Below are 70,324 nucleotides of genomic sequence, written 5' to 3' on the forward strand. Positions count from 1 at the left end.
GACTCCCTCGAGAACTTAGGAGACGCGCGGCGTCCTGAGCAGTGGCCTGGAGACACCTGACAGACCGCTCACCCCAAACCTTCCCCGCCGCCCCTAGGGCACCGCCCGGCTCCCGGACCCTACCCGTGTTCCCGGGGCGGGGCGGGGCGGGGCAGACGGGGCGGTGCCATTGCCCAGTGCGGAGTGAGGGGCGTGCCCGAGGCAGGACGGAGAGGCCAGGGCGGCGCCATTGGAAGTGCGGGGCAAGGGGCGGGGCGAGGGGCGGGGCGAGGGGCGGGGCGAGGGGCGGGGCGAGGGGCGGGGCGAGGGGCGGGGCGAGGGGCGGGCCTGGCCCCGAGCCGCTGAAACCCGGAGGCAGCAGGCGCTGCGGGCGCAGCTCCGGAGCAAGCGAGGGCACGACACATGCAGTGGCTTCTGGACTGCGCGATGACTGGACGGTGAGTGATGCACGAGCAGGAGAATGCGTGGGCGTCCATGGAGCACCCCCTCCTACCCGGGACTGCCACCAGGCAGGGACGCTGGAGCCTGGGCACTTGTACCCTTCGGCCGCAGCGCGTAGGGTCCCTCCCCCTGCCAGCCTGGCGCATTGCGGGCCTCGGGCCCATTGCTGAGAGTGGGCACTGCGCCCGGCCCCTCTGCTAAGCACTTTAAGGGCCACACCTGAGCACGGCAGGTGAGCACGGCCACTGGCTACACCGTTTTTGTTCACCTTGCCCTTAGCCAGTTTCCTAGAAGCACTGATCCTAGAGTTGAGGAGAGAGCCTAGAGGCCTCTGGCACAACTCTGATTTCACTGATGGAAATCCAGGACTAAGATAGCAGCAGGGGTCTGTCTCACAATCGCTGTCTGCAGAGGGCTTGCCTTGCGCTGGGCCAAGTGCTTTAACACAATATACCTCTTAACGCCTCACAGCAAGTGAGATTCCTACTTTCATTATCCCGTTTTCAGATGAGAAACTTGAAGCTTAAAGAGTTATAAAATTGTCCACCTTTACTAAATGAGTTGGTGGTGGTGCTAGGATTTGAAACCAGGGCTTGCTGTGCCTCCGTGTCTCTTGCTCTTCACCTCCAGCCTCCGGAGCTCAGTCTGCCTGCTGCCCAGCTCTTCTGGGCTCCTGACTCTGGTCCTGTCCTGCACTTCCCACTTCCAAAAGATGCCCCAGTGTTTTCATTAACCTAGCATGGTCGAGGGAGGGAGGCCTCCTCTCACACCAGGATCAGTGCCCAGGCCGGGGCCAGCAGTTTCTTAAAACACCATAAGAAGAGCTTCAGGAGCCCCATTTCACATAGGAATTAAATAAGGTTGCATAGCAAATAAGGGCTGGGATTCTGGAATTTGAACCCAAGCAGGTTAGACTCCAAAGTCATGCTGTGCACTCCCAGAGGAGACCCTCACTGGCTTTGCTGTAGTTTAACTGCCCACAGTACTAAGGTGCCAATCAGGATTTGTTGCCAGAAACCATTAAAAAAAAAAAGTTAGAAGCGAATTGGTGAAGTAACAGAGAAATGTAGACCCTCCTTCTGTTCTTCTGTGGAGTTCCTTAGCTACTGCTGCCAGGACAGGAGCTTAGAGGAGAAGACAGCGAAGGAGAGAGTCAGGGGAGAAAGAGGAAGGGAGAGAAGAGGAGAGATGAAACTCATTAAACTTAGGTTAAAAAAATGCTGGCTGGAAATTGTCATGGGCTGTTTCAGCACTTTGTCAGTGTATGTGAAGGCTGTTGTCATTAGTTCTAGCCATAATTCTCTCTGTGTGTAGTGCTGGTGCTTTGATGATAAAAAGGTTGATGCCACAAATTAAAGTGTTCATCTGAAACTCAGGAGATGGAGCTGTATTTCCACCATGACGCTCCAGTGAGTGGCCTGGAGGTCGAGAACAGAATCAAGGTCCAGGGTCCCCCTGGGTCAGGACCAAGTGGACCATGACAGATAATAAAGAACATGAATGAAATTTGAGTGTGTGTCAGAGTTCAGATTCTAAAAGTGCAAAGCCTCAAAGGAGAGACCCTAACTAGGGGGTCTGCCAGAAAGCCCTCTGCCCTGGGTCCCTGGGGCCTGGGGCCTGGTTTCAGGGGTCAACTCAGACTTTCTCCTCACTCATGGCCAGTCCTGCTGGGAGGCCTCACATTCCCATCTCTGGGAACCTGTCTTTCCAGATCCCCCGACTCCCAGTGTCAATAAGAATAGTAATGGGAGCTTCCTTTCTTTAGGGTAAGTCTCACACAAGGCCCATCTTACAGGTCTCCTCATTCATCTTCACAAAAGTCATTGAGGATGATAGTTATTTAATTGATGAGGAGCCCAAGGTTCAGAGAGGGAACATGACTTGCTTAAGGTCACACAGCCAGAGAATCACAGAGCAGGGCTTTGAACTCAGAGGCTTGCAAAGGCTAGATGGTTATTCTCTCACGGAGTACATTTGGAGAAATTGTTTTAAAGTAAATAAAAATCAAATAGGAAGTGGCTGTACTTCCTAAAGCTTCAGCAGTTTTCTTTTTATTAAAGAGAAACTTGTAGTTCCTGGGGTCCCCTTTTCTGACTGTCTGACCCTCTTCCCTAGGATGTACTGCTGAGGAAGATACCCGGTACCCCCTCCCTTTGCCCTGCCTGGCCTTGGGAAGCAGGGGTGGGGTGTCATTCAGCCCCACAGCTGAAGGCCCCAGCCCTTCAGTGCTGGGAAAAGCCCTGAAGACACTCTATGCCAGCTGCCACAACAGCTCTGGCTAAACTGAGACCCGAGAGAGGTCACAAACCAAATCGATGCCACAGCAAAACTCACATGCAAGCCTCTATGACATTCCTCTTTCTTGCCGTGACATTTCCACAGAGATTCTAAACCTGGGATCTGGGGATCTTGAGGACATGGACAAGAGCTGTCCCACCCCCTGCAGTGGTATGCCCAGTGTGTGTATGTGTGTATATGTGTATGCACGTGCATGCGGACTGCAACAACGTGCACACACATGCATTTTCTGGGGTGAGTGCACGAAGCTTTCAAGAGACTCCAAAGACTCTATGACCCAAAAGATTCTGAGACCCTTGTGTCTCACAGGACACTTGTGCCCCCAGCCGCAACATGTGGCACACAGCCCTGGGGCAGTGGATAGCACAGGTGGGGGCAGCCGTCAGTGTCCAGAGCAGCCCTGCAACAGCTGGCACCCAGAGGGGTCTGCGCCTCTGCACTGCACTCCCAGCCCCAGGCAATCGGGATGTTGGCCAGTGCCCACTGTGAGCACCTGTTTGGCCTGAAAACCATACCTGGGAAGATCTTTGTTTCTGTGGATCCCCTCTTCCATAGATGGGAGGTGAGCCTGGTTGGTGGGGAAGTTGGAGTGATTCAGAGGGTTCCAGGGCCAGGGAATGTATATTTAAGGTGTAAGGGGGAGCAGGAGGACTGGAAATGGTTTTCTTGTCCCAAATTGCTTTGCCTTGAAACAAGGGCAAAAGCCAGAAGTCCTGCCCACTGGGAAGGCTGGTCTGCAATCTACATGGGTGCTCAGGGTCAGGCTCTTAGAGAAAGGGGAGCTGTGTCAGGGAGGCCTGGATGCTGGACTGGACTCAGAGACCTGTCAGTGAGAGCCCAGGACCGCGGCGGGGAGTAAAGTTGAGCCAGGCCTGTGTGGTCAGCCCAGGGCAAGGCGGGAGTGGAGGTGGAGGGGAGATCTGTGCCTGCCTCTTCTGGACTTCCCTAGCCTCCATCACCTCCACCTGGACAGTGCAGAGTCTTCGGGGCAGGCAGGAGTGAGTCGAGCCAGAGGGGTGATGGTGGGAGTGTAGAGGGGAGGTCTGGTGATTGGAACTGGCCAGCAGGAGGGGACAGCAGTGTGTAAAGAGGTGGAAGTGGCAGCTGCTGAGTCGTTGCCTGCCATCTACAACTGGACAGCCGGTTCTCACCACAAAAATGCTTGGCTGAGGGTACCCCCTCAGAGGCACCTGGTGCCACAGACACTGCAGCTTCTTCCCCGGCCAGGCTCCTGCCATTTGCTGGCTAACAGGTGCTAAGAGGGCCCTTTTAAAGGTTCATTGTCCTCAGCGCCCTGCTGCCACTGTGGCTGGCATTCAAATGTGGTAGCCACGGGCCGCAGCGGGAACTGAGTTCCCCCAGGAATGCCGGCAGCATGGCCTGCACCTGCCTCGTGGCCTGCACCTGCGTCCTCCTCCAGTGGGAGCAGCTCAGGCCCCCAGCTGTGCCACACACCCTGTCCTCCTTTCTTTTGCTTCCCAGGTCACTGTCTTTATGAGCTATTTGATTGAAATCATGTTGAAATAAGAAAATAAAAATCACAATTTCAGGAAATGTTAAAACAGAGGTAACCAAGCTCTCAGACTTCACAGACATGCTTAGAACATTTTAATTTGGATGCCCATACGTTTTCCCTTTTGCCAAGTGAGTACAACACCATCTATGTGGGCCGTGTTTTTTGTAAGAAGGGACATTGTCAGATGGAAAAGTAGGCAGCACATAGTCTTAAAATAAAAGGCTTTCAAGTGGACTCAATTTCATGTCATGAAAGCCTTACTTCACTCAACATCCCCTGCTCCTTTTGCCACTGGCTTGTAGGAATTGGGCCCCGGAGGTGACTGGAAGAATCAGTCACTTTCTTCTGTAATGCCTGGCCCCACAAACATAAAAAAGGAAAGACAGCCCATGCCTAGCAGCTCTAAAGCCCTCAGAGGCCTTTGTCCCTCAGTAGCGACAGCAGGCCGTGGCGCTGGCTGTAAGCTCTCTCTGCACGGCTGGCAGAGCAGCTGCTGAAGTGGAAAGCGAGAACAACTCACTGCTTATTCACTGAGACAGGTAGCCGTGGCTGGCAAGCTGCCCAGGGCCCTCCTCTGGGGCACAGAGAGCACTGGCTACAGCTGAGCACTCCGGTGGGGACACAGTGTCCTCCAGCCTGGGAAACAGGCGTGGAGGCCTCACTGTGTCCTGGGGCCTAGGGGAGGGGGGAAGGCCAGGACAAAGAAGGCGGGACTTTCCCAGCAGAATGGCAGGGCTGGGGGGGAAGGGAAGGCCCACTGGCTGACTTGGCCTGTCCAACTGCATCTGTCACTCTGTGGTTTTGAGCCTGAGCCTGGGTGGCAGGCCAGCCCCAGCCCATCCTCTCCTGACTCCTGCTGCCACCCATGCAGCCTCACTTTAATCCATTTGTGTAGTGGGCTTCTGCCTAGGATCTAGTTTCAAGATAAGGTTGTGCTGTTTATAAAAGATTGAAAAATACCCCGGTAGAGATTCTCAAAGGCCCTGCCCCATGCACTTGGAGAGTCAATGCAAAAGGCTGTTCCAGGAAAATGCTCCAAATGGAGAGATGCCTCCCTTTCCTCTCCTGTTGAGTGTGCATGTTCCCCCTTGCAGCTTGCTCCTGCTACAGCTGTCTTTCAGACACCCCTTAGATACTTGTGCAGCTTACTGTAGAACTCACCCTGTGACATCAAAACGAATGAAATTCATCAAAATGAATGAAAGTCTGGTAAAGGGGATGGGTCGCAAGCACAATGCTGAGATCTGCAGTGGAATTCTGAGTGATCCCAGAGCTCAGGGAGACAAGGTGTTGTCTTCTTGCAGTGGAGGGGTGGGAGAGCCAGAGAGACCAAGTAACTTTTGTTGGAGCCATAGGCTCTTGGCCCCTTAGAGTTTCACAAAAAATTGAGGACATGAGGCTGATTGATGAATGGGAGAAAAGGCACACACACTTACTTAAGGTGCATGCATGGGAGCCTGGAGAATGATGCCCCAGCTTCCCAGTGAGTTACAGAGACTTATATACCATTTTGAGGTTACAGAAAGAATGGGGGCTTAGAGTCTGGTGAAACAGGCTAGGGAGGAAGAGAAGCTTGGCTAGTGAAAGTGACCTTGTTATGTAGATGAAGCCTCCGTCAGAGAGACTTTTGAAGGTGTGGACTCAATCTCTCCTGGATGTGGGGAAAGGCCTGGAAAAGGGAAGGGGCCTGGCTGCGTTAATGGAGACTCTCTACAGATGCAGAGTTTCCCACTGGAGACACTCTGCCAGCCACGTCTTTCAGGATGGGCGAGTGGCAGCCATTTCAAAATATGTCAAGTCTATGTTGGGGATAAAATATTCTCATCTCCTTCCCTTGCTTACGGCCATGAAGCTATTGAGTGCCTCTCTCAAAGGAGAGACTGTCTTTGTGCGGAGCCCAGGTGCCCACCCTGTAAGGCTCAGGACCCAGCCCAGCAAGCTGGAAGAGCCTCCCTTTGCTGCAGTGGGCCCTGCGCCTCCTCCCTCAGCCTTGCTCCCTGACTCCCCTGCCCTCCCACGGGATGCTGTGCCCCATTCTCTGCCCCTGCTGTTTACCCTACAAGCCCACCTCCCCTTTATCCCTTCACTTTGCCATCTGCGGTCTGGGACTCTCCTTTACTTTCCTCCTGGTTTCTCTCCTCTGAGCAGCCACCCCCAGCTGACGCCATCCAGTTGTGGCTTAAGACACTCAGCATGTCGCCGGCATCCTGTAAATAAGCAAGTGTGCAGGGAAAAGCACTCCTGAAGGCCAGCAAGGGAGGACCCTGCCTTTCAAGTAGTATTACACAGAGCCCTGGAGATGAGGCTCCTTGCCACCATCTCACTGTCAACCACGGCAAACCCCTTGAATCTGTTTTGCATAAATTTTCCACAGTTAAGAAAATTTCAAACCCACTGAAGGTCAATATTCTTGTTGTACAGCTGGGAAAATGAAGGCCCAGAGAAGAGAAGGCATGTAACTAAGCACCCCAGAGCTCTTCAGGAAGCATCTTCTATTAATAAGTAACCATTGCCTGACTTATGGGAAATTCCACTTCTAGGTGTTCCTACTCCATACGGCGAAATCGACTTCTTCCCCACACGCTGTGGGAGACCAGAAGTAAATGTAAATCATGCCGTGTTGTGAATCAGAAGTCATAAACTGGAGCCCTACAGATAGCAGTGGGCTCGGGGGGCCCCAAACACTGGTGGGACTTCGACCCCAGCTGGTGTCCAGACTCTTGACTCCTTGAATACCTTCTCATACGAGTGAAAGTACACACTCAAGAAGGGGGAGTGTGCAAGGGAGTTGGGAGATGCTGCCTTGATGGGTTTCTTTAACCAAGCGGTGGCATATCCAAGAAGATCCCTGGATAAAGGTGGAACTTTCTTGAAACTGTGGTGCCACCCACTTTTACACAAAATATGGGTGTTCCAGAACTGTCATGGTGCCCGTGGGTGTGTGATTTAGCATCCCGGAGAGTTGCCCCGTTAACGGGCGTCTAGTGAGGTCCTGGAGAAACCCAGGTCGAATCCAGTGCCAGGTCGGGTTCAGTCCGTGTAGCCTGCTTGGCCCACACTCTGACTTTTTTAGGGTCCTATGACCCCTAGCTTCTTATGACCCCAATTTTAAGTTTCCTTTTGCTAGTTGTGTGAAACGGCTGCCTAGAATTTTCTATTCTCCTGTGACCACCTGTGTCATTCCTGTCTTACCACTAGGTGTATCTGTCTTGCAAAGGTGTTTGGTTTATTTATAAATATAGTTAAATATAAAATATTACATTAAATATATTGGTTTTGTTTTGTTTTGTTTGTTTCTGTTTTTGTTTTTGAGATGGAGTCTTGCTCTGTTGCCCAGGCTGCAGTGCGGTGGTGTCACCTCTGCCTCCCGGGTTCAAGAATAGCTGGGATTACAGGTGCCCACCACCACACCTGGCTAATTTTTGTGTTTTTAGTAGAAATGGGGTTTCATCGCATTAATCAGTCTAGTCTCAAACTCCTGATCTCAGGTGATCCACCCGCCTCGGCCTCCCAAAGTGCTGGGATTACAGGTGTGAGCCACGGCGCCCGGCCCCTGTATGTTGTTTTAATGGATTATGTATTCCATGAGTCAGGCTGGTCTGGGTTATGCTACAGTAACAAATCCCTGATACACCAGTGGCTTGTCCTGGCAGACGCTTCTTTCTCTTTCTCAGTCTATATCCAGTGCGAGTTGGCAGACAGTTCGGGTCCACAGTCACTCAGGGACCCAGGCTGACCATCAAATAGCTGCACAATTGAAACACGTGGCTTTCTGAGCCACCACAGCAGAGACAGGAGAACTGGAGGGTTATGCGCTGGCCCTTAAAGGTGCTGGCCTGGAAGGCACCCACAGCACTTTGGTCACAGCTCAGTGGTCAGAATGAGGCCCACCGCCCCAGCTGTCTGCAGAGGGCATTCTAGGGACAGTACATGCTTCTGCCAGCCACCCACCTTTCAGTAGTGAAGCATAGCCCCGAAAAAATCAGATTTCTGGCCTCTTCTGAAACGCCAGAAGAGTTGCCCCATCAGAGAAGGAATGTGCCCACTATTCCCTATGGACCCCATGACGAGTGTCCCTCAGTGGAGTCACCTCCGTGGCCCTTGGAGACTTTTACATTATTTATTCCTGCTGTATGTGCACAGCTCTGGAAGAGTAGACTTGGGGGAGTCTAGAAGCTTCTTGTATTTTTTCAGCAATTTAACAACCATGTGTGGATTTCCTGTGCTGTGCCAGGCTTGCGCTTGGTGCTGGAAACTAGTGGTAAAATACCCCTCCCCGGGCTTCTGTTCTTTTGGGAGGGAAGTCTAAACAAGAGGTGAGTTCTGCAGGGCCCAGTGGGGAAGTGGGAGGAGGTGATGGGGCAAAGAGGAGCTGCCCCAACACGGAGTGGGGCTTCTCTGGCAAGGGTTTCCAGCAGGAGCTAACATAAGAGGACAGGAGTAGCTGGAAGCTGGGTTCTGAACAAAGAACAGCACTACAAAAGCCCTACAGGAAGAAAGAACAGAGAGCTCCTTGGGGGGCCGTGAACTGCTCAGTGGGTTCAGGGCTTAGAGCAGGAAGTTGGAGTGGAAGCTGGATACAGAGGAAGGCAAGAAAAAAAACACAGCCTGTTATTTCGGGGTAAATGCAGCCCTTCCCATAATGAGCTTGCTGAAAGCAAGACTTGGTTGTGCTGAAGACCCACAGAAGCAGTGTGGGCTGAGAAACCCAGTCCCACGGCTTGCCCTGGGCTGCAGTAGCCTTCTGCCTCGCAAGCATATGAGGAACTACCCAGAGAGGGGACAGATCACTTTTTCTATGGGCAATCGGAGGTGCCCAGGAACTGAAACTTATTTTGAAATCCTTGTTGCCTGGCCAAGAAAAATGTGAGAAGTCCATGGCTCCAGGCCTTGCTGCTGGGGGCCTGACCTCTCTCCAGGCCCAGAGGTGCCTCACTATGGCACAAGGTGGAGGGGAGGTATGAATAGGCTGATCCTGAGGTCCTCAGGACATCCACTCCCTCTAATCCTTCCCTTCTCCAGGCCAACTGTATTTCCCTGCCTCTGGCATCACAGGTTCACGCAGGGCTGATGCCAGCACAGAGGGCAGGCTCGTCACATTTGTGGGTGTCAAGCAAGGAGGGAGAGAGCAAACTGGACCAGTCAGAGTGAGTGCCCGAGGAGACAGGCATTCTGCAGGGACAGGCTCTAAGGACATTAATGAATACGACAGCAGGTGGAGCTGAGCTTGAGCCCCAGGTAGCATTTGCACCTGGCACCGGAAAGACATGATGGGTTTGTGTGAACAGATGTTGGGAGATTGTGAATGAGTGGAGCTCTATCAGGGGAAGAATGTGGTGTGGCCCCAGGCTGTGCCCCCTCCCAATGTGTCCTAACACCCCCAGCCCTGAACTGCAACTTGGATGATGGAAGATAGAGGAAAGGTCAGCACTGGAGTGAGTGTGTAAGAGTGTGTGTGCATGAGTGTGTATTTGCATGTGATTGTTTGCATGTGTTATGTTTGCATGTGTGCGTGTGAACGTGTTTATATGTGTTGAGTGCGAGTATAAGTGTGTGCATGTGAGAGACTGTGTGTGTGCATGTGATTGTGTACATGCAAGTGTGTGAATACATGTGTGTATGTTTGGGTGTGTGTGTGTGTGTGCGCGTGTATGAGTGCATGTGAGAGAGTGTGAAAGTATGTGTGTGTGTGTGTATGTGTGTGAAGCTTTACCTCCCTGCCCAGCATGTCGGAGGACTTAGCCTTGATAAGAGTCCTTGGCCACATTAACATGGGGAGGGAGAGGAAGAGAAAGCTGTGCAGATGCCAACAGGATGGAGAAAGCTCTAGTGGATTTACCATCCGTGAAAGAAACGTGGGGAGGGCAGGAGCAGCTCCTCAAACCAGTCAAGGCTGTGCGTGGAAAGAGGGAACAGTATGTGTGTGGAACAGTGTGTGTGAACAGCGTGTGTGTGGATCCACTAGTGACCCTGTGGGCTAGAGATTACCCTGCTGCACAGATGAGGAAAGGGAGGCTTGGGAGTTTAAGTCACTGCCCGTGACCAGTATAGAGAAGGAGCTAAGAGACCAGAATCAGGGGTCCAAATGCTTGTGCTGGGACAGTGGCTTTGCTCCTTACTTCCTGGTAATCTTGGGCAAAGTGCTTAAGCTCTTGTCCCTGTCTTCTCATCTGTAAAATGGGAATAGGGTGAAACTCACCTCACAATATTGTTGTAGGAACTGGATGAGATAACTCAGAGAAGATGCCAACCGTCTACAGCACATAGGGAATGCAGTGCCAACTGACCCACTGCCAGGAGAGCCCGGCTCAGTGGGAAGGGAGGAGAGAGGCCCAAGGTAGCTCCAAAGGATTCCAGGAGCAACTGAGGCAGAAGCCATCTGTCAGGGTGTCCCAGCCAAGGGAAGGGAGGATGTGGTCTAAATGCTTAGGAGACGGATCTGGATTCCTGGGGATTATGGAGAGTCTTCTAGGGTGAGCGGTTGGAAGGACCAGTGTCACTGGCTCAGCATGACCTTGCCCAAGCAAGGGCAGCTTGGCTGACATGTAATCATGTGGGTCTGGGCCAGACCCTTTCAGCCGCAGTCACCTTGCGCCCAGGCGGTGTGATGCCAAGGCCGACGGTGTCTGTGCCAGGGCTGCGGGTGCTGGGCGCTGGGTGCTGCACTGGCCGGTGCTCCTCCGGCTCACCTGTCTATGTATTCTTCCTTGTCTTCCCAGCAAGTAAATTCTAGGTCTGCAGACAAGAGGAAGAGAAGATGAAGGAAGACTGTCTACCAAGTTCTCATGTGCCTATCAGCGACAGCAAGTCCATTCAGAAGTAAGCCTTGGTGTGCAGGTGGGGTGGGGGGGTCTTCATATTTGCCATTTCCCATGTCCTGGGCAGTCTTTAGGTAGACGGGTTCTGAGCACTTGTTCAGAGATCTGACGAGGTGCCGTGGGGGACAGTGATGTGGTGCTTCTTTTTGAGCCTGTCCAATACGGGATCCCCAACCACACATGACCATGGCTGGGAGGCATGGGCCATAGAACAGAGGCTCCAGATGCAGGCACTTTATATGAAATAAGTGCCTGCATTATAACCTTATTATAACCTTACATTGATTGCATGTTGACAAATAGTAATTCAGCCATATTGAGTTCAATAAAATGTGTTATTAATGCTAATTTCACCTGTTTCATTTTCCCTTCTGTATTAATAGGCCATTCTTGTGTTGCTATAAAGAAATAGCTGAATCTGGGTAATTTATAAAGAAAAGAGATTTAGTTGGCTTCTGGTTCTGGAGGCTGTACAGGAAGTGTGCTGGCATCTGCTCAGCTTCTGGGGAGCCTCAGGGAGCCTCCGGTCATGGTGGAAGACGAAGGGGCAGCAGGCACTTCACACAAGCGAAAGCAGGAGCAAGAGAGAGGGAGTGGAGGGCAGTGCCACACACTTTTAAATGACCAGACCTCGTGTGAACTCAGAGCAAGAGCGCACTCATCACCACCGGGATGGCCCCAGCCACTCATGAGGGACCTGCTCCCATGACCAAACACCTCCACCTGGCCCCACCTCCAACAATTCCACGAGATTTGGGCGGGGACACACATCCAAACCATATCACCTCCTAACATGTAAAAGATTGAAATTACCAGTGTGGCTCACATCCCACGTCTGTTGGCCCCGCTGCCCCACAGAGCCCAGCTTGGGTTCAGGCAGCTGTCTGGCCTCCCCTCCCCCCAACATCAGCCAGGCTGTGGCTTTCCCTTCGGGAGGGAAGACAGCATTCAGGCAGAGTGGCTTCCTGCAGATTTCAGGGCCTTACTCACAGGACCGTCACCTTTGTCACTCTGCTGTGTCTCCAGAAAGTCAGGGTGGGGAAGAGGCAGGCACCCCTCAGGGTGGCCCACAGCAGCCACAGCAGGCCTTGTAGGACATGACATGGGGAAAAGCAAGAGGCTATACAATGCCACAAGCAAGCCCAGGGCATTTACTGTGAGGAAGCGACGCAAGTGGAGGGCAGGGAGGCTGCCAGGGCTTTACCTATGATAGTGAAAATGTCGGCACCCTGGGCATCCTGGACCAGACACGGGCCTGTCCCGAGTCTCACCTCCTCCTCAGCCCCACCCCCACGCCTCCCACCAGGGCCACGTGCAAAACCATCTGGGAGACCACAGGGCGCATCGCGATGACAGTCTAGTCTCCGCTGGTCATGCCTGGCCAGCGAGATGGGTGCTGTCACACTCCTGTTACAAATGAGGAAACAGAGGACAGTTCCCTGTCCAGAAGCCAGACGTTAACCACACCACACCCCAGGAGTACATGTCTTTCCCTTTCTCTAGGTCGGAGCTCTTAGGCCTGCTGAAAACCTACAACTGCTACCACGAGGGCAAGAGCTTCCAGCTGAGACACCGCGAGGTGAGCCTGTCGCTCTTGTTCATGGGGTCACCATGTATCCTGGGAGACCCTGCCTGACACCTGTTGTTTCAGGGTAGTGATGAAGACCATCCCCTTCACTCTCAGCAGTGGCCCAGTTTGGACAATGAATTATATGGTCACTCTTATCACTCACCTCTGACCCTGAGTCAGGGACCAGATTACCAGCAGCCAGGTCATCTCCCTTGCAGAGGGTCAGCACATCCCTTCCAGAGTTCCCAGGAGCAGAAATCACCTTGGGGGCCTTCCCCCTTCCCCTGAGACCTTTGACCAGGTGAATGGCTGCTGAGAGCAGTCCTTCCTCCGCCCAGCACACCACTCAGCGGGCAGAGGAATCAGTCCCTCTCTGTTCCCTGCTGGCCCTGCCACATATCTGCAGGGTCTCACTTGGTCTGCAGAGCATCACGGGAGCCCCAGGTCCCCCAGTGCTCTCATGTGTAAAGTGGGGTGTGGGGCTACATGGGGGCTTACAGGGTCAGATGCTCATAGCAGGCAGCACAGGTGTGGGAAGTGGGTCCCCACCAAAGGAGCCAGCCACCTATCAGATCAAACCCATCCCTGCTGTGCGGGACCGTGAGCCTGGTGTAGCCAGACCCTTTCTGATCTTTCCAAAGAGGCTAGATATCTTGAATTTCATGAGGACTTTCCTAAATCTTGAAACATCATGTGGGCTAAATACACGTCTGATGCCAAACACAGCCCTTGGGCACCGGCTGAACTCCGCAGGGCCTAGGCTTGGGGGTCCACGCGCTGGGCAGGGCAAGTGGAGCCCTCGTCTTGTTGTCATTCACATCCTCCGATGGTTCATACGGGAACCTTGGTGGGGCTTTGTGCCCCTATCTTGGTCTAGCTCAACATATTTGTACCACCTAATGGCAAGTCTTATCGTGGTAAGGCCGTTTTGGGGGGTTTCTGCAGTTGAGATGGGGTTGGCTCCTGGACTTTCTCCCATCCATCAGCGTCTGACCAGGACCAATGGATTCTAAGTGCCCCTTTGTTGTTGAACAGAGGAATGGGCAGGGAGCCCCAGGAAACCCAAGACCTCCTCACTAGTCCTGGCTCACTAGTCCTAGTCCTCCCTCTTCCATCCCTTCTACAGCTCTCAGGACAAACTAACCCCGCCATCCAGGCAGCTCCGGGCAGCCGGGAGTTGCCAGTCAGTGGCAGGTCAGAGGGCAGGCTGGAACCTGCTGCCAGACGGCCTTAGCCAGCCCCCTAGGTGACCCCTGCTCCAGGCCAGACGTCACACCCTTCGGGAGCTTCTGGCTCCTGGTCTAGGCTGTGCTGCGCTGCCTGTGACCACCAGGCATGGCACAAACCTCACGCTCCGCCTCCTTGACCTGCCCAGGCCAGAGGGCTGACAGCTTGCTCCCCTCCCTCTCCGGACGCCTTACCTCCTAACACTTGCTTCTGTGACACCTGTCTCACCCTGCCTGCCCCCATCCTGCACTCCCCAGGCCCTGCACCCTGGGGGTCCCTGTGCAGAGCTGGTGGATGACTTAACCAGCAGGTGCAGCCCTGGAGAGAGTTGGGGTGAGTCCTGATTCCTGAGCTCCTGTGCTGGGCAGCAGGAGGCAGTAGGCAATGGGGCGGCAGGGATTTCCATCTGTGCTAACACATACCACTTCACATCTCCTGGTGGGGCCTGGGGTGTGGTCTTGGCTGTTCCTCAGCTCTGGCTGTTCAGGGATTGATCTAAACCCCAGGTGGCTCTCCACAGGTGATCCAAGCACCAGCTGCCCTGGGAACAGGTTAGATATCCAAATTTCTACCACTCCCCTCCCCTCCGGGCCTGCTGAACCGAAAACTCTTGGTCTTCCTATCCCTGTTTTAAGGAGCCCTCCAGGGCATTCTGGTGGAAGGTCAAGTTTGAAAACCACTAGTCAGAGCTTAGTCTTGGCACTTGGGATTCACCAAGATAATCCACTCTGTAGGAACAGCTGTGGGGGGTGGGAAACCCCAAGAGCCTCTGCTGTGCGTTTGTGGTTTGTGTGTTTTGTGTGTGAGGACAGCGGCATAGAGAAGTAGGGACTCCAAGGCCGGGAAGAGGTGTTCTGGACAGCCCCTAATGATAGAAAGTTAACCCACCGGGGGAATTTTCCTGTCCCTAACTCTGACGAAAGCGTGAGGGTTTGACCTGATCTCCATGGAGCCAGAAAGTACCTTTCAGGAAACTTCTGCAGCCTTAACAGCCCAGGGGGTACCGGCCTGAAGAAGTGTGTGTTTTTGCTGGGTCACAATCACCACATAAGACAAGGCTGCAGGCTGTGACGCTGATAGGCACAACAGTGAGCCCCTCCAGGTCTCACTGGGGCCCTAGGATGCACCCACCACGACCTCATGGGCCTCTGGGCACTTGCTGCAGGGGCAGGGCCATCCCAGGCCAGTCTCTCCTCAGGCACCACAGGCCCCAAGGGCTGGGCAGGCAAGAGGAACGGACACTTCCCCAAGGAACCTCCAACGCACCAGGCACTTTGCCTCTCCTTTGTTTAATACAAGGTGATATAAAAATGACCATTTTCCAGGCAAATAAATTGAGGTTCACAGGGTGTAAGTCTCTAGTCCAAGGTCACATTGCAGTAAGTGAAATGTGCTGGCCATGGCCCCAAGATCACAGCCACTTACAAATCAGCAATACCATTTCCAGCATTAAGCTTTGGAGATCTCCACCCAGTGTCAGTGAACAGGTCCCAGGGATACAGGGAGCTGGTTGTTGCCTTAAGCCCCAAGCTAAGGGTCTCTCAGGCTGGCGAGGGGCTTACCACCCGGGTTGCGCTCCCAGAGCCGACTGGAAGATTCCGCCCCCGCCCCGTGTTATCACTGCCCCTCCCGCCCCACCCCCACCGCCGCAGCACCTGCAGCCTGAGCAGTAGGGTTTGGGGCACTTTTTCCTCCACTGTCATCCCAAGTCTCAGAAAGTTGGCAGGGCCACGCTCTGGGGCCAGCATCTCCCTGTGAGCCTTCTCCCCGCTTCCGAGGGGCGAGAGGAGGGACGCTCTCTCTGGAGGCTGAGGCGCCGACTTCCTCTATCGTGAACTTTGCCTTTGGGATAATTTTGCTTGTGTTACAACAAAAGGCCTGAGCAATAGGGAGCAGTCTGTGCCTTTTAAAGATGGCAAAGGGCTTTTCCCAAGCTGGCAGGTATCTCAAAAGAAAAACGGACCGCCGGGAAACGTCCTTGGAAATGTCCTTACATTGTGTAAATCCACGTCTCTCCGCTAGCAAGTGTTCCCCAGGAAGCCCTACCCTCCTCGTGGACTGCGTGCCGGCCCCGCCCGCCTGGGGGGCGCTGAGGCTTGGAGGCGCCCCCTGCTGACCGCGGGCGCGCACCACACCCAGCCCCGCTCCACTCAGCCTCGCTCCTCTGCCCCGGGATTCCTCAGCAATGCGGGAAACGAAAAGGGCTTCCTCTGGTACGGGGACTCTGTCTCTCGCAGGGGTGCGGAAAACCATCAGCCCACCTTGGGAGAGTTGCCCCGTCCCCTCTCCGAAGGCCCGGCAGACCACTGGCTCCCGGAGTGACTGGCCAGCACCACGAACTTGTTTTCTGGCAGTCGCAAAGCGCTTCCCAGCCTGCAGGCTCTGGGCAGGGCCTTGTGTCCCACTCACTCCCCTCTCCACCTTCCACCCCCACCCACCCCCTCTCCACCTCCCACCCTCACCCCACCCCCACTCCCCGCTCCACCTCCCACCCTCACTCCACCCCCACACTCCTCTCCACCTCCCACCCCTATCCCATCCCCCATCCCACCCCACCCCATCACACCCCACCCCACTCCATCCCATCCTACTCCCCTCTCTACCTCCCATCCTCACTCCCCTCTCCACTTCCCACCCCCATCCCCACTCCATCCCATCTCACTCCCCTCTCCACCTCCCACCCCCATCCCACCCCACCCCATCCCACTCCCCTCTCCACTTCCCATCCTCACTCCCCTCTCCATGCCCCTCTCCACCCTCCTTCTCTCCACCTCCCACCTCCACCCCTACTCCCCTCTCCACTCCCTTCTCCACTTCCCACCCCCAACTTCCCTCTCTACTCCCCCTCCATCCCACTCTCCACCTGCCACCTCCACCCCCACTCCCCTCTTCACCCCCACCCCCACTCCCCTTTCTACCCCCAGCCCCACTCCCTTCTTCACCCCCACCCCCTCTTCACCTCTATCCCCACTCCCCTCTTCATCCCCACCCCCACTCCCCTCTTCACCCCGACTCCCCTCTTTACCTTCCATCCCCACTCCCCTCTCCACCCCGCTCCACCTCCCACCTCCACCCCCACTCCCCTTTCCACCTCCCACCCCCAATCCCCTCTCCACTCCCATCCCCACTTCCACTCTCCTCTTCACTCCCCTCTCTACACCCCCTCTCCAGTGGCTAGTAGGGAGGAGAATAGGACTGCTCTACAAGGGCCCCACCAGGAGGCTTAGCATGAAGGGAAGGGAAGGGAAAGGAATTACCCTGGGCCTCTCCGCAGGAGCTTGGGACACTGCCAGAAGCCCCCACCCCAAACGTGTTCGGGTGGGAGGGAGCGCCTTCCTGGGTCTCCTCACACTGTCAGACCTCTCCAGATGCAGTGGGGTGGCTTCTGAGCATAGGGGAGTCTGCTGACGTCATCCTCATTGCTGGACTCTCCCTCTGACCCAGTTTCATGATACTTTGCAGAAGGGGCTGTAGTGAGGCTGGGCCCAGCAAGCCTGGACACCCCTCCCCACCTCCCCACCCCCCCATCCCCCCACCCCACTTTGGCGGGTGATCTCTCCTGAGGGTGATGGTTGGCTGAAGGCTGCCCTACACATTTGCCCAAGGTCAGGGACCTGCAGGTTTGAGACCACCGCAGACACACAGTGGGCTGTGGCAGATACAAACATCTGTCTATGGTGCTCATAGTGGCAGCCCCAGGTTCATATGCGCAGGTTCCCAGCCCTGGCAGGGTGTGAAGGACACTTGTTGATGTCCCCATTTTATAGATAAGGATACTGGGTAATTAATTGCTCTGCTTGTCTGAAACCTTTTCCTTTTAATATGGTTAACATTCTGTCTCCCCAGAAAACACACATAACAGGAGACAGATAAACATTTAACAAGTCCAAAGCAATTAAAAATAGCCACAAAAAAGAGAAAGACATAGACTGACAGCTCACAGAGCAAGGTGGCAGAGACACGCCCGGGTGAGCTGAGCTTGGCTGTGGCCCCCAATTCAACCTTCCTCCTCTCCTCTCTCTGTCCCTTCACCTCTGACCACAGCCAGCCTGATTCCTGTTCCCTGACGCTTCACCTGCCTCAATAAGGAAGGAAATTTCCCTCCTCCCATCCCCTGCCTTCACCTGCTTGCTGCCAGATGCCTCCAAGAACTGGGATCCTCCAGACTCCAGATGCCCCGGCCTGGGCTTTAGGACATCAGTACTTACTCAGTGGAGGGCAGCTGGACAGTGCCCTGCTTCCCACCCACAGCTGGGATCCTGACCAAGCCATAAGGCCCCTGGGTGGAGGTGGTGTGAGATGGGGATGGTGGGCTGAGTGGTACAGATTCTGTCTTGGCCCTCACCATGGGGAACTCTCCCAGTGCCACCACAGGATGTAGGAGTTGTAGCCAGCAGTGCCCCAGTGGTGCCAGGTGACAGCCCCCCGAAACACAGCAGTGCATTTGCTAAGACTCCATGTGTTCTCTTGGGCCTCACAGAACATGGGCTTTGAGTGGGGGCAGAAAGGCGGACTTGGGAGTGCCCAAGGCCTTGCTCTGAAATACCTAGGGGGCTGGCACCCCACTACCCTCACACCCCTACCACCAGTTTCCCCACCAGCGATGACAATAGCTACTCAGCGAATGGGCTCCTGTCATGTGTTCACTCATCAGAAAGGCCTGGGAGGCAGGTGCCAGTAATTATCCCCGTATTACCCATGAGAAACTGAGGAACACAGATGTTAAGTAATTTGCTCAAGGTGATCAGCCAGCAAGGATCAGAGCAAATGGGACTGATAACATCTCCTCTGGTGAGACAGGCTGTTAACATTTTCAGAGGGGGTCGGTCTCAGAGGGGGTCGGTCTCACTGTGAACTGCCCACACAGGGACCCCTGCAGAAAAGCATTTCCCTTCCAGACACCTCCCAGGGACAGTGACCACCATGGAGGAGACAGGAGGAGACGCAGACCCGGTGGCGTGCTCTTTACAGAAGTCTTTATTGGGGAGGGGTCAGAGTTCATGGATAACTGGGAGGTGCAGGTAGAGAGTTCTGAGGACACTGCCCGGGCGGGGGCTGCGGGGAGAGGCTGTGGCCTGACCAGGCTGCCCAGAAGTCCGGCTTCTCAGGTCAGAGCTCTGCTGCCCATCCTGTGGCAGTCTTGCCAGGCAGTGCCCAGGCATCCTGGCTTCACAGAGCCTCCCTCTGGGGGCCCCTTTGGCCTTGCCACTGTCCATATGTCTGTGCAGAACACAGAGGCCAGCAGAGGGGCCAGTCTGTGGCAGGTCCCTCCGGCTTGGCTGCTTTTCCTGAAACTCCCCAAAAAGCCAGTCCAGGGGGTCCACAGCATCGGCCGTGGGCAGTGTGGGCTGCTGGCCACTGAAACGTGCGGTGATGTCCTGCAGGGACACGGCAGGGTGGCCCTTCCGGCAGGCCTGGGCTGGCCTGTGGGGTGGCCTGGAGTGGCCTTGGGCTGTGGCCTTGTCCAGCACAGAGGTGGGCTGTGCCAGTCGAGATATGGACCTCACGTAGTCATCCAGGCTAGGGGAGGGCGGAGGCTCCTGCCCAGGCCCCCCAAGCAGCATCTCCTCTGTGGTCTCCCGAATTGTGGGCAGATGGGCCACGGAGAGCAGAAGCCGGGACCTCATCACTCTGGTGAGAGGAGGCAGCAACCTGCTGGGAAACAGAGGCCAGGTTGTGAGGGCCTGCCATGCATCCCACGGCCCCTCAGGGTCCCCACACTCCTCTGGGGCTGCCTGGAGGAATCCTGTGCCCTGAGAGCAGTTTGAAGTCCACGGAGCCCAGACCAGAGCGCAGACTCCTGGGCTTTTTCTTCCTGTTTAGGTTAAAAGCCCACAGGCTTAAGATTTTATCATGACCCGTTTCACAATGTGCCCAGATAAGACAACCCAACTTAACATTAACACTAGTAAGAGGAAAGCTGTGTTTAAACCCAGGATCGGCCACCCACTGACCTTTGGCAAGGCCACCTCTCCAGGCCTCCACTTACCCATCCATAAAACAGGGTTGTAAATACCCCTGGCAGGGATGTTGTGGAAAACTCATGAAGAAATAGCATCTGAATCCCTTTAAATGCAAAGCCCCCTACAGGCAGCCCTGGTCTCTAAGCCATAGGGAGGTTGTGCCAGTTCAGGCTGGGAATTGCCCTCAAAGATAAACAAAGCCCTTGTGTGTTGTCTCGAACCCAAGGGCAGCTGCTTCCTCTTACCTGGAGCCGAGGCGGTCTGGGGGTGGCAGGAGAAAAGATGAGCAGGGACAGTCCAGTCCACAGGAAGCCCCTGGGAAGCTTGGGGCCCGAAGGGTGGAGGGTCCGACAGGGGTTCCAGCGTCGGGTGGCCGGGAGGAGGACGATGCACTGAGTTCTGCCGAGCTCACCGTCGCAGGCTCGTCGCTGAGCTCTCTGAGGAACCTCAGCAGGCAGCTGCTTTTATACCTTCCCACAAGCTATCAATCACTGTCACGAGGGCCAAAAATAGCCTGCTCAGGAAGGCTCTCTTAGGAAAACAGCTCGGTGGGCGGGGCTTGGCCCAGCTGCCAGCCTGGAGGTGTCTTTCTGCCTGTGGGAGGCTGGGGAATGTTTACGCCGCAAGGCAGGAAAGGGGTGGGCCCACTGCTGGTCACCTCGGGGCACTGGGAGAGGGAGGGGTCCCTTCTGCCCCGAAGCTTATTCCCCACTCTATTACACCAGCCCGTCCTGACTCCACGCCTTTTGACGGTCCTTGCAGAGCCCTGGGCCTGCACCTGTGAGGCTGGGCCAGGTCCTTGGCAACTTTGATAAAAAATCAGCAGCACAGGGCCACATCCTTGAGGCAGCTGAGGCGAGGTCCCTAGGCCTGCTCCCAGGAGAGACACACCCCCCGCCCATGGGACCAAGGGTGGTCTGCGGAGTTTGACCCTGGTCTTCCTGCACCCCACATGGGGTGCTTTTGAGAATTGGTTTACTTGTTCACCAGATGTGCAGTGGTACTGTGTGCACTGCTACTGTGCACTGACTGCTCTAAGGACGGCAAATGTAGCAGCAGACCAAGGAGTGGCCCCCTGGAGCTCATATTCTAGTAAGGGGGCAGATGAAGCCAGAGACGAATGGGTGCTGTGATTCAGGCACCAAGCACTGCCTGAGGGAGAGGTAGAGTGTCACAGTGGGGTGCACTGGTGTGCTGCCACCGCAGGTACAGTGGTCAGGGGTGTCTCCCCTAAGAGCAGATATGGAGCAGAGACCTGAAAAAAACGGGAAAATACATATTCCGGGTGGCGAGGCAGCACGTGCAAAGCCCCTGTGGTGAGAGTACACTGGATAGGTGTGCTCAGGGCACAGCAAGGCGCCTGCAGACTGGCGCGTGTAGGATGGGTCAGTGGACCTTGGCGTGGATGCTGAGTTTTCCTCCAAGAGGGAGGGAAAGACACTGCAGTCTGGCTTCTGCTTCAAAGGATCGCTTCAGCTGCTGGGCCTGCGCTGGGGCAGGTTGCAGGGGGAAGCTGCCAAGGAGCACCTGGACAGCATTAGAAAGCCACTGCCTCTGTCCAGGAGTGACCATGCCAGGAAAGGAGGCTGCCAAGGACGAGGGAGGCAGCCACTAGGAAGATCCCGCACTCCCCAGACAGGCCATAGATCTTCTGCCCCAGTCCCAGCCACAGCCCCACCTGGAACACGCCTGCCTTGTGCTGCAGGTGGGGGAGTCACCGAGAGGTAGCCCAAGCCTGAGCTCTGAGTACTGGGCAGATCCCAGACTCCCCAGGCAAGCAAGAGGAACTGGCAGAGGAATCCTAGAATCCTGGATTCTAGGTGGAACCCTACGTGGGGAAAGGCATGGAGGCAGAGAGTGCCTGAGACAGTGACCAGGATTTCAGTTGCACATGCGCTTCTCACCTTGCCCAAGCTCTTACAACTTTAGTAGACCCTTTGTCTGTTTCTCTGACTCTTTGAATTTATTACCAATGAGCAGATTAGTCAAGAGACTGAAAGGAGGAGGGAGATGGAAGAATTTCCTGCTGGCTGACAGGGCTTTCCCTCCATTCAGAATCAGCCAAGCTGGAGGAGGGTAAACAGTGGTGGGCAGGTATGTTGGGGGCACACATGCCACCTGTGCAGGGATATCTGGCCTGAGTCATGGCAAACCAGCCTGTCCCCGGTACAGCCAAGCCCCTGACTTTGTCCAGGCAGGTCCCCAAGTCAGTGCCACCCGCTCAGCTTTCCTCTGTGTCCGCCTTCACCTGTCTTCCATTGTGCAGTGAACAAGCACCTCTTCCAGGAATCTTCCTTGCATCCCCTTCTGCATCCAAGCCTGAGCCCCTCATGGCTGGGGCTGTGTCTGCTCCATCTCCCTCTGCCTGGGGTCCAGGGTGGGGCAGCAGGGCAGTGGGTCTCCATGAGTGAGCCATCATCCCCACAGGCTCTCTCCACTGAGAGGCACCTGAGGCCAAGAGGCAAGAACAGAACCCCCATGGACCTTTGAACTCCATGCTGGCCTCACCTTCATAGGGAGCTCAGTGACACATCTGTGCTTGTAGAGCGCCAGTGAGTATCAAAAACAACTCTGGTTTCTGCTTGTTTGTTTTCCTTTTTAGCAGATAGTGCAAGGTCATATCTGGAAGCCGTGTATATTTTTGATAACCTTCAAGTACACTGTTTTTCTCTGTGGATGGCAGGATGTTTGAACCTAGAAACCCCATTGCTAACTTGCCATGAAATCCACACTGAGCAGGGTCTTCCTGAGTGCTGCCAGGGATATGAAGAAGTTTCCTTGGTGTCCCTGTTCTCACAGGGCTTTCGGTGCCAACAAGGAGAGCGAAATGGGATTTGTGAATCTAAAATATGGGTCAGAAATACTGGATGATTCCACTTATATAATGAATCTAAAATAGGCTTATCGAGGCAGAGAGTGAAAATGATGGTTGCAGGGACTGGGGAGGGGAGGAGGAAATGGGGAGGTGCTATGCGACTGATATAACGTTTCAGTTATGCAAGATGAGTAAGTCCTGGATATGGGCTGGACAGCATAGCACCTGCAGTGAACAATACAGTATTGTACACTTCATAGCTTGTTTAGAGGGTAGTTCTTATGTTAAATGTCCTTACCACAATGAAACACAAATAAATAATAAAATTAAATGTTAGTTGAGATGGAAATGGGAGAATGACATTCAAAGTTAATTGTGGAAAGACTAGAGTCAGAGCAGATGAGGAGTGCGCAGTTTCAAGACTGCAGCTCTGGAGAGAGGGCAGCTGAGGTTGCCAGCAAGTGTTCTGGCAATGACGCAGCTGGCCAGGCTCACGCACGGAGTGACTGGGATTGGCACAGAGCACTGGGGTGGTCTCGCAAAGACTGAGGCCTGGAATAGGTCAGAGGCACTGAATCAAGGGCCCGATGGGTGCCGACCAGCACTAGCAAGGTGCCAGCAGAGGACTCTGTTGATTAGGACCCCAGGTTGGCAGCAGGAGAGGAGCTATATCACCTGCAGACCTAGGAAAACTGAGACAGGTTGGAGACATGGGATGAAGGCTGTTGTAGAAATTCTGGTGTGGGATGTAGGGCTAGTGATGTCCTAGCAGTGGTGAGAAAAGCAAGACCTGCTGTCAGCCCTGGCGAGTGGATGCTGCTGCTGTCGGGGGGCACTGGGAGAAGGATGAGGCTGAGACACAGTTAGGACAGAGAGCACCCACTTTTGCTCTGGTGGGCATGGGACCCCACAGGGCCTGGTGGCCACAGGATCTGGTGGTGCAGGACCCCCTCCCAGGTGCAGTGTGGGCAGAGAGGTCACTTGCTTCACACAAGCAAACCGGCTCTGCGTCCCTGGAACCACTTCCTTGCCACGGTGTGGACGTGCCTGCTGGCCAGCAGCTGGGTTCCTGTGGGACACCTGACTCAGCCGCTGCATCTCGGGCCGTGCGCCTGGCCCAGCATGAGCTCAGCAAGCCTCGGCTTCCTCCCACAGGGCCTGGCCACGCGCCTCAGGGCACGTAGTGGCTGGTGGTCCTTCCCAAGGGGACCGGGCCAGCCACTCAGGAGGAGGGTTGTGCGGGGCCTGAATGACCAGAGCATTGCACCCCAAGGGGGCACAGGGAAGGTGGACAGCTGCTCTGCGGGAAGGGCTGATGTGTGGATCCCCACAGGAAGAAGGGACTCTGATCATCGAGGGGCTCCTCAACATCGCCTGGGGGCTGAGGCGGCCCATCCGGCTGCAGATGCAGGATGACCGGGAACAGATGCACCTCCCCTCCTCCTCGTGGATGCCCGGACGGCCCAGCTGCCCCCCGTGAGTGCCCAGCTGACCTGGTGGCTTCTGTGACACCTTCTCAGCCCTAGCTCCCTGTTTTGGATGCTGGTTGAGGATATCTCGAGCCTCTGGATGGGAACCCTGTTCCCGTATGGGACTCTGGCACAGGATGGTGACCCAGCCTCATCCCCATGTCCCGTGACTGCCTCAGTCCTTGCCCAGGGTGGCCTCTCCCTCCCTCCTGGAGAACGTTTCCTGGAGCCACTTTGCTGGCAAGAAGGGACGGCTGCAGCCAGGGGGGGCTCCCAACACCTGTGCAAGCCAAACATGTCTTAGCATCTCTTGTTCTGTCTTAAAAATTCACACAGATTTAGCCTCTCACTGCTCTGTTTTCATTTTAATGTTCAAATTTTTTAAATAAATATATCAGAATTTCACATTAGATTTATTTAATATCAGAAGAATGTTTCTTTCAGGAGGAAATGGTCTCCTGCCTGCCTTACTGTTTAATGCACATTTATCTCCTTCTCAGCCCATTCCCAAAAGACTCAGTTAGTGGCTGGGCCCTGCCTGCTTCTGCAGTAGTAACTCCTGTAGAGGGCACACACTCAGAGATTAGCCCCCTTCAGATTTCACCTAAAACCCATGCTCTGACAGCACTTACCACCCTGACAGCCCCGGCACGTCCCCAGGTATTCCTGGTCACTCAGCGAATTCTGAGCCACTCAGAATTAGAGCATAAAGTCAGATTCCTTAGGAAGGCTGCAAGTGTGACTCACATGTCCCCCTCCTCGAGGTACAAGCAGTCACAGGCAACAGCTGAGGCTCTGCCCGTGTGTTCTCCAGGATGCCGTCTGTCTTCTCCTCCCCAGGTCCTCTGGGCTGCAGGACTCTGTCTCATCACACACCCACTCCTTCTCCGGCCCAGCACTGGCTGCTCTGGCCTTGAGTTCATCTTGTCAGGAGGCCTGGAGTTTAGGCCCTTCTAGGTGGCCTCTGCCTGACACCCTACCAGGCCATTGGAAAGCCCAGTGAGCCTGTTCGGCACACAGCTGCTGGCCTCACTCTGCCTGGTGCCTAGGAAAGTGCAGGCCCTGGCCACGTTCATGCGTCTGCGTGTCTGTGCAATGCAGCCCAGCACAGGCCCACAGGTCTGCAGGGCCAGGCTCATGCTCCATCCAGCAGGTGGTGGGGGAGGCCCCTACTTTTCTTTTATAGTTTCAGACTGACTCTCTCAGTTTGAAATCCAGGCCTCACCTCAGCCTGCCTTGCTTCCCACCTGTGTCCTCCCCAGGGGCTGCTGGTCTTTTCTCCTTACCCTGAGCTCCCTTTCTCTGTCAGCAGCCATCTCAGCACCTCAGTTGTCTCTTTTCAGAAAGGAGACATCACCCCAGGACAGCAACGTCACAGCCCAGGAGCCAAGCACTCAGCCAGTGCACAAGGCAGAGAGTTCCAGAGACAGCTCAGGTAAGCGGAGCCCGTGAGCTGCCCGGACCCCTTCCTCATCCAGGGTAGGAGCTTGGCTCACAACCACAATCTCCAAAGGACAGCTTTGTGCCCCAGCAAAGAGTGACTTTATCTGCTGGACCCCTAGCCAGGTGCCCGCCTGTGAGGTGCTCTGACCTCATTCTCACTTCTCTTTATGGAAAAGGGAGCAGAGGCTTGGGAGGTGACAGCATGGGGGTGGCCTGAGTCCCTTGCCCTGTGCGCACTATGGGAAAGGGGAGCATCCTGAGGGCACTGCGCTCTCCTGGCCCCTCGCCTCCCTCCAGGAGCTCGACCTCACACCCTGGACTCTGTACCTGCTCAGCCGTCCTCTTCGTGCCCCTTCCCTCAGCACTCAGTGAAGGAGCTGTTTCAGAGCAGGGGCTCAGAGGACAGGGCTGGGGCCACCAAAGACCTCCGTGGGTGCCCAAGATAGAGACCAAGAGGCATATGGCCATGTGATGTTAACCCAGGTTACCCTGTCTGGGTCTCACCTTCCTGTCTGCAAGCTGGGAATATCCAACCTCCAGTCCAGGAATGGCCCTCACTACCCTATCTGCCCCAATGCACATGGGAGCCAGACCTCCCAACAGCAGGCAGTTGCACTGTCAGCGTCACCCACCCTGCCACCCTCTCGCCCATTTCTCATGCAGGGCCTCTGGAGGAGGATGAAGAGGCCCCCCAGCTGATGCGGACCAAGAGTGATGCCAGCTGCATGAAGAGGAGGCCCAAGTGCCGCGCCCCTGGAGAGGCCCAGTGCATCCGGCGACACCGCTTCTCCATCAACGGCCACTTCTACAACCACAAGGTGACGCCCCAACCTGGCCCCTCCCCTGAGCACATGGGGAACAAGCCCTGACCACAGGCACAGCAAGCCTCATGACAGTCATGGAAGTGCATCCTCACCATGACGGCGCGGAGGCTGCTGGCATCCCCGTGTCCTCAGGAGGTTTCATGCCAGGTTGCATCCACATAACAGCCCCGTTCATGACCTATGCATTTTCCAGCACACGCTCACTGTCAGTCCATCCTCACAAGTCACACGGATTTCTGGCAAGTAAGCTGGGAGTGCCCCGGGCAGACAGTATCTTTTGGTTGATCCCTGGGAACAATGTATCCAGCCGTCACTCTCACTGAGTAATTAAGCAGGGGTGTGCCTAGGGCACATGCGTCTGTGCCTTAGAGAACCTGGACGACCCCAGATTCCCAGCAAGCAGCCTTTTGTCCAAGGATGCATTGCACTGACCTCAGGAAAAGCTGTCCCTTCTCCAAATTACATCATTCTATAAACAAACTGAACTGTAACGGGAGAAGTTGATTGTTACTATAAATAAAATGGTTGGCTGTCTGGGCAAGGCCCTGGATGGAGTGTGCTGTGACAGGCCATAACCTGCCCACAGCACTGGGAAATGCAAGCCGAGATTTCCAGTTGAAGCAGCTGCCCTTCTTGATAGAGGATGACTCATTGGCAGGGAGGGGGCCCAGGAGGAGGCTCTCAGGGTCAGATCTGATGGAGCAGGTGTCCCAGGTTAGGCCATCCAGGGGTCATTCAAGCCACACTTGGGGTGCCCTGGACTTTGGGATAAAGTGGAATTCAGTTGGGCAAGCTGAAAGGACCCTGCTTTAATCTCAGGACCTCCGTTCCACCTCTGCTAGGCTTTCGCTAGGTGAATGAATGATAATAGGGTTGCCTTTGCTAAGTCCAGAAAAACCCAGGACTATTCCAAAGTAGAGTTTCCTGAGAGAGTTAAGGGGACCCAGGGTTGAAGTTAGGCAGAGATAAACAAGGGTGTAGATTAGCCAAAGGACCCACAACATGACTTGGGTATTCTTGAAATCTTGTTCCAAAAGAGGTTTAGTGTGTGATGTGTAAAGTACCCATTGTTAGCATTCTTAGTTTAAGAATTATTCAAAAATTTCCAAAATATGTGCATGGGTGTTTTCCAGTTCTATGTTCCTTACAAAAAAAAGGGGGGGGATCTTTTGCTCCATGATTCAAAGTACTGAATTGTGGGGCTTAGCTTTGTTTAGTACATTCGCTAGTTCTCGAAGGATCTCACTCATCGCTAAGAGATATGTGTAGCACATTCAAACTTATTGTAGTCATTGCCAATGTCATAGGAACATCACATCCCTAGCACTATGCGGCCTTTGAAATGAACAGTGAGGGTTCTCATCACAGCCTCTCATTTCTGTCTGAACCACACTACCTAGAAGAGCTGCTCAGCCAGACGACACGGGGCCTCAGCCTGTCACCCAGTGAGGGCAGCTTTTCCTCCTAGCGACAGATTTGCCTGTGGAATGTGAATCCATTCTTCCAGGAAAAAGTGCTGCTTTCAGGGACACAGAATAGTGTCTTAAGCACTTGGGACCGTAGTTTCCCCATCTCCTGGGTGAGTAAGGGGACTCCCAAAGAATACCTCTATACAAAAAGCCCTGTTTCTCACCACACTCGATATCCATACAGAACTAATGTCCTTAGAAATTAGGGCGTGGATTCCTTGAGTCAGAGGCAATAATTGAAAAATAAATAATTCCTAGCATTGAATTTCTGAGACAGTTCCAGGTTTTGTTTCTTAGAACAGTGCATTATTACTTCACTCAGTCATTATCCAAAACTGTTCTGATTCCCAGAAATGTTGGTTTTATTTCCAGACTGGGTGAAACTTTGTAGCTGTTCCCACTGCCTGGCCTGTTGGATTCAAATGCATTCTGTTAGAGAGAAACCATTTGTGATTAGAGATGAGAAAGTAACCACGGGACCCTTGTTCCTACTTGGAGTTGGTTGGTATCGTCTTGAGAAAAATCTTCATACAGAAGAAACATAAACAATGTCTTGTTAACAAGACTTTTGTCTCTTTGAAATAGCCTAACTCCTCTCTTCATGTTTCTTAGGAACAGAAAGCCTAATCCTAATCCTGGCTGTCTATGTAACACAGTCATTCTGCACCTCAACTAGAATCAAGCCGGGCGAAGCAGGTCACAGTTGAGTCTGACCCTGGCACAACATGCTTTGTTTTCTTGTGCTTCTCGTTACTGTGCCTTGAAGATTTTTTTTTTTGCTGCACCCGCATTTTCTACAAATTGGAGGTGCACAGCAATCCTGTGTTGAACAAGTCTATCGGTGCCATTTTTCCAACAGTGTGTGCTCATTTTGTGTCTGTGTCAGATTTTTTGGCAATAAAGTAGTTTTTTTTTTTTTTTTTTTTTTTTGAGACGGAGTTTCGCTCTTGTTACCCAGGCTGGAGTGCAATTGCGCGATCTCAGCTCACCGCAACCTCCGCCTCCTGGGTTCAGGCAATTCTCCTGCCTCAGCCTCCTGAGTAGCTGGGATTACAGGCATGCGCCACCATGCCCAGCTAATTTTTGTATTTTTAGTAGAGACGGGGTTTCACCATGTTGACCAGGATGGTCTCGATATCTTGACCTCGTGATCCACCCACCTCAGCCTCCCAAAGTGCTGGGATTATAGGCGTGAGCCACCGTGCCCGGCCCAATAAAGTAGTTTTAATTAAGGCATGCACATTCATTTCTTAGTTGTAATACTATCTTACTCTTAAGAAACTGCAGTATAGTGTAAACATATCTTTTATATGCACTGGGAAACCAGAACATTTGTGTGACTCACTTTATTAAGATATTCACTTCACTGTGATGGTCTGGAACCGAACCGACAGTGGCTCCCAGCTGTGCCTGTACTTATCAAAGCAGGGATTGGGGCGGCGGGGGAATACTGAATAGGTCCTTGAGCTCTTGGAGCCTCAGCTACCTCCTTGGGAAAACAGAGCTAGGACCTCAGAGAAGGAATATGCGAATCTAAACTTGAGTTTGAAAAGCAAAGAGAGGTTCACCTGCAGATTAGTCACATTTGCTGAGAGGTACCAGTACCAAGGTGGTAACATGTAGGTTTTCAGATGGAATTCTTTGAGTCAGGCCTCTGTCTTTTCTAAATGGGTGACTCTGAACAAGCTGGTTAGCCTCCTAAAGCCTCTGATTCCTTTCTAAGAAAAGGGGACTAGTTATAGGTGCCTCAAAGGGTTGTTATGAATATTAAATCAATGATTGTATGTAAACTCTTAGCAGGTTCAATACACAGCTAGTGTTTATTGAGGGCCAACCTATTATGTGTCAGGCAGAGTCCTGGTTGATTTCATATATGGTGTCTCACAGGCAAAGGCAAGATACCTGCAAAAATATTATGTGCTCCCCCCTCCACCAATTGTGAAGAAGCTCTGTGACTGGAGCACAGGGTCCTTGTGAGGGAACCATGGTATCATACGTGCATGACAATGAGAAGAACTACAAATGATATTGCACAGGCCCCAGGAAGGCGTCAGATACTTTTAGACCCGTGCCTTCAAACAGTGCTACTCACATTGAGGTGCACAAATTGCGTGGCCTGGTGTTCTACAAACACAGACTCTGATTCAGGTGGTGTGGAGCAGGTTAGGGCAGGGAGCCGAGCCTGCACACATGCAGCTGGGCTAGACCACACTTGCAGGTGCAGGAGTCTTAGAAGTCTGTGCCTGTGGGAGGCGGTGCAGAGAATAGATTAGAGGCACTGAGACCAGAAGAGAACAAGTTGGGAAGCTGATGTGATGCAACCAGTGCCTCTACTAGGCACCACTGGGAGAATGAAAAGGAGGGGACAGATTAGGGAACTTTCAGCCTTAGAATCAACAGACACCTGGTGACTTGATCAATAGAAGGAGTGAAGGAGAGACTGGTTGCTCCACCCTTGTGAATGACTTCCACGGCCCTGGTTCCTCCGGTCCAGAGAGGTGGCCCTTCTGGGTGTGTAGACATCTTCCTTAGGCCTCTGGAAGGCGTGCACTACTATAGCTTCCCAGAGTGTCCCCCAGATCTGGGAACAGCTTGTGTGTGCGTCCGCATGAATGGACACATAGAGGTGTTCTTAGATCTCAGCATCACCTGCTGCCTGGGCCTGTTCATCATCGTGATGTCAGCCCCTCGTCCCCTCTGGGCCTGCCCTGAACTGCTCTCCCTTCCCGGTACAGACTTCCGTGTTTACTCCGGCCTATGGGTCCGTGACCAATGTGAGGGTCAACAGCACCATGACAACCCTGCAGGTGCTCACCCTTCTGCTGAACAAGTTCAGGGTAAGCCTGGTCAGGAGTGGCCTTGCCCGGGGATGCCAGTGGTTTGCTGTTCTGTCGGGCGTGGGGTGCTGGGGAAAGCTGCCCGTGGCTCTTGGGTGGAAAGTCTAGCAAGCCTCCATCTGCTGAGCTTTTGTCTCTCCGATTTTAAGCAGAAGGGGCTTGGGGGAGGGCACGCTCCTTGCGGCTTGTGTGTGTGTCACTGGGGGTGTGGTTGCTGTCAGGGGACCCCCTCAGCTCTCTCCCATCTCAAAGCACCGTGATCTGACTTCCTGTGACTGCCTGTGCAGGTGGAAGACGGTCCCAGTGAGTTCTCACTCTATATCGTTCACGAATCTGGGGGTAAGTACCTGCTCCACTTCTGATCATAAAAGCAAAAGGTCTCTGCCTATTCAGCAAGACACCCCGCCCGCCTCGAGATGGTGCTCCTTACCTAGGGGGCTGGGAGCAGCTGCCCCTCCTCACCTTGGGGCATGCAGTGCCTCCCAGCATGAACATTTCTCCCCTACCCACACCCAGGCACACTTTCTGTCCCTTTCAGAATCCCACCAAACTGTAGGAAGGCTCCCTCTCCACCTCTTCCAGTGAAATGGATGGGTCCCTAGCTTATCGGTCTGAGTTAGGAGTGGTGGGGTGCATGTCACACGGCATCAGGCCCTGGCCCCCCACCATCTCAGCTTTCCTTTCTCCCACCCTCTCAGATCTTGTTTCTCTTCAAGCTGCACCTTTGCTCAATGACACTGTAGGGGAGGAAAAACATCTTTTCTTTCTACCAATTTAGATTCATTGGCTGGGGCCCTGTATTTAGATTAACAAAAGACAGATTAAGGAGAACAAACAGACATTTGTTAACTCTTGCATCATGCATGCCCGTGGGAACATCCCGGAATGAGTGGTTAGAATTTGGGCTTAAATAACAGCTTCACAAAAGAACAGTAAGTTTTTACAGAAGTGACAAGACAGAGGAGAAGGGCCTGAGTTTCTGGGGAGGCGCAGGGCAGGAAGGCCACCCTACCCTATGGGGAGCTGCGGGAAGGGACGCGCTGCTTCAGCGGGACCAGGACGTGCTGTGCAGGTTCCTCTGGTGCCCTTTCCAGGCTGAGGAGGGGCTCGGTTTGTGTCTGGTGATTAATCCTATCCTTCCCTAGAGAGTGGCGGCCGGGACACCTTGACAAATTCTGTCCTGCTTTTCGGCAAATAGGGGAGGGCGGAGAGCTTCTCTTGTGTCTGCTTCTTCTCAGTTGCCAGTGGTTCCACTTAATCCTTACGCCAAAGTGGCAGATTTGGAGGCCCTGTTGTGCCTCCCTTCAGTGTGAGCAGGCATCTCTCAGGGCAGCACTGTTAGCAAGGTCTGTGTTCTTAGGGTTCCCTGGGCCCCTCGACACGCGTTTTCTATCGGTTCTTAATCTGGAACAGAGAGAGGTGATCCTACTCTCCTGTCATTTTTGTAAACCACCTTCTTTTTCAGAGCGGACAAAATTAAAAGACAGCGAGTACCCGCTGATTTCCAGAATCCTGCATGGGCCATGTGAGAAGATCGCCAGGATGTTCCTGATGGAAGCCGACTTGGGCGTGGAAGTCCCACATGACGTGAGTGGGGGCTGAGGCTGGGGAGGACTGCTGTAGAGTGAGAGGCTCTTGGGTGATGGGGCCTCCCAGGGACTCCTGACCAGAGCCCTCCCAGATGATGTCTCCAGGAACTCCACACCCTCCCAAAGGGCTTCAGGCCCAGCACAGGGAGGCACCAGCCCTCCCTCTCCCATCAGTGACCACCAGCGCCAGCAGCTTAGGGGAAAGAAGAACTTGGGTCCTGTAAAACCATGGCCCTGTGCTTTTTGTCCCAGGGAAATACAGCCTTTTCCTTCATTGGAATGTGTTTTGTTGTCATTATATGAGAGACCGAGGCAAAGGCTTTTTAACTATGGCCTACCTCAAGCCTGTGAAAGACAGAGAAACGTTAAGTCTTACCAACAGCCTGAGTTCTGACCAGACAGGGAGTGCATTTCCAGACTTCTCTGCACAGAAGCCGCTTTCAGGGTTTGAACCTCAAGTAGGAGGCCTAGAGACCACGTGTCCCTCAGGCAGTTGTATTCCATTGTTAGAAACAATGGTACTCCCACCTCCCCACCCCCCAGCCCAGAGAGCACCCAATGTGACAATGCTGCTGTAATGAACGCTCTTCCTAATATTCAGCTTAACGTTTCCTCCCAGGGATAACAGTTGCCTTTGAGATAAGAATAGGCTCCCAATCCTGGCATCCGTACACAACACAGCAGTGTGGGGGTGGGGTGGGAAAAGCAGCAGCTCCTTCCGTGGATACAAGATGTTGGCTGAATGGGCCACTATGGAAGCCTTGAGGAAAAGAAAACACACTTCTGGCTTCGAATTTAAAGCACATTAAAATGTTCTTGGATTTTCTAGGTCGCTCAATACATTAAGTTTGAAATGCCGGTGCTGGACAGTTTTGTTGAAAAATTAAAAGAAGAGGAGGAAAGAGAAATAATCAAACTGACCATGAAGTAAGCAGCACTTAAACAGCCAGTCATGGGTCCTGAGCATCAGGGCAGGTCTGCAAGGCACAGCACCAGTGCCAGCTGGGAGGTCTCTCTCCTCCATGGGCACCGGTGCCCTGGCACAGAGAGGCCTGCTAACCCTGGCTCCCCAGCATCGCCCTCTGTCCCCCTGCTTAGTATTGCCACCATGCTGGGGTGATAGCTTGCCAAAACAATGGGACACAGCCACGATCACCCATCCAGTCTCGGCATCCTCACCAGCGCAGGCAGGAGCTACAGAACACCAGGCAGGAGACTCAGGCAGGAACCCAGGTGGGCGCTGGGTCAGGCTTCCGAGTTCCGCTGGTGATGTGGCTCCGAGGAGCCGGCATGCTGAGGCAGACTTGGCCTGGTTGGGGCCTTTCATCCTAGTGGGAATTCTGATCCTTCCCCACAGTGGCAGATGTTGGAACTCCAACCTCAGCTGATGTTTTCAGGTGCAGAGGGCTAGTTCAATGAAAAGATGAGCAGGTGTCACCTGCTGGCTCCTGGGGACACCACGCCAGGACCTGGCTGCATGAGGTTAGCCAGACTGTGGTCCCAATGACATCTCCCCCTCAGCAAGGTGAAGTGTGGCACAGGACTTGTGGAGGGCACCCCACCAGGGCTGGCGGGTAGGCAGCTAGGAAGGAAAGGGCAGGAGCTCACTGAGAGGGCCTGGGGTGTGTGGGGAAAGGATGGATGTTGGCATCTGGTTGAATGACCGTTGGAAAGCCACATTCTCCACAGTCTCCCATCTGTGCAGCCAGACCCCACACAGACAGAGGAGACTGCAGTCAGGGGGAACCTTCCACTCTGCAGTCCATGCTGACCCTGTAGCGTCTGAGAGTTGGAAGGGATCTGGGGGTCATCTAGTGGGTCCACTCGATGTACAGGGTGGACATTGAGACCCAGCATGAGGAAGGTTGCAGCACAGGTTATGGCAGAATCCAGGCTGAAACATGGGCTTCCGGATCCCTGCCCTCCTGCCCTGTCCACTCCAGTGCACTGCTGTCTGTGTTAGAGTCTTTGCAATAGAAATGACAACACTCTGCTTTGATGCTCTGTGCAGTCCACAGCCTGGTTTGATTGCTCCTCACGAGGCACAGGCCACACGGCCTTCCCTCTCCTTGGCAAAGGAGAGACGTGGCTGCTGCAGGGGTCTCCTGAGCCAGGCATCTGCAGGTCTCTCGCTCTGCTGCCCACCTCCCTGCCCTGCCTGCAGTGAGTCCTCTTGGCGATGTCTCCCTCCAGGTTCCAAGCCCTGCGTCTGACGATGCTGCAGCGCCTGGAGCAGCTGGTGGAGGCCAAGTAGCTGGTCAGCACCTGCCTCTTCCAAAGTCCCCAGCCGAAGCAGGTGCACACTGAGCCCTAGTGGCTGGTCCTGGCCGGTCACATTGACTGCTAGCCACCACCTGAGGAATCGAGCACCTGTGCATCTACCTGTCTGAAGCCTGAGCACCGTAATTGCTGCAGCCCTAGCTCTTGGCTCTGACGTGAGCACCCACAGGAAGCAGATCCAGGCCTGAGGGGCCAGAAACTTGCTGGGTCAGATCTATGTGGCCAGCCCTGTCGACACCACGCCTCTCCTGCACTGGAGAGCAGTGCTGGCCCAGCCTCTGCAGCTTAGGCTTCATCCACTTGCTCAGTGCCTGTCCTTGAGGCCCTGTGGAGCCACAAGCCCCTATCCTCTTCCTTTATATGAGATTCTTGCCTGCCCTCACATCATGTTGTCCTGCAGAAATGCTACTGGGAAAAGCAGGGCCTGCAAGCAGGTATGAGACTAGACTGCTTTCAACCATCACCTTGCCACAGCGTCCCCGGCCTCTAAGCCTCCAGTGTCACCTTGTGAGCCTCGTACAGCTCAGGGCCCTGGCACAGACGTGAGACCAGGAATAAGGCCACGAGTATCTCACTTTCTCTGCAGAAATCAGCCTTTACTTCATCAGAGAGACCTAAAGGGGTTCTTATAAGGAGCTTGCCACAAGAAGCACGGCCATTCGATCACATTGAGGAGGGTCCACATGGCATTGAGAGGGTGCTGCCCTGTGTGGATGAGAGTCCACGGTTGCCCAGTAGCAGCTCAGGAAGGCGATGCTCAGCCCCATCATAACTGTCCGGTGGACGCCTGTGTGCCTCTTGCCTTCTCTGGGCTTGCGTTTCTCTCCTCTAGTGTGTGGGGACAACTTTCAATACTTCCCCTTAAGGAAAAATAATAAGGGAAAAAATGTCTGTTTGGGGGAAAGGACTTTGAATCCCCTGGGGCCAGATACTTAACAATTTGTGTTTGTGACTGATGGAGAATTTCTGGAATGAATGAGAAAGCCTTTGCAAAATTATGCAACAGTTTACATCAGTCATGCTAAGTGTTTGTCTAAAACAGCAAACTGAAGACCAAATTATTCTCCTGTTGAGGTCTGTGGATGGCAGATTTAAAGGGAAGAACCACAAAGACTTGCAAAGACAGGAGAGGCTCCATCTCTAATGCATGTAGAAGCTCCTTACCGGTGCCTATCAAGAGCAGAGTCTGGAAGCCACCATGCTCTGTGGAGGTGCTCGTCAGGGCAATGACACTGTAGGGGAGGATTTCCCCAACCCAGCTCCATCATCACAGACACGGGGAGATGCAGGGGAGGCCTGCCCGCTGTTTGGTCGACTCTGCTGTCCTTCAGCAGCATAGATCCTTAGGTGCTCAATAAAGTCATGTTGTATTGAAGACATGAGAATTAAGTTTTCTTTTTTTTTTCTTTCTGTGTGTCCACCCTGAGCCCCGGCTCTAACTTCTGAAATTCGTATCCTAAAGGATGCATGGCCATGTTTGGCAGAAGAGCCACAGCTCGCTGCTTTAGGAGCTGACATGACTCCTTCATTTCTGCGCATGCCCCAAGGACTAGTGTGGATCCTGAGGGGAGGCTGCCATGGAACACGCAGGTGTCACTGGTAGGGGCGTACAAGTGACCTGGATGATGAGCAATAGAGTGACCCTGAGTCGCAGAATCTTAGCATCAGAAGGGCCCCAGGAATCTTCCAGGCCAGGGGCTCAAGTGGAATGGAAGCAGGGCCTAGAAGAGGGTCCAAAACAAATCAAACAGAAGCTCCCAGGTAATTGTACTCCCAAGCTATTACGTACAACGTCAGGTGTAGGACAGCTGCTGTCCCATTGTTCAGCTGTAACTGACTGACTGCCTTGTGCCAGGTCTGTGCTCGGCCCTGGAGGCACAAAGATGGAGCCAGTCTGCCCTGTGTCTAGGGGTCTCCTCATCAGGAGAAGAAGCCCAGACACTGGGAGGGTCAGCAGGGAGCCCGAGGCCAAGGCAGAGTTGATTAAGAAGGGCACATGGTGTCGCAGGCCAACACACACTTGCCAGCCGGGAGCAGGCCAGGGCCTGGCACACAGGAAGCCGGTGGAGCAGGAGACCCTCTTTAAGCACCAGCCTGTTTGGTTGGTTGGTTTACTTTTGCAACTTATTACAATATTATTTAAAGCCTTTTTGGATAAGTGTCACTTTTAAAGTAGGTGTTACCAAACTAATTTCTGAACATTAAGGTCTGAACAGTCACTAGCAAGTGACTGTTCAGAAAAAGGGAAAAGGTATACACTTCACTTGGCTGAGGGGTTCACATTTTTTTAATCAACATCATGTTTGCTTTTCAGACGCAATCTGAAACTGCGAATTCAGCTCACCTCAACCCCATAATTTCAAACGTTAGAGGCTGGTCTCTGTGGTTTCCTACTGGTTCCTGCAGGGAACCACCACTTTCTTTCTCCATAGAGCTTTGGGTATTTCCTGTATACCCCTTGGCTACCTAGTGTCTCAGGTAATAAAGGTATCCAAAGATAAAGCAAAGATCCCTAAGGGAGAGCGTTGTCTCCTAAACAGGACTGTCTTGCCAGGCTACAGGAACCAGAGAGAATAATAAACAGCACAGGATGAAATCAGCATGATTGCAAAAGGACTGGACTCAGGAAAAACAAGTTTGTTTGCCCAGAACAAATTACCAGAAGGGATCAAAACATCTTGTTTTTTCCTCGGTGATATCCATATGCTACCTGCTTGGAATGTTTACCAGAAAATGGATTAAAGACCTTTCCACTGGCAAAATAGAGCCAGGGTTCACCCAGGATACATCTGGCCCCTTAGTCCCAGGGAAATGAGTTCCAAGGCTTATCCAGTCTGACCAGATGATTTGTGGAGCGACCAGCCGTGCAAAATGTGCCCCTGGTGTTTAGGACACAGGTGCCTGGCAGCTGCAGAGGGGCAGCGGGATATCCTTGCCAGGTGCAGTGGCGGGCAATGGCCTGCTGCCCTCAGTCCCTCAGCAGTGATCAGACGGGAAGCTTGGTCAATCAGAGCCAAGCAACTGAGTGTAAAAACAGCCAGATGCCTGGGCTATATTTAGGCCCTGAGAGCTGCAATTGTTTGGGATCAGGCCAACTGCTCACATGCCCTGCCCAAGATTCATGTTGTTCAGGGTGGGGCCCTTTGCCCTCCTGGTCAACCTTTAACAGAGATGTTTTCTCAGACCTAGGAATGGGAATTCCCAGGGTTTTTCTTTCCCAGAGAATCCAAAGGAAACAAAACTCAGGCTTGGTGGAGAGAGCCATTGTGCAGGATCCCTGGCTGAGAAGTCTTCATGGGAGAAGAATCACTCTTGTTACTGCACATGAGCCACACCTATAACTGCCTTTCTGGCACTTGGGCTGGGGATTTGTGTTGCCAAACACAGACCCAAGGCAGCGGTGCTCGCTGCTGTGTGTGTGTGTGTGGTGTGTGTGTGTGCGTGTGCGCGCACACGCACATGCAAGCCAGTAGGGTGCAGGGGACAAAGACATGGGAAAATGAAACTATCTTGCCAGGATTTTTCTCACCCCAGAAGACCCTTCTTCCTAGAATGAATCCTTCAAATACCACTGGGCTCAGGGGCAAACTGGCCCCTGCTGGGCAGTTTCCCAGAGACGCCCCAACCACTAAGGGGATCTGGCCTCTCTTGGGCCAGAATCCCCAGAAATATGTGCAGAAAGATGCCCAGACTGTGTCCACCCCTCGCCTCCCATGCCCTTGTTCCCTTTCTCCTTTGTGTTTTGTAAATATCATGTATGACCATTTTCAATCATTTAATTTGCATAAAAATTACCTAGAATCCCATTTGGGAGATACACTGTTATTGAGAGGTTAACAGGCTCTGAAGCCAGACTTTCTGACTTCAAAGTCTGGCTTTGCTACTTATAAATATGTGTGACTGTGGGCGAGTTTCTTGCCTCAGTTTTGCCATCTGTGAAATGGGGATTCTGTGTGGAAGAAAACAAACTCAAAGTGCTTTCTGTTATTCTCTCACTCAGCAACAATAATCACAAAAGACTTCTGTGACCAAATGGGGTGGGGGATTCTCCCCACACACCAACCAAGCAATCATTTCTGCAGGGACACGAGCTGGGTGTCCTCTAAGTCAGTTTTGACACTATCTACTTGGAGGTAGCATCACCTCTCATACGTTGAGGGCTCAGCTCCATAAGATGGTCTCCACCCTTCTTATTAGTCACAAGCCTTGGCCTCTGGAACTTGTGAACTACCCGCTTCAAGTTGAGATTCCCATGACCCCCTCCGTGGGTTAATTTGTAAGAGCAGCTCACTGAACTCAGGGAAACACATTCACTGGTTTATTACAAAGGATATTCCAAAGGATACAGAAAAAGAAATGCACAGGGTGAAGTATGAAGGAAAAGGCGTGGAGCTTCCATGCCTCTTCCCCGCTGCACCCCCCAACCCCATGCCCCACCCTCCGGGAACCTCCATGTGTTCTGGTATCCAGAAGCTCTCGAACCCAGTCCTTTTGGGGCTTTTATGGAGACTTTATAACATAGGCATGATTGATTAATTCATCAGTCATTTGTGATCAACTTCACCTTCAGTCGCCCTCCTCCACCCAATGTTGATGGGGTGGAGCTGAAATTGCCATTCTTCTAATCCTGCCTTGGTCTTTCCAGTGACCAGCCCCATCCTGAAGCTACCCAGGGGCTGCCGGCCACCAGTCAACTCATTCACATATAAAAAGACATCACTTTGGAGATTCTACGTATTTTAGAAGTTGTATGTCAGGAAACCCACCAACTATATATTTCATAATATCACAAGATAATAGCAATTCCTATCTCTTAAGGGTGGTGGGAGGTACGTTAGTCAACTTTAATGCAATAACAAACAACACCAAGAATCTCAGTGTTACAAGAGCATTTGTTTCTCTCACATTTCGTGGGACTGTTGTGGCTACAGTGGGCTTCTGTCGCTCTGCTCCATGTGTCTTCTCATCTTGGGCCCTAGACTAAGGGGGCAGCCCCTACTTGGGACATGCTATTCTCAAGGCAGAGGGAAAGAGCAGAGTCCTGGCAGAAAGGCAGTGACTCAAAGCTTCTTCCAGGATGTGGTGTACCCCTTGCCTCCAGTCACATGAAGTCAGCCCCAGTGCAAGTCGTGGTCAAGTCAACATCAGTGGGACGGGCATGTGGTTCACCAGGAGGCACCGGGAGTCACACCACAAAGTGCAGGGACCTAAACCAGAGAAGATGGAGCAAACTCTCAGCAACAATCATACCGCGGGAATCTCACATGAGATCCTCAAACGCTGCAAACAGTGCCTGGCACATAATAAGCACTCAATAAGTGTTTATTATTATACTAATAACTAAGCTGAAGGTATAAAACCCTGCCTGCTTTCTCTCCTTGTCTTTTTCCAGTTCTACTTTACCCTCCTCTTCCTCATATCTTTTTCTGGCTCTCCCTCCTCTCCATCCTTACTGCCTAGAACTCTGTCCACACTTAGGCACCCATACCCCTTTATTTCATCTCTCTCTTTTTTAAAAATTTCATCCTTCTTTACCCAGTGCTTTACTCGACATACCTCTGGGCCTTCTATGGCTAGCCCGGTTGTTTTCAGGTATAGGAAAAAGGGATAATCCACCTTTATGTGGACATGAAATGGTTTTTTTTTTTTTTTTAATTATCTTTTTATTTTAGTGTACGTAGAGCAGACAGTTCCAACAGGTCATGTTTGCTCCTGACACTTTTCCTAAACCATTTCTAGATCTCTGGCCATTGCCCTTTACCCCAAACCCTCCAACCACCAGCATCAACCAATTTATAATAATAACTTAAAAATAAATGTAACAGCAATGACTCTCATTTATTCTGTGTTATACATTGTGCTAAGTGCCTTACCTCACCTCATTTAATCACTGCAATAGTCCAGATACTCTCTAGATTGTGAGTGCAGACTCTGTCCAGATCTCATTCGGCTTTGTGCTTTACCATACGCAGAGACAGCTCCCTGCAGAGCAGAAAGCCCCAGTTTAAGAGAATGAAACTGTGACTTAGTCTAGCCTCCACCAATAACCCACTGTATTACTTCAGGCAAGTTAGCCTCTCTTGCTTCAGTTTACTGATTTGCAAGACAGATATGATGATCTGTGCTTCATGAGGCTATGGTGAAGATGAATAACCAGAAGACAGATGTAAAAGCACTTTGTAAACAATAAGGCATCTTATAAATTCATTCATTCAACAAATATTTACCGAGTGCCTGTTCCCTCCTGAGCACTGTTTCTAGCACTGCAGACACAATCAAGAACTAAAGAGACAAATCATGATGGGAGCCATGTGCCACTGCCAAGCCTTGACTTTGCTTTAATAAGTTGGAAAGCCTTTGAAGGTTTTGAACAAATGAATGACATGATCTTACTTTAAGAGGATTACTCTGGGGCCATGAATAGACTGTAGTCAGGGAAGCCAATATAATAATCCAGAAGGGTGATGTAGGTGGCTTGGTGGTTATAGCAGTGGAGGTGTTGAAAGTGGCTCAATAATGAATGTATTTTAAGATCAAGCCAACATAATTTGCAGATAAATCACAGGTGAATTTTGGATGAAAAAAATTAGAGACAACAATCAACGGTTTTGGCCTGAGCAACTGGAAAGATGCCGGGCTCTTTCTCCATTCTTGGATGAACACAGTTGAAAGAACAGGTCAGGTAGGTATCAGGAATTCCTTTTGGGGTGTGTTAGGTTTGGGATGTCCATTACACATGCAAATGCAGCTCTTTAGTAATCAGTTCGATATACAAGTCTGGAGTTCAATAACAATTGCGTCCCACGGTCAGACTGGAGTTAGTGCGGGAGTCTTCAGCATGCAGCAACAGCATTGGAAGCCGAGAGGCGGGAGGATTTCCCAGGGAGTGAGGGGACGCGGAGGTCAGCTGGTCAGATGGCTGAGCACGGCCAGGATGGCTGAGAAGGAGCCTGGGAGGAAGAAAAACCAAGAGAGATCATTACTAATGAGCAACACAAGGGGTGTGTTGAAATCGGACTTTGGAGCCACAAAGAACCACTATCCTGGGTCGTCCGCTTACTCACGGTGAACAGAGCAAATTTCTTCTCTGAGCCTTGGTTTCCTTTTCTGTAAATGGAATATAACTGCTCCCATCTTGCAGGAACTTTTTTGGTGATAATTAAATAAGTTGACTTCGTGAAAAGTACCAAGAACTTTTTAGGCTCTCAAAAAGCTCAATATTTGTAGAGAGTATATAGTTTCTAGGTTGGAGAGGCTGGAGTTTGGTTTCAAAAGCCTCGACAACACACAGGGGCGGTTACAGCTCTTGAGGTCCTGGGGGTCACGGGACGCCTTCCGAGGGGCGGGAGGAGAAAATAAAACGACAGGAAAAAAATGAACAACGCTTTCGGGTGGGCCCGGGACCATAGAGGGTCGCTCCACCACGTTCCTAGAGCGACGGTGGCGGCGCCAGAGCGCGGCGCGGCCCTCACTTCCGGCGGCGCGGGAGGCGCCTAGTGAGCCAGGGTGGTGGCTGATCCCGCGCGGTAAGTGGGCCTGGGGTGCGTGGGGGCGCGCGGGGCCCGCGTTGGGTACTCGGGTCTGCTCGGGAGCGCGCTGGCTGCAACAAGGGCGGCGCGGGCCCAGGCGATGGCGTGGCGGGCGCCACCCGCATCAGGGCAGGGCCTGGCCGCCGGGCGGGGGCAGGAGGGCCTCGCGGGCCCAGGGTGGGGCCGCAGTCTGCGCGGCGGGCGGGCCGGGTCAATGAGGAGCGGCCGGCGGAGGGCTGGGGACGGGAGAGATTTGGACCGGGGCCCCCGGCGAGGCGCGGCCAGCGGCGGGTGGAACCGGGCCGGTGAGCAGGAGCCTCGGCCCCTTCCGTCGCTCGGAGCGTTAAAGGACTGGATGTGTGGAACAAATGCTTAGGCAGCACAGGGCTGCTCTGAGCGGTTTTCAGATTCAGATTCATTGCAGATTCTGACATCCTGATGGTGTTGTCGCTTTATCGCTACCCTCCCAGTTTTAGGAGGAAACTGAGGCAGATTCTAGTTAGCTGGGTGTTCAGGAACAGCAGCTCCCGTCACTCAGGTTTGTCTTTATGCTTGCCCGTGCTGGGGAGATAATGCAGAGCACGGGTCGCCGCGTTGGACTGGGCGATGGAAGATGTGGCTGCCACTAAGAGTACTGGCTCTGAAGTCGGACTGCCAGGGTCTGGGAACCCGGCCAGTGCCTTCTAGCATTGTGCCCTCATTTGTTTTAATATAAAAGGGAAATAACTGGATAAAGGTGCCAGGAGAATTAAAGAGTTAGCAAAGAATCAAGTTACACAGTGTCTGGCACATAGGCTACCTATTAGTATGATTGCCTCGTCTGTAGATGGATTTGATAGTCTGAGTTTCTCAAAACCATGTAGGATTTGAGAGCTGTAAGAGATCTCGGGGTCATCTAATGTGTCCGCTTGACGTACAGAGTAGGCATTGAGACCCAGCACGAGGAAGGTTGCAGCATGGGTTATGGCAGAATCTGGGCTGAAGCATTGGCTTCTGGATCTGTGCCCTACTGCCTACAGATCTGACTTCCATAGTATTTAAAAATATGTATAATTACTGTATACAAAGACAGCTCCCTGCAGAGAGACTGTAGCTATTTTTTATAGCCATTATAGCTATTATTAATTATTATTTATATTTTTTTTAAAAAAAAGCATCATGTACCTAACACAATTTCTCCTGTGTGGTAGATGTTCTGTAAATATTTGCTTAAGTTAAGGAATGGATAGTGCTAACTGTAATTTTGTGTTATATGCCCCTTGCTCCTACGCTGACCATAATTACAGCTGATATAATTATTAAATATCCAGATAAAGTCCTGGTCCTAAAGTCTCAGTTAAAGAATAAGATGAAAGGAAGGCAAGAAAAACAATGTTTGTGTTTTCATTTATGTGCTTTATATGCTTGTATGCAAAGAAACCCAGAGTAATTATTCCTATTTTAAAGTCTACTTTCTGAAACAAGATAATGGAAAGTAGTTCCAATAATTTTATTGGTTTTGAAGTTCTAGCTTTTCCCACGTTGCCACCTATATAGGGTTTGTAGGGGGGTTTGTTGGTTTGTTTTGACTGTTACTTTAAATAGCCACAAGTTTGAAATTCTGAATTTTGCATCATTTGGGTGTTCTAAAAATTCCATCCTACTTTTACATGTAAACTCATTTTGTCCCCCTTCTCCTTTTTTTGTGTCCTACCTACCATGCTTTTTCTACTCAGTTTCATTCCACTATCTGGTAAAAGTCCTTTTGCAGTTTTTCTCTCTCCAAAAACAATACTTTTGTTTTGGGTTTTCAACAAATTGTCTGCTTTCTTGGATCATTAGGATCTAAAAAAACCAGTAATAAAGTGTGTCTTCATAGACTAAGTAAACCTACCGCTCCCTGTAGCGTAGTTTCAATTTTCAAAACACTTCATGCTACAGAATTAGAGCTAATCTGTCATCTAGAGCTGTGGAAATCGAATGGCTAAATACAGATAAACAGGACTATATTATAAAGTAGTATAATTTGTCATTTCTTATTCAGTTGGATACCTTATTTAGGCAGTCACCAGTGAGTAGAAGTTTAACGTGGAAATAAATATTTTAAAATAGTGATATTCTGTTACACAAATTTTGATTGTCTTTTGGATTTATTCCATTTCCGTTAAGATTTTACCTTATCTCCATTTTTTAGACCTTCAAAATTGTAATGCCTAGAAAATTTCCATTTCACCTCATCACTTTTTTTTGTTTTTTGTCCCGCCCCAGTAGAAACTCCAGTGGTAAACTCAGTCAAAATTTGGTGATATTTGTTAAGCTTAAACTCTGGAACTGTTAGAATTACGTTGCAAGTATTTCTCCCCAAATTTCCCCTCATATTATCTTTGTTTGCATTTATACTTTTTAAATTTAAACATGAATGCAATTTTGATGGGTTGAAGAGGTATTCAAATTGAGTAATTAACATATCTGTAATTTTTTTTCTGATCATCTATAATTTTTTTTCCTTCTACACAGAAAATTCTGAGCTGTGCACCTCTGGGAAATGAAACATTAGCTCAGAAGAAGCCTGTAAACTCTCATACATCTACATTTTGTTATTCACCATGAGGTTAGCAAAGCCTAAAGCAGGTATTTCCCGGACCTCAAGCCAAGGAAAGGCCTATGAGAACAAGCGCAAAACAGGCCGGCAGCGGCAGAAGTGGGGTGTGACTATTCGATTTGACTCCAGCTTGAGTAGACTTAGAAGAAGCTTGGATGACAAACCCTACAAGTGTACTGAATGTGAAAAGAGTTTTAGTCAGAGTTCAACTCTTTTTCAACACCAGAAGATCCATACTGGAAAGAAATCCCATAAATGTGCTGATTGTGGGAAAAGTTTTTTTCAGAGTTCTAATCTCATTCAGCATCGACGGATCCATACTGGGGAAAAGCCCTACAAATGTGATGAGTGTGGAGAAAGCTTTAAACAGAGCTCAAATCTCATTCAGCACCAGAGAATTCATACTGGAGAAAAACCCTATCAGTGTGATGAGTGTGGCCGGTGTTTCAGCCAGAGCTCCCACCTTATTCAACATCAGAGAACCCACACAGGAGAGAAACCCTACCAGTGCAGTGAATGTGGCAAATGTTTCAGTCAGAGCTCTCATCTGAGGCAGCACATGAAGGTACATAAAGAAGAGAAGCCTCGTAAAACCCGGGGCAAAAATATCAGGGTGAAGACTCACTTATCCTCTTGGAAAGCTGGTACAGGAAGGAAATCTGTGGCTGGTCTTCGTTAAGTAAAAGGCTTTTTGACAGCTTGTTGAGCCCTCTTAGGAAAAAGTAAAAAATGAAAGGAATCTTTTTTAGAAATAGAGATGCTTTATAGTAGATCACTTAAATACTAGATCTTTGCTAGTGTGAAAACATTGGGAATTTAATGACATTATTGGGCTGAAAGAAATTACGTGAGTCCAGCTACCCTCATTTCTTTTTTATGTGACGTGGAGCAGAAAGAACTGAAAATACGTTTGGAGGGAGTATGACATCCTTGACCTCATTTGAAATTACTTCCATTTTCAAAAACCATCATGTTTTGCAGATACATTTTGATAAAAATCATTATGTTTTGAGGATATATTTGTGAATGCAGGCATGCCAGTGATTACTCAGTTTTAGGACTTTCTGTGGAAGAAATAAAAGGGAGAAGAAATTAATTCCACTAGTTTTGAAGTTCTGCAACAGATGAGATTTTGTTTGTAAAGTTTTGTAGTATATTAACCATTGGTTTATAAGTATGACTCAAGATTCAACATATTAAAATGTATTCAAGCTCACAGATTTTTAATAAGTTAGGCCCATCTATATTAGCTATTGTTTATTTCTTCCCTTCTCCTTGTGGACAATGTTAATTAAAGGAGTAAGAATTTCCCTGTTTTTTTTTTTTTATCAAATTTTTAGTAAGAGATACTATAGAATCCAAATGAGGACTGAATTGGACCTCAAGTCTCCAATTCCTACTAATACTATTCTTTGTGATGGTAACTGCTGTGTCATTTGTTTTCCACAAGTTGGAATGGATTCGTGTCGATCCATCCCCATGCCCTTGACCTCTTCTGGCATTCTCTTGTGCTCTGACAGACTGAGCTAGCCTTTTAGATCTACAAGAGTAAACAAACTATTTCACCAAGAAAAATCTCAGCTTGCTTCCTGCTAATTAAAAATCTATGATTTACACACCTCCCTGCCTTCACGACTGTGAGATTAGATAGCCCTGCTTAAATGTTTGTCAACAACAAAAGTCATATAATGTGTCAGTGCATTGTAGCTCCTTTGAAATTTAACTCTTTCTGTGTTAATGAATTGTTTTAAGGAGTCGGGCAAACATGTTTCTTCACTTCCATCAGAATGGTGCCAAGTGTCAGACTCTGATGAGCCTCTAGCTCAGGTTTTTAATTTCTATTGAATGCTAACATTTTTCTGATTTTTTGGTATCTTTTATAATCATATCGGTTTCTGCTGTATTAATGACAATTATTCATAAAAATAAAAAAGAAATATTTTGTATACTACTACCTTCTGTTTATTTTTCTCCTGGGGAATTGTTTTAATTATTTAAACAACAGATCTAAAACCACAGCTTTTGGATGGATCACTTGTTTTGTCTGTTTTTGATTTCCTCAAACTTGAACTTTGCCTTCCTCCTGGCCTTGCATTTGAGTGCAGGGCCATAGAAGATGGCCTTGAACTTCCCAATTACCTTGTTGACAAGTTTCATTCAACAGGATATTCACAGGGTGTTTTATAAGTATGAGGTGATCACAGTTGTTTTTTAAGAAAAAAGTGATCTTTGGCCACCCTATTACTCGCAGCCAAGTCACTCCTTGGCAGGATTGTGGCTCTGGCCCTTTTAGGATCTACTATCAATGCTATTCATGTTAGTTTTGTGTCTGAGATAGCTTCTGGCCAGGACCAACACTTCTTTCTTAAATTTCAGGAATTTGCCCATTTTGACAGCTAACAGGGCTGTCCACAGTAGTGATGTTCAAAATAATTTAACAGCCAATATGCCCTTTAGGACAGCAGAACTGTCACAGACTAAGGTCTCCTGTGCACTTCTTATTTAGTATTAAGCATGGATATGCATTACTCTGTTCCTCCACTGTGTTGGGGAACGTGGGAAGAGGAGCACAGATATGGGATCTTTTTGGTGAGTAGAGCTCTGGACCAGTGGGAGATAGATGGAGCCAGGCTTGGTCTAGAGACATCCCAGGGTTTTCAGAGTGTAGTGACTGTATGGGATTTGTGGTTGTCTTCCTTGGAGAGACGGTATGTTGTGTGTGGAAGGAGGAAAGAGGGATATCTGGTGAGCAGATACCCAAGTACTCATCCCATGTTTCCCAGCACCCTTACAGTGCTGTGAGAAACAACACTAGGTCTGGCCATTTGAGTTAGTGATGCTTTTAAAAGCTGTTTCATGATTCTCTGTGTGCCCATTTCCCAGGTCAAAGTGGAGGGGACATTCTAGGTAGTTCCTGAGCCTCTTGCCAACCTGCTTTTGGTATCACATGAGTGAGAAATAAACTGTCGAGACAGGCCAGATTTCAGAGTGGATTTGGTACCTGCCCTGACTGATGCACTCATCCTACTGTTTTTGTGCGTCTCTGGACCCAATTGGCCGTCCTAAAAGTTCTGTCTTTCAGTGGCCTGGTGAGAAAAAACAGCTTTTTGAGGTTCATAGTTGAGAAACACTGCTTCGCCTCCCCCACATTCTCGTTCTGTTTCTAGCCGGTACCCTGTAAAACTTCTTTTTTGTTGGCCTAGGGACCCTTTCCTTTGTTCCTTACTGAGACTTAAAGGCAGCATTAAAGCTTGTTTGTGTTTTATTCGTATCCCATGACTCTGTGGCCCAAGGTGAAAGTCCCCACATATAGAGTTGCCAGAACGTGCTGTGACATCAGCCTTGGAAGTTGAAAATCTGTCCTGAGACTGATATGCTGTCTTCAAACGTGGGAGAAAGGGGTGAGTGTCCCTCCACCATGCAGAGCCTGAGTGTGGCAGGACCCATGAGAGGATTCTGAGTGGGTGCCAGGACTCGCCTCCAAAAGCAAGAGCCTCTGGTCCCTGTCCCACATTGATTTCAAACAGACCAACCAGCTTGGACAGTTGAACTTCCCAATTGCTGTCATTCCTCCAATTTCCAGGTCCACACGAAGCCCTAGTGTAATATAACCCTAGACATGTTGAGGGACTCCAAAGTAGGATTTCTCACCAGCCTGGTGACTAGGGGGACTGCCTATTTTAATCTTATTTAGGGATAAGTGTAATGGCTGTTTCCTAAATTCAGGGTTCTGTAGTAAAACTGATTAAGAGATTATTTTCTGTCATTTTAAAAATAAAGCATTGTGACATCTGGTAAAAGAATTACTTTTGTTTTTCTTGTTTTATTGTTCAGAAGAAGTGCAAAATAATCCAGACAGTTTGAAACTTATAAATTCTAGTGCTGAGTGAAGAAGAGACAAAAATGACAGAAACAATTCATAGCTGCATTCCTTACAGTAAAACCAAGTACAAATAGCTCTATTGCTTAGAATCATTGCATTTAAATATAAGCAAGATTAAATCTTTCATAGTCATTTTATGGATCATTATTTTTCTTCTTCTTTGACCCATATGGTGTATCAGAATAAACTCAGCAATTTAGTCCTACTAAGTAAGGGCATTTTATAATCCTAGTGTTATAGTATCTGACAGTATTTTATTTAGAGCTTTTAATAATGCATCAACTGACAGTTTTAAGTTTCATTTTATATGTTATCTTTGTCATAAATGTCGATTACATCATAGAGCATTTCAGGAACTGTGCCAAGTTCATAATACCAGGACATTAATGTGTTATGCTACCTCCCAATTTGTCAAGAGACCTCTCAGGCACAGAGTTTTTGAATTCAGGAATTCAGGATGGATATGCCAATTTAAATGAAGCTGCTGAGATGAATAACCTTAAATCCCAGAGAGACCCTGGTTATATTTGTTCAGGGCAATCTAAATGGGTCCCCTAGGATGCAAGAAACCTCTCTATTCAGTGGGATTAAAAGGCTGAATATCAGAATTTAAGCAGGTGAGTCAGAGAGGGGGCAATGTGATGATCCGGGGCAAACAGCCATGAAGAGAAGTTCAGGTTCAGTGAGAAAACCGAAGCCATTCTGTGTATTCCACATCGTTTAATATAGCTGGTTAGACTTTCTGTTACATCCATGTTTCTTTGCCTTATAAGTTCACCAATTTGGTTTAACCTAGTACCTGTATTCCATTTTCTCTATTAGAATAATTGGTCTAGTTTCTCTTTTCCTGGCTGGACCTTGGCTGAAAGGACAATAATAAGAGAAACAAAACTAACAAGGACCTACTATTTCTTATTTATCAAAAGTGATCAAACGTGTAAAACCTACTCTGTTGGTGAGGCTATGGAGAGCCAGCCAAACTCAGGCACTGATGGTGGGATATAAAATGTTACAACCCATACTGAGGAGGGATTTGGCAATATCTAGGAAAAGTATATGTGCATTTACTCTCTGATCCAGAAATTATGTTTCCAGAGATTGTTCCCAAAGATACAGTACCAACAATATGAAACAATGTATACACATGGCTGCACCTTTTTTTTTTTTTTTTTTTTTTGAGACGGAGTTTCGCTCTTGTTACCCAGGCTGGAGTGCAATGGCGCGATCTCGGCTCACCGCAACCTCCGCCTCCTGGGTTCTGGCAATTCTCCTGCCTCAGCCTCCTGAGTAGCTGGGATTACAGGCACGCGCCACCATGCCCAGCTAATTTCTTGTATTTTTAGTAGAGACGGGGTTTCACCTTGTTGACCAGGATGGTCTCGATCTCTCGACCCCGTGATCCACCCGCCTCGGCCTCCCAAAGTGCTGGGATTACAGACGTGAGCCACCGCGCCCAGCCTATGGCTGCACATTTTGATAGAAAATATTCATTTCTCACTGCAAAGCATCTGGCTGCAGTGTAGTGTCATATATTTGTTCGATAATGGGCTTTTCGTGATGCTCTCGTGACCTTTGCTTGTGCTGTAGTCGTATCATATGTCATTTTCAGAAGTCAGCTTGCCTCACTTTGTACAGGACCCAGAGCCTAGTTTAGTAAGCGCTCTTGCGGAGATAGTGTCACCGCTGATGCATACCAGCAAATTAAATCCCCAGGCTCAAATGGAAATAATTCCAGCCTAGTGAGGGCGCTGCATAGGCAGAGGAAATAGCCACATCAAGACTTCATTGTTAGACAGACTTTTTATATTTGACGTTACACAAAACTGTCACTAGATGGTAGCAAAGGAGAGAGCATGGAAAGCGGCCTGTCCTGTAGTTTCTTCCCATTCAACTTGTACAGGTTGAGTGTCCCTTATCCGAAACGCTAGTGACCAGAAGTGTATCAGAATTCAGATTTTTTTTAACATTATTTGAGAATATTTGTATATACATAAAGGGATATCTTGGTAATGGGACTCTCAACTCAATATGAAGTTCATGTGTTATTATACCCCTTATATACATAGCCTGAAGGTAATATTTTTAATAATTCTGTACATGAAACAAAGTTTTGACTGTGATCTATCACATCAGGTCAGGTGTGGAATTTTCCACTTGTGGCATCACATTGACATTCAAAAAGTTTCAAATACTGGATTTTTGGATTAGGGATGTTCAACCTGTGTTTTCCTTTGAAAATACCGTGTTAAAAATGTAGAGACCAAGCCTGTAATCCCAGCACTTTGGGAGGCCGAGGCGGGTGGATCACGAGGTCAAGAGATTGAGACCATCCTGGTCAACATGGTGAAACCCTGTCTCTACTAATACAAAAAATTAGCTGGGCACGGTGGCACGTGCCTGTAATCCCAGCTACTCAGGAGGCTGAGGCAGGAGAATTGCCTGAACCCAGGAGGCGGAGGTTGCGGTGAGCCGAGATCGCGCCATTGCACTCCAGCCTGGGTAACGAGCGAAACTCCGTCTCAAAAAAAAAAAAAAAAAAATGTAGAGACTACTCTTTACAGTCAACTAGGGTTCAGTTAAATGTTGAAAGCATAATTTCAAAAGTTGAGCACATTTTAGTAAAATTACCTGAATATTATTTCTATTTCCATTGTAACTTAGATGTTAAATAACTTACAAGACACAGGAGGATAGGCAAGTCCCTTTCTTATCCTGGTAGAAAAAGAGAGGAAATTATCCAAAGTGCTTGCTAAATGAATAGTAACTATTTTCTCGGTTCTTCTCTTTTGCTTTTTTTCTACAGCCAGCTCCGTGAAAGATTTGTTTACATTTATCTTCCCCATTTTCTTACCTGGCAGTCTCCACTTAGTCCATTCCCATCAAGCCTTCATCCACCACTCTGCTCAAAAGCACTCTCTCCAAGGAGTCTCCATGAAAGTCTGTGCAGAACAGTGGTCCAGACTTTAAGAGGATGGCTAGAATGCAAGGCCAGACCTTTTGGGAATGAAACATAGCTTAGAGACTGATGCAGGGGCTGCAGAGTTGGGAGAACGGCTTACTTTTCATAGTTAGAAGCTGTTTGAATTTCTTATCATGTGCAGACACTCTATGTACAGTTGAAATGTAAATTTAAAGTAAATTACATTCCAGTAGCAAAACAGAGATGGGGAGCAGCCTAGGGAAACAGGAAAGGAGGTCCCAGAACAATACTTAGGACCTTTTTCGCCTTTGCCTGGTGGATGAGAAGTCACCACTGAGAAGTCAGTTGTGAGCACTTCATTTCATAAACTGGTCATCTCATCTACTACTTATTCTAATCATTTTCCTGGTGTTTCTCTTCTCTCCCCTTTCAAAAGCCTGAATTGTACCACAGAGCCTATACATGGGAACCTCTTCATGCTCAGAACTTGAGTCCATCTGGGGTGGGATGTCAAATCTAAGAGGAGTGTGATGTAACAGAAAAATCTCTGAATTGCAGTCATTAGTCCTGAGTGCTAGATCCAGTTCTGCTATGGAAAATCGATGTGCCTTTAGGTAAGTGATTTTTTTCCTCTGGACCTAAGACCAGATGAAGCCAAAGTTGGCAATTAAACTTGTTTCAGCTGTGATCCTATGGCTTCAGCGTGCTGAAACCAACGTTCATTAACCAAAGCAAAATAAAGAAAAGTAAATAAAGATAATTGAAGAACGAGTTGAATCACCAGGACTTAAGAAGGGTAGCCAGGGCAGCCCCAGGTATCTTGAGGTTATGAATGGGCCTCAGGGGGTTACTGTTAGAAGTTTTCAGCTCTAGCTACAACCAGCCCATAGCTGTGATGACAGGGCTCCTTCCTGTCTTTAATGTTATTTCTGATAAGAAAGAAAGTCAAAAAGAAAGGAAAGAAGGGAAGGAGGAAGAAGAGAAAACAGAAAAGCGATGGAAATTGTATACTTGAAACTTATTACCTCTGAAGGCAACTTCCAAATTTACAAATCAGTATTCTAACATTTTGAGCAATGGCAGCATTGCAATAAGCATATAACGTTCACATATGACTACTTTGAAAAAACAATAATTTGTCAAATACGTAAGTCTTGGTAGTATGCTTTGTTATGTAAGTCTTGGTAGTATGTTTTGTATCCATTCTTGCAAAAAATACTAATAAATTTTTATGTTATTGAGTTAGGTCTTCTAAGGACTTCTAGTAAATGAATTCTATCTACTTAGAAGCAATAAAACACAAAATTACAGTCATACCTCAGAGATACTGCAAATTTGGTTCCAGACCACCACAAAAAAGAAATGAATATCACAATAAAATGAGTCAGGCAAATTTTCTGATTTCCCAGTGCATATAAAAGTTATGTTTACACTGTACTGTAGCCTATTAAGTGTGCAAGACCAACATGTCTAAAAAACAATGTGTGTACTTGAATTGAAAATATATTATGGCTAAAAAAAATAGTGAAGATGATCTGAGCCTTCAGAGACTCAATCTTTTTGCTAAAGGAGGTCCTCACCTTGATGTTGATGGCTACTGACTGATCAGGATAGTGGTTGCTTAAGGTTGGGGTGGCTATGGCAAATTCTTAGTGAAGTTTGCCACAATGATTGACTCTTTCATGAAAGATTTCTCTGTAGCATGTGGTGCTGTTCAATAGCGTTTTACCCACAATAGAACTGTTTTCAAAATTGGAGTCAATCCTCTCAAACCTTGATGCTGCTTTACCAACTAAGTTTATGGAGTATTCTAAATCCTTTGTGGTCATTTCAACAATGTTCACAGCATCTTCACTAGGAGTAGCTTTCATCTGAAGATGCCACTTTCTTTGCTCATCTATAAAACACAACTCCTCACCCATTCAAGTCTTATGAGGTTGCAGCAATTTAGTCACATGTTTCAGCTCCACTTCTCATTGTAGTTCTCTCGCTATTTCTGCCACATCTGCAGTGCTCCACCAAAGTCTTGAACTTCTCAAAGTCATCCATGAGAGTAGGAACCAATTCTTTCAAAGTTGATATTCTGATCTTTTCTGATGAATAACAAATATTTTTAATGGCATCTACAATGGTGAATACCTTCCAGAAGCCTTTTAATTTATACTGTCCTGATCTGTCAGAGGATCTATATGGAAGCTACAGACAAAATATATTTCTTAAATAATAAGACTTGCAAATCAAAATTACTCCTTGATCCATGAGCTGCAGAATGGATGTTGTGTTAGCAGCCGTGAGAACATTAATCTCCTTGTATATCTCCATTAGAGCTTTTGGGTGACCAGGTACATTGTCAATGAATAGTAATATTTTAACAGGAATCTTTTTTCTGAGCAGTAGGTTTCAACAGTTGGCTTAAAATATTGAGTGAACCATTCTTTAAACAGATGAACTGTCATCCAGATTTTGTTCCATTTACAGAACACAGTCAGTAGAACTAGCATTAATTCATAAGGGCCTGGGGATTTTCAGAGTGTTAAAGGGAGCACTGGCTTTAACTCAAGTCACCAGCTGCATTAGCCCCTAACAAGCGAGTCAACCTGTCCTTTGATGTTTTGAAGCCAGGCATTGACTTCTCCTCTCTAGTTATGCAAGTCCTAGCTAGATGGTATCTTCTTCCAATAGAAGACTGTTTCATCTGTATTGAAAATCTGTTGTTTACTGTGGCCACCTTCATCAGTGATCTTAGCTAGATCTTCTGGGTGACTTGCTGCATCTTCGTCAGCACTTGCTGCTTTGCCTTGCACTTTTATGTTACAGAGATGGCCTATTCCTTTAAACTTCATGAACCAACCTCTCTAGCTTCCAACTTTTCTTCTACAGCTTCTTTACCTCTCTCTTCATGGAATTGAAGAGTGTTAGGACCTTGCTCTGGATTAGGCTTTGCTTAAGGAATGTTGTGGCTGTTTTGACCTTCTATTCAGACCGCTAAAACTTTCTTCATATCAGCCATAAGGCTGTTTCAAGTTTCAATTTCTTGTCATTTATATGTTCACTGAATCCATGAATGATGACTTTTTAAAAAAACATTAATTTCTGGCCAGGGACAGTGACTCACACCTGTAAGCCCAGCACTTTGGGAGGCCAAAGCAGGTGGATCACCTAAGGTCAGGAGTTCGAGACCAGCCTGACCCATATGGTGAAACCCCGTCTTGACTAAAAACATAAAAATTAGCCAGGAGTGGTGGCTGGCAGGTATGGGAATTCACTCAGAGTGGTAACAAAAATATTAAGGGAAAAATATTAGAGAAAGTTATAGAATATAGTTTCAAACCCTTTTGGAAGGCCTAAGGACTTTTTCTATAGCTCTTAGCTGAAGGCAGCCTAAATCTTCTATACATTTAGTTAATAATTAAAGCAAATAGCTAGGGTATGTGGGCGAGTTTACCTAACTAGTTTGTTTACACATGTGGTCTTAAAACTAACCTTTGAGCCAGATGGTCCTCTCAATGGGAGTTTGACCACAGATATTACCCTCTAATGGTGTTTGCTTTGGGCATCGGAACCTGTCCTTTAATCTCTTCACTCTAGTGGTGTTGACTCAAGCTTTTGTCAACTTAACTTTACTAAATAAATGCAAGTCTCACTGGCTGGTGGGGACCAGTGGCTGCTATCTCTTTATAGCATTCTCCAGGGAGTCTGTAAGCAGCCACAAACCCTCAGCTGAACTGGCAAAGCATAATATCTATGTGTCAGTGTACTTATTCATCTGTCACTGAGTCAGGGTCTGCAGGACAGACCCTGGCAGGTGGTGACCCCAACAGGAGGGCACTTGTAGTCCCAGCTACCTGGGAGGCTAAGACAGGAAAATTGCTTGAACCTGGGAGGTGGAGGTTGTAGTGTGCTTAGATCACGCCACTGTACTCCAGCCTGAGCAACAGAGTGAGACTCCATCTCAAAAAAAAAAAAAATTAATTTCCTCAAGAACTTTTTCTTCGCATTTACAACTTGTCTCACTGCCTAGCTTTTGGCATGCCTTCCTCACTAAGCTTAACCATTTCTATCTTTTGATTTAAGATGAGAGATATGCAACTCTTCCTTTCACTTGAACATTTACAGGCCATTGTAGGGTTATTGATTAGCCAAATTTCAGTACTGTTGTGTTTGAAATATTGTGAGAATTACCAAAATGCAAATGAAGTCAGCGCATGCTGTTAGAAAAATGGTACTGATAGACTTGCTGTATACAGGATTGCCACAGACCTTCCATTTCTAAGCAATGCAATATCTGCAAAGTGCAATAAAGGGAGGCAGTAAAATGAGGTCTGCCTGCATTTAAATTGCTTTTTACTTCACACTTACTTGAGAAAAGTTCCTCACAGACAGGTTTTCCTTTAATAGAATCTTAATTTAACTCAAGTACTGGTTTTAAACTTCATACTTTGTAGCAGAATTATCAAGTCATATTTTCTAATTTAGCTTTTCAGATTGCACATATCTACTATAGCCACATTATTTTGTTCTCTTTCCTGTACTCCAGTAAAAAGTGTATATTCTTACATAGATGTATATAAATAAACTTTTAATTAATGTGTAATTAGGAGAAAAAGTTCTCATTAATATTCTTACATTTATTGAAATAGATATAAATTTCTTTTAATCCTACTATACTCATCTGTTTAAATATTACAACTACTGTTTTATTATAATATTAACTCTCCTCTTTTAAGTATTGTATGAACTCATGACCTTTCACTGGCTTAAGCACTTCTAATTAAACATAATTGTGGTTCTGGTCTTTGATTCTCACTAGTAGGGGCCTAACATCCTGAGAGCATCCCCATTTTCTGTTACCCGTAAGTCCAGACACACTGTGATTTTTCCTAAGCCATGGAATCAGTTGTCCTCCAGGAGGTCCTGGTTCCTTTTCCTGGAAAATAATCTTGGAGATACAAATCTGGTTACTGTGCATGGGCATGAGAGTCACAGAGCAGGACAGTCATGCTTTTTAAGGTTGTGTGTTTGCACTGGCTTGTCTTTTCTTTTTCATTTTAAAAAGTTATGTAGCCATGTACCACTCGACATGTATCACAAGGTTTTGTCTATCTCCACAGTTTTCTACTGTGCAGACACCAGGCTGCTACTCAGCTCTGATGTGACTCAGGTTGGGTGGCTGGCACTCCACTTTGTGTCTTTAATCAGCAAACACTGATGGGCTCCATGCCAATAGTGCCGGTGGAGGCCTCACTGGCCCCCAGCTACAAAAAAAATATTAAAATTAAAATGAGGATGACCATGGTGGACAGAATTCCAGCTCTCAAGTATCTGGCTAGCATGATGGGGAATGCACTTGGTGTGTTAGAATCAAGAGGAAGGAGCATCCCAGCCTCTGATGACCAAGAGCTTTCTGAATTCAGAGGCTATATTAGTTAGCTATTGCTGCATAACAAATGACTATAAACTTAGCAGCTTAGAACAACACACATTTATTATCTCATGGTTTCTGTGGGTCAAGAGTTCAGGCAGAGCTTCTCAGGGCCCTATGCTTCCTGGCTTCCCACAAGGCTACATTCAAGATATTAGCTGGCATTGTGGAAAACCATGTGGAGGTTTCTCAAAAAACTAAAACTAAAACTACATCAATCCAACAATCTCACTATTGAGTATTTTCCAAAGGAAAAGAAATCAATATATCAAAAATGTACCTGCACTTCCATAGCACTATTCACAATAGCTAAGATATGGAATCAACATAAATGTCCATCAACAGATAAATGGATATTAATAATGTGGTATATATACACACTAGAATACAACTCAGCCATAAAAAAATGAAACCTGTGCCATCCACAACGGCTCATGCATGTAATCACAGCACTTTGGGAAGCTAAGGTGAGAAGATTGCTTGAGAGTTCAAGACCAGCCTCAGCAACATAGTGAGACCCTGTCTCTAGAAAAAATACAAAAAGCAACTGGGCATGGTGGCACACACCTGTAATTCCAGCTGCTCGGGGAGGCTGAGACAGAAAGATCACTTGAGCCCAGTAGTTTGAGGCTGCAGTGAGCTATGATCACGCCACCATAATCCAGCCTGGGTAACAGAGACCTTGTCTCAAAAAAAAAAGAAATAAAATCTTGTTATTCACAGAAACATGCATAGAGCTGGAGGATGTTATGTTAAGCAAAATAAGTCAGGCACAGAAAGATAAATACAGAGTGTTTTAATCCATATGTGGGAGTTAAGAAAAAAACTCATGGAAGTAGAGAGTAGCATTGTGGGTTATTAGAGGCTAGAAAGGGTAGTGAGGGGAGATAAGGAGAGGGTTAACTGATACAAAATTACAGCTAAATAGAATGAGTTCTGGTGTTCTGTAGCACTGTAGCATGGGCGTGGTTAACTGTAATTTATTGTGTATTTTCAGAAAGCTAGAAGAGTGAATTTTGAATGTTCACAACACATAAGTGTTTGAGGTAATGGATATGCCAATTACCCTGATTTTGTAATTACACATTGTATACATACATCTAAATATTATTCTGGATTCTATAAATATGTATGGTTACTATGCGTCCACTAAAAAGAAAAAGAAAACAATTGGGGAGAAAAAAAATTGGTGGCTAGAGCTGCAATCTCATCTCAAGGCTGGGGAAGGGTGCTCTTCCACAATTATGTGGTTATTGGCAGAATTCAGTTTCTTGTGTTCCGTTGACTGAGGGCCTTAATTTCCTTCTGGCTGTTGGCTAGAAACTTCTCATAGTTCTTTGCCATGTGGGCCTGCCTCCTCATAGAGCAGCTAGTAAGATAGCAATTTGTTTCATCAAAGCCAGCAAGAGACAGTCTGCTAGCAAGGTAGATGTTACAATCTTATGTAACATGATCATAGTAATGATATTCCATTATGACTGCTATGTTCTATTGGTTAGAATTAACTTAGATGCCCCCCTCTGCCAACACTCAAGGGAAGGGACCACACAGGATGTGAACATCAGGAGGCAGAGATGACTAGGGACCATCTTGAAGCCCACATGGCACAGGAGCAGAGGAAAGATATTCCAGAGATAGAGCCGTTTGTACAAAGATGTGAAAGCTTGGGATAGAATGTTGCATTTAGGGACTTGCCAGGGGTTAGCATAGCTGGAGAATAGAACACAAAATAGAGATTAGTAAAATCTGAACTAAGCAGGGACCACATCTCTGTGAGCTTTTTATGCCAAGCAAGGCTCTAAATTATGTTAATAGATCATGTGTTGGCTGGATTATACTGGTGGCCAGAACATTACATGGATTGTAGGTTGCTAAATTCAGGGCCACCACTAGTTTCATTGTTTTCGTATGAATAAGAAGGAAATACTTTCCTCCGAGTTAACAGGACCCTGGTGCAGGACATATAACATGTAGAGCAGAGGAGAGGTGAGGTTTCAGTCCCCTTCATCTTTCCACTGAGTGCACAGCAAACAACCTGGCAGGTACCAATTAAAAGAGTACAGCACTTTTTTTTCAGAGAGAAAAGATATGGGCCTGATTAATGAGGCCAGTGGCTGTGAAGATAGAAGAAGGGAGCAACAAAAGTGATTTTTTTTTCTACTGTAGAATTTCAACTAGATTCTTTTTATTAAATTCAAATTCTCTGGTGAAATTCTCCTCCATTTTTTTCCTCCATCTTCTCCTCTATATCTTGGATATGTTAATCCTTTTAAGTAACTCATTTTCAGCCCTTGTCTGCTAACCATAATTACCATAAATTACTATATATTATTTACCATATATTATTTTAATTATATTGTGTATTGATATCATATTAATATTGTTATCAATTACTAAATGTTTTTTAATTGTATAAATATATATATCTTAACTTGTTAGCCATATAATATTTTACCCTTTTATTTGTTACCCTAATAATTATGTGTATTCTCAGGTATTTGCAGTCCGATATAATTACTTTTATTATTCCCCTGATAATACTAATGCCTTAGAACAATTTCACTTTTTTTAATCATCTGCATGCCTTTTGTCTTAAGTTTGGCAACCTCTTAATTCTATATGTATTTTAAATTGCATAAGAAACTGTTATTATTTCTTTGTACAGTCAATATTCAGTCACTTATATTTCCTCATGTGTTCCTTTATTCCTTCCTGGATTTCTACATTTCCATCTAGCATCGTTTTTCTTCTGCCTAAACAGCTCCCGTTAGTGTTTCTTTTAGTGAAATTACTTGGCAATAGAGTTACTCGATGTTTTTTGCAAAATATCTTATCAAAATATTTTATCTTTATTTCTGAAGAATATATTTATTAGTATAAAATTCTAAGTTGACAGTTATTTTATTTCATCACTTTAAGTATTATTTTCTTATAATTTACCTGCTATTGTTTCTATTGAGAATTTGACTTCAGTTTTATTGTTACTCTTTTGAAATTATTTTTTCTGGTTGTTCTTAAAATTTTCTGGTTGTCTTTGATTTTCAGAAGTTTTACTATGATGTATTTAGGTATGGTTTTGTTTGTATTTAACCTATTTGTCATTCACAGAGCTTCTTGAATCTGCGGGTTGGTCTTTTTCTTAGTTCTGGATGATTCTTGACCATTATTTTTCAAATATCTCTTCTGCCCCATTCTGTTTTCTTATATGTCTCTAGTTATATATGCATTTTTCACTGTGTACCTCATGACTCTTAATGCTCTTGTTCTTTTGTTTATCTCTCTGTGCTTTCATTCTGATATTTTCTGTTGAACTGTCTTCTAATTTACAAGTTGTTTCTTCTGTTATGTCTAATCTGCTTGTTAAATCTATTCTTTTTGGTTATTAATTTTGAAAATTTTTCTACTGTAGAATTTCAACTAGATTCTTTTTAATAAATTCAAATTCTCTGGTGAAATTCTCCTTCATTTTTTCCTCCATCTTCTCCTCTATATTTTGGATATGTTAATCCTTTTCAAGTAACTCATTTTAAGCCCTTCTCTGCTAACCTCAATATCTGGATCACCTGTAGTTCTTTTTATTTTTAATTTTTATATTTTATATTTATATTCCCTCTTGCTTTTCTCCACTTCCATCTAACATCATTTTTCTTTTAATTTTTTTTTTTTTTTTTTTTTTTTTTTTTGAGACAGGGTCTCACTTTGTTACTCAGGCCAGAATGCAGAGGCACAATCACAGCTCACTGCAGCCTTGACCTCCCAAACTCCAGAAATCCTCCCACTTCAGCCTCCCAGATAGCTATGTTACCCAGTCTGGGAGTTGGTTGATCACTTTATTCTCATTAGGAATTGTGTTGTGTTAAGTCAAATATGATTGCGGTTTCAGAAAGGCTCCATCTGCCTCTGGCTAATCCATGTTCTTAGGGTACAGTTTTTTAGTGATTCTAACTAAGAGCCTAGCATATTCACCTGGGCCCTTTCTCTTGGAAGTTCCTGAACTGCCTTGTTTCCTCAACTAGTCATGCTTGCTAAATATGCTTCTCCACTGTTCTGATGCTTTTCCCCCCAGACTCTCACCCCCTATCCTTTTCCCAAAGTTGGTTTCTTTTCTGTGAAGCTTCAGGACTCGGCAAATGTCTTAAGGGGAAACTTGTCCATGTATCTGGCTTAGGATTTTTTCTTTTCTTTTCTTCTCATTAAGATCTTGTTTCGTCCAATCTCTAATTTATCTTCTTCAACTTCAGAAGATTTCTAGAGTTTCTACTGGTTTCTCTGCTTCCCACTAATGATCCTCTACCTAAGCAAAGCACAGATTCTTAGCCTCTTTCCTCTGCTTCTGGCTAGGAATCAGCAAATGCTTCTAGGGAAAAATGTGACTGCAAAACATCATCTAATCAATCCATGATTTCTCTCCTCTATCTAAAATATTGGTGCTTCTAGTCCTGGTTAATTCAATAACTCCCCAGGGCCTTTAAATTTTTTTCAAAAATCTTATCTGGTTTTTCAGATTGATCTCAAGATCTTTTTTATTTTTTCTACCATACCACATGTGGTAGTCCACTACACATAAGTGAAATCCCTCATGTGTTATTTTTAACATTGAAATTAAAAGTGGGTCCATCTCTTCCCAGTTGTAGAAGCTGTAAGACATAAAACTTGAGTGCTATCAGTAGCCATGTTTAACACTGCAGGAGAATTTCACCACAATAAGAAACAATGACACTAACACACAAAGAGATGCATTTATGAGAGATGGAAAACATGTCCTGGTAACATCTGAAGTCCTGGAGTCCCAGTTTCAGTTTTTCTTGAGGCTCATTTTTACTCTTTTTTTTGATAGGGTCTTGTTCTTTCATCCAGGCTGGAGTGCAGTGGCATGACCATAGCTCACTGCAGTCTCCAACTTCTGAGCTCAAGCAATCCTCCCATTTCAACCTCTTGAGCAACTGGGACTACAGGTGTGTTCCAGCATGCCTGACTACTTTTTAAATGTTTTGTATAGATGGGGGTCTCATTATGTTGCCCAGGCTGATCTTGAACTCCTAACTTCAAGTGGTCCTCCTGCCTCAGCCCTCTAAACTGCTGGGTTACAGGCATGAGCCACCATGCCCAGGCTCTTCTTTTTTGAGACGGAGTTTCACTCTTGTTACCCAGGTTGAAGTGCAATGGCGTGATCTTGGCTCACCGCAACCTCCGCCTCCTGGGTTCAGGAATTCTCCTGCCTCAACCTCCTGAGTAGCTGGGATTACAGGCACGCGCCACCATGCCCAGCTAATTTTTGTATTTTTAATAGAGACAGGGTTTCACCATGTTGACCAGGATGGTCTCAATCTCTTGACCTTGTGATCCACCCGCCTCGGCCTCCCAAAGTGCTGGGATTACAGGCGTGAGCCACCACGCCCAGCCAGGCTCTTCTTATAGTTGAGATATTCTTTATTTTTGAGTTAAAAAATTTAGCTTCTTCATAAACTAGTTCTGGTTTGGCATATGTTATTTCAAAACTTGCAGTCCTGACTAATACAGAAATATGTTACTTGGAATTAGAGTGTTATAAATGACAGATTATAAAATATGATGAGATGGGGGAATGGGGAACATGAGCATTCCTCAGTCTGTGGCCAGGTCGTCCCTGTTATGCAGTGTTGTGATGTAAAGACTCTAAGATTGCCCCTATGCTGCTCACCTCCTGGTGGTCAGACCCTGTATGATGTACCGTTTAGTGGGAATGACCTCTGACTTGCTTCTTATCAATAGAGAATATGGCAAAGGTGATGTACTATCAATCACTCTCATGATTACATTATCTAAGACTCCATCTTGCCAGAATTTCACTCCCTTTCTCCCATGCTGGCTTTGAAGAACCAAACTGCTATGTTATGAGAGGGCCTGTGAAGAGGGTCATGTGTCAAGGAACTGCAGGCAGCCTCTGGTAGTTCAGGATGGTCTCCAGGCAACAGCCAGCAAGAAGCTGACTCTCAATCTTACAGCAACAAGGAAATGAATTCTGCCAACACCTTACAAGTGGATTCATCACCAGTTGAGCCTCCAGATGAGAACCGAGATCTGACAGACACTTTGATTGCAGCTTTGCAGAGGACCCAGTTAAACCATGCCCAGACTCTTGACCCATAGAAACTGTGAGAAAATAAATTTGTGTTGTTTTAAGCTGGTACATTTGTGATAATTTGCTACTCGGCAATTGAAAAGTAATATAATTAAACAGTTGAGGACAAGGAGGAGATCATGGAATGTGCTCATCATTGGAATGGGGGACTTCTTTCTAACTCCTGATGTTTCTTTTCATGCAGAGAGACCTCCTCCAGCTGTAAGACATTTGCTTTCCCCAAACCTCATTCACCGAGGAGATGTGAGTTAGAGGAAGACCTATGTAATTGGTGAATTTTGAGGGAAAAGCAGGGCAGGTATGTCCCCATGCTTCCTTTTCCCTTCTTCTTGGACTCAGGCTGCCCGACAGTTGGCACATGCTCTTCGAGGTGTTTACATTGGCACATCCCTATGGAATTGCATACACCCCCACTTCCCAGCAGGGCCCATTTGTCTGCACCCACACCAGCGTTCAGTATTAATGCACACCTTGGCCTTTCTATTTTAAAGTCAGCACCTAGATCTTGCTCTCTTAAGTGTTATGGTGTGTTGGATTTTTCACACATTTATTAGCACTTGAAATGACTTTGCTATTTTCTATTACTATCTTTTGACAATTTTAGAATGTGTATTTTTTTTTAGCACAGAGCAGGCACACAATCTATTAACATAAGTCTCCATTTTGTATAAAGAGTTCATCTTAAGTATACACAGATGTCCTTATGGCTTTACCCATGGCAGTCTTCACATTTTTATTTTATTTTATTTTATTTTATTTTACTTTATTTTATTTTACTGTGAACATTATTTATTTATTTTTATTTTACTTTAGGTTCTGGGGTACATGTGAAGGTCATGCAGGGTTGTTGCATAGGTGCATACATAACCAGGTGGTTAGCTGCCTCTATTCCCCCTTTGACTATATCCGGCATTTCTCCCCATATTATACCTCCCCACCGCCTGCTGTCCCTCCCCTACCCCTGCCCAACTGCCCCCAGTGTGTGATGCTCCTCTCCCTGAGTCCACGTGTTCTCATTGTTCAACACCTGCCTATGAGTGAGAACATGCAGTGTTTGGTTTTGCTTTTCTGTTCTTGCATCACTTTGCTGAGAATGATGGTTTCCAGATTCATCCAAGTCCCTACAAAGGATACGAACTCATCTTTTTTTATGACTGTGTAGTATTTCATGGTGTATATGTGCCATATTTTCTTTTTCAGTCTATTATTGATGAGCATTTGATTTGGTTCCAGGTCTTTGCTATTGTACACAGGGCTGCAATGAACATACATGTGCATGTGCCTTTATACTAGAAAGATTTATAGTTCTTTGGGTATATACCCAGTAATAAGATTGCTGGGTCAAATGGAATTTCTATTTCTAGATACTTAAGAGATCGCCACACTGTCTTCCACAATGGTTGAACTAATTTACACTCCCACCAACTGTGCAGCAGTGTTCCTGTTTCTCCACATCCTCTCCAGCATCTGTTGTCTCCAGATTTTTTAATGTTTGCCATTCTAACTGGCGTGAGATGGTATCTCAACATGGTTTGGATTTGCATTTCTCTAATGACCAGTGATGATGAGCACTTTTTCATATGTTTGTTAGCCTCACACATGTCTTCTTTTGAAAAGTGTCTGTTCAGCTGGGCGCGGTGGTTCACGCCTATAATCCCAGCACTTTGGGAGGCCGAGGCGGGTGGATCACGAGGTCAAGAGATCGAGACCATCCTGGTCAACAAGGTGAAACCCTGTCTCTACTAAAAATACAAAAATTAGCTGGGCACGGTGGTGTGCATCTGTAATCCCAGCTACTGGGGAGGCTGAGGCAGGAGAATTGCTTGAACCCAGAAGGCAGAGGTTGCGGTGAGCCGAGATCATGCCATTGCACTCCAGTCTGGGTAACAACAGCGAAACTCTGCCTCAAAAAAAAAAAAAAAGAAAAGTGTCTGTTCATATCCTTCACCCACTTTTGAATGGAGTTGTTTTTTTCTTGTATATCTGTTTTAGTTCTTTGTAGATTCTGGATATTAGCCTTTGTCAGATGGGTAGACTGCAAAAATTTTTTCCCATTCTGTTGGTTGCTGGTTTGCTCTAATGATGGTTTCTTTTGCTCTAGAGAAGCTCTGAATTTTAATTAGATCCCATTTGTCTATCTTGGCTTTTATTGCCATTGCTTTTGGTGTTTTAGTCATGAAGTCCTTGCCTATGCCTATGTCCTGGATGGTTTGGCCTACGTTTTCTTCTAGTGTTTTTATGGTGTTAAGTTTAATGTTTAAATTTTTCATCCATCTGGAGTTAATTTTAGTGTAAGGTCCAGTTTCTGCTTTCTGCACAATGCTAGCCAGTTTTCCCAACATCATTTATGAAACATGGAGTCCTTTCCCCATTGCTTGTTTTCATAAGGTTTGTCAAAGATCAGATGGTTGTAGATGTGTGGCGTTGCCTCCGAGTCCTCTGTTTTGTTCCATTGGTCTATGTCTCTGTTTTGGTACCAGAACCATGCTGTTTTGATTACTGTAGCCTTGTAGTATAGTTTGAAGTCCAGCAGTGTGATGCCTCCAGCTTTGTTCTTTTTGCTTAGGATTGTCTTGGCTATGTGGGCTCTCTTGTGATTCCATATGAAGTTTAAAGTGGTTTTGTCCAGTTCTGTGAAGAAGGTCATTGGTAGCTTGATGGGGATAGCATTGAATCTATAGATTACTTTGGGCAGTATGGCCATTTTCACTATATTAGTTCTTCCTAACCATGAGCATGGAATGTTTTTCCATCTGTTTGTGTCCTCTCTTATTTCATTGAGCAGTGGTTTGTAATTCTCCTTGAAGAGGTCCTTTACATCCTTTGATAGTTGTATACCTCAGTATTTAATTCTCTTTGTAGCAATTGTGAATGGGAGTTCACTCTTGATTTGGCTGTTCATCTGTTATTGGTATATAGGAATGCTTGTGATTTCTGCATATTGATTTTGTATCCTGAGACTTTGCTGAAGTTGCTTATCATCTTAAGGAGATTTGGGGCTGAGACAATAGTGTCTTCTAAATATACAATCATTTTGTCTGCAAATAGAGACAGTTTGACTTCCTCCTTTCCTAATTGAATATCCTTTGTTTCTTTTTCTTGCCTGATTGTACTGGCTAGAACTTCCAGTACTATATTGAATAGAAGTGGTGAGAGGGGCATCCTTGTCTAGTGCCTGATTTCAAAGGGAATTCTTCCAACTTTTCCCGTTCAGTATGATATTGGCTGTAGGTTTGTCATAACTAGCTTTTATCATTTTATGATACATCCCATCGATACCTAGTTTATCGAGAGTTTTTAGCATGAAGGGCTGTTGAATTTTGTCAAAGGCCTTTTCTGCATCTATTGAGATAACCATGTGGTTTTTGTCTTTGGTTCCGTTTATGTGATGGATTACATTTATGGACTTCTGTATGTTGAACCAGCCTTGCATCCCCAGGATGAAGCCTACTTGATCGTGATGAATAAGCTTTTTGATGTGCTGTTGCATTCAGTTTGCCAGTATTTTATTGAAGATTTTTATGTTGATGTTCATCATGGATATTGACCTGAAGTTTTCTTTTCTCGTTGAGTCTCTGCCTGGTTTTGGTATCAGGATGATGTTGGTCTCATAAAATGAGTTAGGGAGGACTCCCTCTTTTTGTATTGTTTGATACAGTTTCAGAAGGAATGGAACCAGCTCCTCTTTGTACATCTGGTAGAATTTGGCTGTGAACCCGTCTGGACCTGGACTTTTTTTTGGTTGGCAGGCTATTGATTGCTGCCTCAACTTCAGCCCTTGTTATTGGTCTATTCAGGGTTTCAACTTCCTTCTGGTTTAGTCTTGATAGAGTACAAGTGACCAGGAATTTATCCATTTCTTCCTGGTTTACCGGTTTACGTGCATCGAGCTGTTTGTAGTAATCTCTGATGGTAGTTTGTATTTCTGTGGGATCAGTGGTGATATCCCCTTTATGTTTTTTTTACTGCATCTATTTGATTCTTCTCTCTTTTCTTTTTTATTAGTCTGGCTAGCAGTCTGTCTGTTTTGTCGATCTTTTCAAAAAACCAGCTCCTGGATTTATTGATTTTTTGAAGAGTTTTTTGTGTCTCTATGTCCTTTTGTTCAGCTCTGATCTTAGTTATTTCTTGTCTTCTGCTAGCTTTTGAGGTTTTTTTTGATCTTCCTCCTCTAGCTCTTTCAATTTTGATGATAGCATGTCAATTTTAGATCTTTCCTTGTTTCCCATGTGGGCATTTATTGCTATAAATTTCCCTCTCGACACTGCTTTAAAGATGTCGTCCCAGAGATTCTGGTAAGTTGTGTCTTCATTCTGATTGGTTTTGAAGAACATCTTTATTTATGCCTTCATTTCATTGTTTATCCAGTCAACATTCAGAACCAAGTTGTTCAGTTTCCAAGTAGTTGTGCGGATTTGAATGTGTTTCTTAATCCTGAGTTCTAATCTGATTGCACTGTGGTCTGATAGACTGTTTGTTATGATTTCCACTCTTTTGCATTTGCTGAGGAGTGATTTGCTTCTAATTATGTAGTCAATTTTAGAGTAAGTGTGATGTAATGCTGAGAAAAATGTATATTCTGTGGATTCGGGGTGGAGCGTACTGTATATTTCTTTTTCTTTTTTTTTTTTTTTGAGATGGAGTTTCGCTCTTGTTACCCAGGCTGGAGTGCAATGGCGCGATCTCGGCTCACCACAACCTCCGCCTCCTGGGTTCAGGCAATTCTCCTGCCTCAGCCTCCTGAGTAGCTGGGATTACAGGCATACACCACCATGCCCAGCTAATTTTTTGTATTTTTAGTAGAGACGGGGTTTCACCATGTTGACCAGGATGGTCTTGATCTCTTGACCTCGTGATCCACCCGCCTCAGCCTCCCAAAGTGCTGGGATTACAGGCGTGAGCCACCGCGCCTGGCCGCATTCTGTATATTTCTATTAGGTCTGCTTGGTTCAGCTCTGTATTCAAGTCCTGGATGTCCTTGTTAATTTTCTGTCTTGTTGATCTTCCTAATATTGACAGTGGAGTGTTGAAGTCTCCCACTATTACTGTGTGGGAGTCTAAATCTCATTTTAGGTTGTTAAGAACTTGCTTTATACATCTGGGTGCTCCTCTGTTGGGTGCGTATATATTTAGGATGTTAGCTCTTCTTGTTGGATTGATCCTTTTACCATTATGTAATGACCTTTGTCTCTTTTGATCTTTGTTGGTTTGAAGTCCATTTTATCAGAGACTAGGATGGCAACCCCTGCTTTTTTTGTTCTTCATTTGCTTGGTAAATCTTCTTCCATCCCTTTATTTTGAGTCCATATGTGTCTTTGTATGTGAGATGGGTTTCCTGAATACAGCACACCGATGGGTCTTGACTTTTTATCCAGTTTGCCAGTCTGTATCTTTTGATTGGGGTGTTTAGGCCGTTTACATTCAATGTTAATATTGTTATGTGTGAATTTGATCCTGCCATTTGTTACTGGCTGGTTTTCTTTCCCATTAGTTGACTCATTTTCTTCATTGCATTTTTGGTCTTTGCCAACTGGTTTGCTTTTGCAGTGACTCGTACTTGTTCCTTTCCATGCTTAGTGTTTCTTTCAGGAGCTCTTCTAGGGCAGGTCTGGTAGTGATGAAATCTCTCAGTAATTGCTTGTCCTTAAAGGATTTTATTTCTCCTTCACTTATGAAGCTTAGTTTAGATGGATATGAGACTTTGGGTTGAAAGTTCTTTTCTTTAAGGATGTTGAATATTGGCCCCCACTCTCTTCTGGCTTGTAGAGTTTCTGCCAAGAGATCTGCTGTGAGCCTGATTGGCTTCCCTCTGTGAGTGACTTGACCTTTCTCTCTGGCTGCCCTTAGCATTTTTTCCTTCATTTCAACCCTGGTGAATCTGATGATTATGTGCCTTGGGGTTGCTCTTCTTGAGGAATATCTTTGTGGTGTTCTCTGTATTTCTTGGATTTGTATGTTGGACTGTCTTGCTAGGCTTGGGAAGTTCTCCTGGATAACATCCTGGAGCATGTTTTCTAGCTTGGATTCATTCTCCCTGTCATATTCAGCTACATCGATCAAGCAGAGATTAGGTCTTTTCATATAATCCCATATTTCTTGGAGGCTTTGTTCATTTCTTTTCACTCCTTCTCTTGTCTTGCCTTCTCTTTTTATTTCATTGAGTTAATCTTCAATTTCTGATATCCTTTCTTCTGCTTGATAGATTCAGCTATTAAAACTTGTGTTTGCTTCATGTAGTTCTCGTGCTGTGTTTTTCAATTCCATCAAGTCATTTATGTTCTTCTCTAAGCTGGTTATTCTAGTTAGCATTTTGTCTAACCTTTTTTCAAGGCTTTTGGTTTCTTTGCATTGAGTTAGAACGTGTTCCTTTACCTCAGAAAAGTTTGTTATTATCCACCTTCTGAAGCCTGTTTCTGTCAATTCATCGCACTCTTTCCTAGTCATGTTGTGTTCCTGTGTTGTCGAGGAGTTGTGATCCCTTGAAGGAGAAGAGGTGTTCTGGACTTTGATGGTTTCATCTTTTTTGTGCTGGTTTTTTTTCCATCTTCATGGATTTACCTGGCTGTGATCTCAGGGAGCTGCTTGATGAGGTCGCTTGTCTTCCTGTCAAGGCACCATGGGGTTTCTAGGGACTCCTTCAGTTTACTAGGTAAGCTTCCTGTGTCTTTTTTGTTTACACTGGGAGGTTAGGCCCTCCTCTTTTGCTGACCTGGAGGTGCTGCTGGGTGGTCAAGAACACTGTCCTGTTGCTATGTAGGCTTCCTGTGTTTTTTGTTAAAACATGAAGCCTAGTCCCACCTCTTTAATGGTGGGTTGTGTCTTTCCTCCACAGGACTGGATCATTCAGGGTTCAGCTCTGGCTGAGGCACTGGCTGCGTAACCTGCTAGAGTCAGAGCTTCAGCCCTCTGGGGTTTGTGGGCAAGGGTAGGGACCCACCTAGTCGCATAGTCTGTCTCCCTGCTTTCAGCTCCCTCTCTCTCTAGTCATGGGGGAGGGGCCTACCCAGCTGCTCCTTCTGTCTTCCCGCTCTCAGCTCCTTCTCTCTCCAGGCAGCAGGAGGGGGCTATAGCTCAGTCTGCAGGCTCTCCCAGCAGGCTTATGGGCTTATGCATTTGCTTAGATCTGTGCGCCAATCTAGGACAGTGTCCTGGATTATTATTCAACTCTACATTTGTAATTCCCAGCACTTGACTGGCAAAGATCCCCTGTTCTGTGTATTGCTGAGGCTTTGGGGGTAGCACTGTATCTGGACAGGAGTGCCAGAGGGGGAGCCTCCAACTCACCAGTCAGATGCACTTTCTGGGTGAA

At 47.8% G+C, this 70,324-nt stretch overlaps 3 protein-coding genes across 5 annotated transcripts; 2 read left to right on the plus strand and 1 right to left on the minus strand.

The window, feature by feature from the left end:
- Nucleotides 1-347: 347 nt before the first annotated feature.
- RASSF4 (Ras association domain family member 4) lies at nt 348-35,934 on the plus strand. The gene is made up of 11 exons (XM_012475565.3): nt 348-437; nt 10,975-11,074; nt 12,577-12,652; nt 23,982-24,124; nt 25,461-25,552; nt 26,224-26,378; nt 30,589-30,690; nt 30,978-31,029; nt 32,156-32,277; nt 33,109-33,206; nt 34,473-35,934. Exons 2-11 carry the CDS (start codon nt 11,013-11,015, stop codon nt 34,531-34,533), a joined length of 963 nt encoding a protein of 320 aa, XP_012330988.1. The 5' UTR covers nt 348-437; nt 10,975-11,012; the 3' UTR covers nt 34,534-35,934.
- DEPP1 (DEPP autophagy regulator 1) lies at nt 18,792-20,445 on the minus strand. 2 transcript variants are annotated; one of them, XM_012475566.2, is made up of 2 exons: nt 20,079-20,445; nt 18,792-19,522 (listed from the first exon to the last, which is right to left on the minus strand). In XM_012475566.2, the coding sequence occupies exon 2, from the start codon at nt 19,495-19,497 to the stop codon at nt 18,862-18,864; it is 636 nt and encodes a 211-aa protein (XP_012330989.1). In that variant the 5' UTR covers nt 19,498-19,522; nt 20,079-20,445; the 3' UTR covers nt 18,792-18,861. The 2 variants fall into 2 exon arrangements, with proteins under 2 accessions (XP_012330989.1, XP_012330990.1); XM_012475567.2 differs by having other exon boundaries at nt 18,793-19,525; nt 20,079-20,349.
- Nucleotides 35,935-42,029: 6,095 nt separating the features above from the next.
- On the plus strand, nt 42,030-46,620 carry ZNF22 (zinc finger protein 22). 2 transcript variants are annotated; one of them, XM_012475562.3, is made up of 2 exons: nt 42,030-42,085; nt 44,585-46,620. In XM_012475562.3, exon 2 carries the CDS (start codon nt 44,674-44,676, stop codon nt 45,346-45,348), a length of 675 nt encoding a protein of 224 aa, XP_012330985.1. In that variant the 5' UTR covers nt 42,030-42,085; nt 44,585-44,673; the 3' UTR covers nt 45,349-46,620. The 2 variants fall into 2 exon arrangements, with proteins under 2 accessions (XP_012330985.1, XP_012330986.1); XM_012475563.3 differs by lacking the exon at nt 42,030-42,085 and adding an exon at nt 42,488-42,626.
- Nucleotides 46,621-70,324: the final 23,704 nt, after the last annotated feature.

The sequence above is a fragment of the Aotus nancymaae genome, unplaced genomic scaffold (genome assembly GCF_030222135.1).
Source record: "Aotus nancymaae isolate 86718 unplaced genomic scaffold, 86718_ANA_hifiasm-v0.15.2.pri h1tg000099l, whole genome shotgun sequence".
Taxonomy (NCBI): Eukaryota; Metazoa; Chordata; class Mammalia; order Primates; family Aotidae; genus Aotus; species Aotus nancymaae.

Coding starts and splice junctions, on each gene's coding strand:
- RASSF4 (XM_012475565.3), top strand. CDS start 11,013: ATGAAGGAAGACTGTCTACCAAGTTCTCATGTGCCTATCAGCGACAGC. Junction 26,379..30,588: donor GCCACTTCTACAACCACAAG/GTGACGCCCCAA, acceptor TTCCCGGTACAG/ACTTCCGTGTTTACTCCGGC. Junction 30,691..30,977: donor TTCTGCTGAACAAGTTCAGG/GTAAGCCTGGTC, acceptor CTGCCTGTGCAG/GTGGAAGACGGTCCCAGTGA.
- DEPP1 (XM_012475566.2), bottom strand. CDS start 19,497: ATGAGGTCCCGGCTTCTGCTCTCCGTGGCCCATCTGCCCACAATTCGG.
- ZNF22 (XM_012475562.3), top strand. CDS start 44,674: ATGAGGTTAGCAAAGCCTAAAGCAGGTATTTCCCGGACCTCAAGCCAA.